A 72,089-nucleotide genomic window follows, 5' to 3' on the forward strand; every position below is an offset into this window, starting at 1 on the left:
TGAAACTTGTTGTTACATGTCATAATATTTATGTGGCTTACTTCTCAATTCTCATTAAGGATAAAACAAAAAGTTTAAACTAAATTGTTTTTAAATATAATTTTTTTTTTTTTTTTTTTTTTTTACGAAACAGACCGATAAAAAAAATACTATCACAGAGAATATTGGAACAAGAACAGAGGGAAAGTAGAAATAACAATTTCTGATTTCTATATGAACTAATCATCTTGAGATCTTGAAGCAAAAAAGTTGATTAAAATCTAGTTGATAAGGTGAAAACATGGAAATGTATTTAAAGTTACGCTAATTAATATGCTGAATAATTGTCAAGAAGAATAATCCCAAGATTTGCCATTATTGTCATGTCTCAAGTATAGTTGCAACAACTGGATTAGGCTAAGTCTTCACACCTGTTTGTGAAGCCCAATCCGTAAAGTGAAAAGTATATCAGCATAATCAATTGAATTTATATGCGGGTATAGGATATGTGCTTAGTTCATGAGATTGATAAGACAAAAGAAAGTAGAGGTTTGAAGGTTCATCAATAAGATAGCTAAAGATATAAACGTCATGAACAATATATCATATCATTAACAACAATATTAAGAGGAAACAGCCGTGGCCGAAGGGATGAATGAGAGGAGAAAATGATATATGAGCTTCTTCTATTAAAGGTATTCTTTTGAAGATAAAGGGAGCCAACCCCCTCAAAGAAGGGGGGTGTCCTCTATTTATAGTGTTGCCTCCATGGGCTTTGTACAATGCGAAAATAAATAAAATAATCACAACAAGGACAATTACGAACGAGATTTGGTGGGATTAGGCCCGACGCCCCGTCTGACACACGCAAGGTTGGTAGTTGACCATGGCTGGACGCTACTGACGCGTGGCTCTCGTGCAACGGCCATACCGGACCAAACGGTACTCCGGAACAACGGACATACGGATCAAATGGTACACCGGAGCAGCGGCTAAACGAACCAACGGCTCCACCGGAATCACGGCCATGTGGGCCAACAGCTACATCGGAACCACGGTGACGCGGACCAACGGCTACACCGGAACAAATGGTAACCCTACTCAGCTCCGGTGCAGGCGCTCCCTCGGTTTAGCTCGAATGCCACCAGGCACGTTCCCCTCTTCTCTCTCTCGGTGCTCATTGCTTCGGTTTTACGTTGTGTCCGGTATTTACCGTATACAGATAGCCCCTCACTCCTCGTTATGCTGATCCGTCGGGGTAACGGGGAGTGAATAACCTTAGAAACCGGTGACTCGGCCGGCTCGTTCTTATCTTTAAATTTTGGCGGGAAATGACCACGTAACGCCTCTGCCAACCGCCTTTTGCACGTTCTGCCACGTCGCCCCTCATTAATGATGGGGACACGCGGCGTTATGCGATTGGTCACCCTCGGTAACCGTTCCCCTTCCTTGCCTATATAAGGCCCATTACCCACTCATTTGCCACTTTCACATTTTGTTTCTCCTCAGCCGCCTCTCTTCTCTTCATTCCTTCTCATTCCCAAAAATCGCTATCTGCTGCATCTGACTTGCAGTTTGACTCATTAACTCAAAATCAGTGCAAAAGAGTTGATTTCGCCAATTGTTCTGGTTTGGCTTTCTTTCGTTTCGTCATTTACGAACCAAGTTTCTCTTCCTCCCTCCTCACTTTTAAACCCTTCTCCCTTTGCACTCTCGAGATGTCCGAGTCCACTTCCCACGAAGTTCCACCGACGTCACCCCCGGGGTCCGGTCCTACCTCCCCGGCTAAAATCGAGCTCGCAGTCTCGGATATCATTCCGGCCAAATTCAATTTTAACAAAGATCTCGAGGTCGACAAGCCGTCCTCGGTCTCGGACAGGGGATACGATGTGAGGCGATACCCCTCATCGATTACCGAGGAAAGGCTCGACGTAGTCCGGGCCGACTGCGGATGGGATACCCGCCGTGGGGTTTTGCACCGGGCCGGATGAATCGGTCACCGATCACCGAGAAGGGTTCTTGTTCGTATACACTTACCCTTTTACCCTCAAAATCGATCCTCCGATTGATCCGGTCATCCTTGATATGTGCCGAACCTACGGTGTGACTTTAGCGCAGATCGGTCCGATCGTTTGGAGGGTCGTTGCGTGTCTCCGGTTTTTAGCCAACAACGGCGAGAAGGGATTTACTGTTGGGCCATTTGATACGCTTATACTCCCCGAGGGTCTTCCGGGGCGGCGTAATAAAACTTGTCAAGCGCAGCCGGAACCCGTTCTTCTCGAAGATGGACGAGGACCGGGATAGGGGCTGGCTAGAGAGGTATGTCCGAGTGAAAACCGAGGACATCATCCCTGCCGGTTATCTGCCCTTCCCAGAGAAATGGAACAATAAGCGTAAGCTCGATCCTTGGGCAGTCGTCCTTATGCACTTAGTCATTTTTTATCCATTTTTTGATCTTGTTGACTCATTGCCTTCTCCTTGCTCTCACACAGCCAACGGATACGTCCCTCCCGTCATCCGTGACTTGAGCGAATGGGTTACTGCTCTCCTCCGCCAGTACCCCTACGAGAATCGGACATGGGCCCACCTGTCTCGTGGTCGGTGGGTAGCGCAGAACCACGGTAACACGTTTATCCTTGTTTAGTGTTTTATCGCATTCTTTACTACCCGTGGTCTCTTCGAATTCACCATCTCTGCCATTGTTTTCGCCTTTCAGGTTTGCCCCGAGGGCTCGGTGGCCTCGAGGCGGAGCGGGAACCGCCTACCCTACGTCGTCATCCGGGTTTGACACGGCGGGTTCTTCCCGCATCCTCGACGATGCTGCAAAAAGAAAGAGGTCCTCCGATAAGGTGACGACTCCGAAAAGGAAGAAAGCACGCAGCGTTGCCCGGTCTTCGAGGGAGGAAAGCGAGCCGATATCGTCATTCGGAGGGTCGGTTCGATCCCTCTGTGGCCCCGTCTCGGAGGAGACGGTCTCTGTCCGGCCCTTCCTTCTATCGGCGAAGACCGTTGGTCCCTGCTCCCCAATCAGGTGCGGAAGAAATACTTTCACCGGTCCCTCTTCGGTCGATTGACTTTGTCGACATTTCAGGTGAAACTTCTTCTGAGGATACTCCTCTGCAAAGGAAAAGATCCGGAGAAGCGGTTACCGTCGAGGCCAGTGAAAGCGTAGCTGGAGAACCGGATACCGAGGCCCCCGTAGGTGCTCGTCCATCTTCGACCTGCCGCGACTACGGAGCCCCTGGCCTTCGCCGAAAACATCGAGGCCGCTCCAAGTTCGTCCACCCCAGCTCAACGTGTTGACGATTTCGAGGAGATGTTCTTGGGGACTCCTCCGGCTTCTTGTGAAGCAGCGGGCTTCGGTCACCTTCCTATTCCCCGGGTCACTAGGCCGGCCAACCGAGCATCGGAATCCGGTGCCAGGGACAGTTTGGTGAACGTTTTCCCTGCCCGAGCGTGGAACCTCGGAGGACCCGATCAGCGGTGGTCACTGTCCCCGAAGACTTTAGCTTCTTATCACGCCCCGTGGGCGTTGCGAGCTATTTGCGTCCCCTTGTCTCGGATTCGGACAAACGCAAGATGACCGGGGTCACTTGGCAGTGCCTTATGAACGAGGGTATGCACGCGGGCAACCGGGTAAGATTCCTAACCATCCTTGTACATTCTATTCTCAGAATGCCATCCCTTCTTTGCCTAAGTCCTTTGGTTTGTCTTATCTGCAGAGTGTGGTGCTGGTCAACGAGGCCTTCATCCGTGCCCAACACGAGATAGATGACCTCTGGGGCCAACTCGATGCCCAGGGCCGGGAGACGGAGAAATATCAACACCTTCTCCCGGCGAGAAGGAAGAAGAGTTGAGCCGGGTGGCCGTTCTAGCCAATCTTCGCCCCGAGCTTGATGCGGTTAAGGAGGAGAACCGACGTTTGGCAAGCGACCTGGCCGCCATGACCGATTATAACCGGAGTCTCGAGGCCGACAAGATCGCCCTTAGCCGGGATAAAACCCAATTCTCTACGCGGTTGGACGAACTCGAGGCCACGGTTTCCCGCCTTCGGGGAGAGGCTGGACTCGGTGAAGGCCGATGCTACGAGCTTGTCCGAGAGGAACCGGCAGCTCGAGTCCGAGGCGCCTTGTTCAACGAGCGCGAGCGAGAATTTTGGAGGAAAGAGCCGGAGCGGCGGGCCGGATATGTGAGGGTATTAGAGCCGAACTCGAGGGGGCGAATAGAGCCGGTGACGATCTTAAGGCCAATTTGGATGCGGTCAACCGTGCGAAAGATGACCTCGAAAGAAACCGGGCTCACTTAGAAGCCAAACTAGCCAAGGCCGAAGCCGATTTGGAGGAAGCGTGGAGAAGTGTGGAGGCGGCCGAGGCTCATACCGCTATTGTCGCCGAGTATGAGAAGTGGAAATCTCGGCGCCTCACCCTCGAGCAAGTTGAGCACGGCCTCGAGAACCTTCCGGCCCTGATACTAGAAGCCAAAGGAATGGAGGAGAAGGCCGACCGCGCTCTCGGGTCCGAGTCAGATGACTCCGAGCGGACTGAGTCCGAACATTCATCCTCCTCTAGCCATGCCGGATAGTGTAGAGCCATTATTTTGGCATCTATCTTTTTATTTTTCATTTTCGTAGAACTTTCATTCTTCTTTTTCTCAATGTAAAGAACATCAGTTGTATATAAATGAAAAGTGTATCTTTCCAGCTTCTTCGTTTGAATGTTTGTCATTATCTTTACTGCGATTGTTGGTCCGTTTTCACGGTAAGGTGACTCGTGGTCACCGATTCATCATGCTTGTTCGGTTTTTTACCCGACTATTCGAGAGTTCGGTCGTCTCCGAATTCCGAGGGCCGTTTTACTAGAGTCGACATTTTACTTCGGCTCTGTTTTAGGGCCGGTGTCTTTTTAGCCTTGGCTAATAAAGTGTCAGCCCCCGTTTGGGGGTCTTATCGGGCATTTGGCCGGTAGCCTTTGCTATTTTGTAGAGTACAATTTAGCAGGAAGTTGCTAACTTTGACAGCTTTTGACAACTTTATTTTTGTAAATCGTTCGTACATACGAGAGTTTTGACTCCTCCTTCTTTTGTCGTAGCAAGTAAAAATGGGACACGATTCATTATGATCGTTTGGTCCTTACATTGGAGGCTATGGCCGGGCCTTGTTTTGCCGTAGCAAATTTTGAATGGGACACGATTCGTTATGATCGTTTGGTCCTTACACGATTGGAGGCTATGGCCGGTGGCGGGCCTTGTTTTGCCGTAGCAAATTTGAATGGGACACGATTCGTTATGATCGTTTGGTCCTTACATTGGAGGCTATGGCCGGTGGCCGGGCCTTGTTTTGCCGTAGCAAATTTTGGATCTTCCTGTCCGCTTTAATTGGTGTCGTCGTCGGTGCGGGCACGGTACTCCCCCAGCACTGATCCGAGCCTTGAGGCCGGGTGAGTGCTGTTATTTTCCTCCGGGTGATTGCTCGTTTTGCCCTTCATACTTGTTCAGTAACACGTTGTATTTGTTGCCTCGTTAAAAACCTTGTCGGAAAACCCTCTTTGGGACAAAACCGTACTAAGGAAAAGAGTGCAACACGTGTTTTCAGGCCTAGATTCTATTTTCCATCCGTTCTCGACTTCCTGCAAAAATGAGAAAGGTTAATGAGAGAATACGGTCCATACCTTAGCAGTAGTATTTCTTTAGATGAGCCACGTTCCAGTTGTTGCGTAGCCGTTGCCCGTCCATTGATTCTAACTGGTACGATCCTTTGCCCGCTATACCGGACACCTTGTATGGGCCTTCCCAATTCGGACCCAGCTTTCCCTCGTTGGGGTTTTTGGTGTGCAAAGTGACCTTTCGAAGCACTAAGTCCCCCACTCGGAAATGCCGGAAGCTGGATCTCCGGTTGTAGTATCTTTCCATTCTTTGTTTTTGGGCCGCTATGCGAATAGACGCGCATATCGCGTAGTTCATCCGCGAGGTCGAGTTTCACGGCCATGGCTTCATCGTTTGACTCCCCGGTGGAGTAAATGAAACGGAGAGTCGGTTCACCGACTTCTACGGGGATAAGAGCTTCGGCCCCGTATACCAACGAGAACGGAGTTTCTCCGGTGCTCGATTTGGACGTGGTCCTGTAAGCCCACAGCACCTCCAGTAATACGTCTTTCCAACGGTGCTTCGACGCTTCAAGCCTCTTCCTTAGACTTTGGATTATTGTTTTATTCGTGGATTCCGCCTGTCCGTTCGCGCATGGGTGATACGGGGTTGATACAATTTTCTTGATTTTCAATCCTTCGAGGAAACTGTTGACCTTGCTGCCCACGAACTGAGGGCCGTTATCACAAGTTATCTCGGCGGGGATGCCGAAACGGCAGATGATGTGATCCCATATGAAGTCGATCACTTCCTTCTCTCTTATCTTTTCGAAGGCCCGTGCTTCAACCCATTTAGAAAAATAGTCGGTCATAAACAGAATGAAACGGGCCTTACCTGGCGCTTGGGGTAGCGGGCCCACGATGTCCATTCCCCACTTCATGAAAGGCCAGGGTGAGACCACCGAGTGCAGTAACTCCCCGGGCTGGTGAATCATCGGGGCGTGTTTCTGGCACCCATCGCACTTTCGGACGAAATTCTTAGAGTCTTCGTCCATCCTATTCCAATAATAACCGGCCCTGATGATTTTACGGACCAGCGCTTCGGCCCCGGAGTGGTTGCCACAGGTTCCTTCGTGTATCTCTCTTATCACGTACTCCGTTTCACCCGGTCCCAGACATTTGGCCAGGGGCCCGAGGAAGGAGCGTCGATACAACTGGTCATCCACTAAGCAAAAGCGTGCGGCCTTGGTCCGTAATGATCGTGATTCTTTTGGATCACTCGGGAGCTTGCCATCACGCAAGTAGTCGACGTACTTGTTACGCCAGTCCCAGGTCAAGTTCATCGTGCATATTTCCGCTCGCCCGGTCTCTATGGCCGTGTTTGTCAAGTGCACTGTCGAACCGAGGTTGATTTCTTCCTCATTGACCGATGATCCTAGATTTGCCAAGGCGTCGGCCTCGCTGTTCTGTTCCCTCGGTATGTCTTTGTACGGTCCATTCTCTAAATTGGTGAAGTACCACATGGGCTTTCTCGAGGTACCTTTGCATCCGTTCGTCCTTAACCTCGAAAACACCATTCACACAGTTCGCGACCAAGAGCGAGTCGCATCGAGCCTCGATGAGTTCGGCCCCCATGCCTCGAGCCAGTTCCAAACCTGCAATCATAGCCTCATACTCGGCTTCATTGTTAGTTAATTTACCAGTTCTAATCGACTGTCGAATGATATCCCCGGCTGGACTTTTGAGGACGATCCCCAGCCCGGAACCTTTAAGGTTCGAGGCCCCGTCCGTATGCAAAGTCCAGATGCCCGTGGTTTTTCCCGAGGCCAGCAGGAGTTCTTTCTCGACCTCGGGGACCATGGCCGGGCAAAGTCGGCTACGAAGTCGGCCAAGACTTGGGATTTGATGGCCGTTCGGGGCTTATACTCGATGTCGTAGCCGCTAATTTCTACAGCCCATTTTGTTAGCCTACGGATAGCTCCGGTTTATGCATGATATTTTTCAAAGGGTAAGTGGTCACAACACGTATAGGGTGGCATTGAAAATAAGGTTTGAGTTTTCTGGAGGCGCTTACCAATGCTAACGCCAGTTTTTCTAAGTGAGGATATCGGGTTTCTGCATCCGCCAAAGTTCTACTCACATAATAGACAGGGAACTGCGTACCTGATTCCTCTCGGACCAAAACGCCACTTACCGCTACTCCGGAGACAGCTAGGTAGAGGAAAAGCGGCTCGTCGGCCCTTGGTGTATGCAGCAACGGGGGGCTGGTCAAATACCTTTTCAGCTCTCGTAGAGCCTCATGACACTCCGGTGTCCACACGAAGTCGTTCTTCTTTCTGAGCAAAGAGAAGAAACGGTGGCACTTGTCGGAGGACCTTGATATGAAGCGACTCAGTGCCGCTATTCTCCCGGTAAGCCTTTGTACCCCTTTTATGTTGTTTACGACCTCGATGTCCTCGATGGCTTTGATTTTGTCCGGGTTGATTTCAATTCCCCGGTTTGATACCATGAAGCCCAAAAACCTGCCAGACCTCACTCCGAAGGCGCATTTCTCCGGGTTAAGCTTCATGTTGTATCTGCGGAGCACATCGAAGGTTTCCTGCAAATGCTTTAAATGGTCCTCTGTTTCCAGGGACTTAACAACCATGTCGTCAATATAAACTTCCATAGTTTTCCCTATATGTTGTTCGAACATTTCGTTAACTAGGCGTTGGTAAGTTGCACCGGCATTTTTTAACCCGAAAGGCATGACGTTATAACGGTAAGTCCGTATCGGGTTATGAAGGACGTTTTCTCTTGGTCCTCCGGTGCATCGGATTTGGTTATACCCGGAGTAAGCGTCGAGAAAACTTAACATTTCATGTCCGGCCGTAGCATCGATCATTCTATCGATGTGCGGTAACGGGAATGAATCTTTCGGGCACGCCTTGTTTAAATCTTTATAATCGACACACATCCGAAATTTATTACCTTTTTTGGGCACCACCACCACATTAGCCAGCCAATCCGGGTATTTCACCTCCCGATGGAACCAATATTTAAAAGCTTTGTTACCTCGTCTTTGATGAAGGCGTGCTTTGACTCCGACATGGGCCTCCTTTTCTCGCTTCACCGGGGAGAACTTACCGTCAAGTGAGCTTGTGTGAAGCTACTTCTGGTGATATACCTGTCATATCTACATGCGACCATGCAAAGCAATCGGCGTTAGCTCGAAGAAATTCAATTAATTTGTGCCTGAGCTCCGGGGTAAGCCCCGTGCCCAGGTATACCTTTCTGTTTGGTAGGAACTCGAACAGAATGATCTGCTCCAGTTCTTCTACGGTCGATTTGGTCGCGTCCGAGTCATCTGGCGTGATAAAAGATCGGGGAATCCCGAAGTCATCCTCTCCGTACTCCGGATCCTCCCCGATATTCTTTGATTGCTATTGGGGGCGTCCGGTTGCACCATCCTTTCCCCGGGCTGGTTCCTCGGGCCGGGGTGCTGATTCTTCTACAGCGAACATCTCCTTTGCTGCGGGTTGCTCACCGCGGACGGTTTTCACTCCCTCTAAGGTGGGGAATTTCAGCATTTGATGCAACGTTGAAGGCACCGCCCTCATGCTATGTATCCAAGGTCTGCCCAATAATGCATTGTACTTCATGTCCCCTTCAATCACGTAGAACAGGGTTTGTTGAATGGTGGCCTCGACGCTCACGGGTAATGAGATCTCTCCTTTTGTGGTTTCGCTCGCCATGTTGAACCCGCTGAGTACCCGGTCGCCGGTACGATTCGATCGAGCAGTCCTAACTGTTCGACCACTCTCCATCGAATTATGTTGGCTGAGCTACCTGGATCAATTAAGATACGTTTAACCATAGTTTTAAAGATAAGTACAGAAATTACCAATGCGTCATTGTGTGGTTGAATGACGCCTTCTTCGTCCGCGTCGTCGAAGGAGATGGAAGCTCCGGATAAATGATCCCGGGTACGTTTTTCCCGAACGATGGAAATCTTAGTCCGTTTCATTACCGGACATCTAGGGACGTCAATCCCCCCAACTATCATGTTGATCACATGCTGGTGTTCGACTGGTTCGTTCCTTTGATGAACTTCTCTTTCCTTATAATGGCTTCTGGCTCGTTCGCTCAATAGATCTCGGAGGTGACCATTTTTTAACAACCGGGCTACCTCTTCCCTCAACTGGCGGCAATCCTCAGTTCTGTGACCGTGGGTTCCGTGGTATTCGCAAACCGTGCTCGGATCCCGCTGCCCGGGATCTGTCCTCAGCGGCTTCGGCCACCGCACATCCGAAACTCGACCGATGGCCGAGACAAGATCCGAGGTACTAACGTTGAAGTTGTACTCCGATATCCTCGGAGGACCTTTGTTGCCGGCCGAACTCCCGGTATCGCTTCTGAACGAGAGCCCCCGGCTGTTTAGGGGGCGCGTGTCTATTTTGCTATCTCGACCGGAGAGGTGGCTCGGGCCCTGCCTTGGTTTTTCTGCCCTGAAATTTGATCGCTCCGGGTGCGAGTATGGCCGAAACCTTTCTTTAGTCGATTCGAACTTCGCTTCGTAACCCTTTCTCGATTTCTCGGTGCTTCTGCTCATCTTTGACCTTACCGGGGAGAGCTCGAGCTGGTCATCCTCCACCCGAATCTTCGACTCATACCGATTGTGGACATCGGCCCATGTTATGGCCTCGTATTCTAGCAAGCTTTCCTTCAACTTGGCCGAGGCTACCGAGCTTAGCATATTGAGCCCTTTTGTGAAAGCCTGTGCTGCCCATTCCTCCGGCACCGGGGGTAATTCCATCCGTTCCCTTTGGAACCGGGTGACGAACTCCCTCAGCAACTCATCGTCCCTTTGCGTAATCCGGAAGATGTCGGCCTTACGGGCCTGTACCTTGATGGCACCGGCATGCGCCTTTACGAAGGCGTCAGCTAGCATTTCGAATGAAGTGATCGAATGTTCGGGTAGATGGTCGTACCATGTCAATGCCCCTTTTGACAGAGTTTCCCCAAATTTTTTTAGCAATACCGACTCAATTTCGTCTTCTTCCATATCATTGCCTTTTATGGCGCAAGTATATGAGGTCACGTGCTCGTGTGGGTCCGTGGTGCCGTCATATCTCTGGATGTCGGGCATTTTGAACCTTTTTGGGATCAGTTTCGGTGCCGCACTCGGTGGAAAAGGCCTTTGGATATACCTTTTCGAATTCGGCCCCTTCAACAAGGGCGGGGCCCCCGGTATCTGGTCCACCCGAGAGTTATACGTCTCAACCTTCTTCTCGGTCGAATCCACCCGTTTTACCAAGGTCTCAAGCATCTTCAGGACCTCGGTGGAGGAACCGGCCCCGAGTCATTGCTCTCGACCACCCGCTGTTCGTTCCTTCCGCTCCGCACTGTATCCTTGGCCTTTTCCGGCCCAGCTTCCCCGTGTCCATTTTGCAACCGGGCAATCGCCATTCCTTGCTCGGCAATTGCTGCTCTTTGTTCCTGCAACATTTCAAAAATCAGACGCAAATTAATGCCGTCATTCGGTGCCTCCGGCTCCTTCCGGCTTTGGGTCCGAGACAATGTAACGGAGTTATGAGTTCTTAGAGGATCAGTGGCCGGTAGGGCGGCATTCTCTTGATCCACGGTGTTTTGCCGATTGAGCCCCTCCCTCGAGTCAACGGGGTTCGGGTCGGCAGGATTCGGCAGCCCCCGTTGTTCGCTGCCCTCATTTTCTGCCACAATTTCGGTGTTGTTAACGTGACCGGATTGCCCGACGTCAGCCATAGATTTGCCTTTGACGAGACGAACGAAGGGTTACGGTTTAAATGAGTTTTATAAGAGTCAAGACTAAGAACTATTATCCTAGCCCCACGGTGGGCGCCAAACTGTTTACCCCGAAATCGGATAATCAATTGAATTTATATGCGGGTATAGGATATGTGCTTAGTTCATGAGATTGATAAGACAAAAGAAAGTAGAGGTTTGAAGGTTCATCAATAAGATAGCTAAAGATATAAACGTCATGAACAATATATCATATCATTAACAACAATATTAAGAGGAAACAGCCGTGGCCGAAGGGTGGAATGAGAGGAGAAAATGATATATGAGCTTCTTCTATTAAAGGTATTCTTTTGAAGATAAAGGGAGCCAACCCCTTCAAAGAAGGGGGGTGTCCTCTATTTATAGTGTTGCCTCCATGGGCTTTGTACAATGCGAAAATAAATAAAATAATCACAACAAGGACAATTCTGAACAGATTTGGTGAGATTAGACTGACGGCCCCGTCTGACACACGCAAGGTTGGTAGTTGACCATGGCTGGACGCTACTGACGCGTGGCTCTCGTGCAACGGCCATACCGGACCAAACGGTACTCCGGAACAACGGACATACGGATCAAATGGTACACCGGAGCAAGCTAAACGAACCAACGGCTCCACCGGAATCACGGCCATGTGGGCCAACAGCTACATCGGAACCACGGTGACGCGGACCAACGGCTACACCGGAACAAATGGTAACCCTACTCAGCTCCGGTGCAGGCGCTCCCCCCGCGGTTTTCCTCGAATGCCACCAGGCACGTTCCCCTCTTCTCTCTCTCGGTGCTCATTGCTTCGGTTTTACGTTGTGTCCAATAAAACAAAATTGGAGAACTATAGAGAGAGAAGATATCCGCTAATACTTTATACTTGTTTCATTGCTATATATATATATATATATATATATATATATATATATATATATATATATATATATATACTGAACTGAGCACTCTTCATTTCATTGTCAATCAAGTACTTGCAATTCTTTGTAAGTGAGAGATTAACAAAGAGAGAAATTTCCGTTTTTGGAAAAAAAAAAAAAAAAGATATGGCTATTTCTGGTCATTGGGCATTTGCTTTTGGCGTCCTTGGTAAATCACTTTTTCTTGTTCTTGGTCTTTAGAGACCAAATTATATACGGATTTAAGTTTTATGCGTCGCTAATATATATATATATATATATATATATAAATCTTTATACAATATGATTAGTTAACGAAATAAGTAACACATTTACTGCATGTGTAGCCATCCTAATTCAGTACAGTCAGGAAATAAATATTGGTCAATATGGCCCAATTAAAATTATATTATGACTTGACTTATAGACAAATCCATATAATCTTTAGTTAGTGGAATATCAATCATTTCATCGTACCAACGTGTCCTCAATCATCAACGTGCATAATTTAATCATTGCTAATGGATATTTGTGGGTATTTTATCTCTTCAATTATTCATTATTTTAATTACCAGGAGTTTTTCTTGTTGACCCCTTGAATTTTCAATCTTGCAGGAAATATTGTCTCGTTTATTGTTTTCCTCTCTCCAGTGTAATTCAGTTTTTTTTTTTTTTTGCTTTCCTTGTTCATTTCACTCAGTTTATTCAATGTGTTTTTCTATAGTTAATAATTACAAGTTACATACTTATGCTCTTGCAGGCCAACATTTTATAAAATTTACAAGAAGAAATCAACAGAAGGCTATCAATTAATTCCATACGTGATTGCGCTCTTTAGTTCCATGCTTTGGATATACTATGCATTTTTGAAGACCAACACAACCCTTCTTATCACTATAAACTCTTTTGGTGTCTTCATTGAAACTATCTATGTTGGTTTTTACCTTTTTTACGCACCAAAGAAAGCCAGGGTAAATTTTTCGTGAACTTATTTTTTTCTCTGTCTGTCATTATTACCATTTTAATATAAAGAAAGAAAAGTATAATTTGGAACATTCTTATAAATGCAGGTCCACACTGTGAAAATGCTTCTTTTAACTGTGGTAGGTGGATTTGGTGCAATTATATCCTCGTTACTCAGTTTCTATTCAAAGGAACGGCTCGTGGCCTAGTGGTTGGATGGGTTTGCCTTGTGTTCTCCTTGTGCGTGTTTGTAGCACCATTATGCATTGTGGTAAGCTTCAAAATTAGTTCTCAATTTATTTAACCGGTTCTACCATATTACTTGCCTTATGTTTCAAATTGCGCATTTCACTTGTTATGGACGATTGTATGTAATTGTTTTTAAGGCGACGTGAGAGCGTAAATTTCTTTTCACAATATCAGTATACAAAAGTTAGAATACACGCGAAGATTGCACTCATTTTGCTTGATCATTTTATGCAGAGACAAGTTGTCAAAACAAAAAGTGTGGAGTACATGTCAATTCTCCTATCAGTTTTCCTCACATTAAGTGCTGTCATGTGGTTCTTCTATGGTCTCCTACCAAAAGACGTTAACATTGCTGTAAGTTCTCTCATCATACAATTTCTTTACATGCATTTCATCAATGTTCTTACGGAATCTCCTTCTAATGTTTATAGGCCCCTAACATATTGGGATTCATCTTCGGTATACTCCAAATGGTGCTCTATGCAATGTACCGCAGAAAAGAGAAGCCTATTGTTATGGAGCAGAACCTTCCTGAGGTGCAAAATCCTGTCATAATCTTGGACGATAACAAGAAGATTACAGAACTAACGGAAGAACAAATAATAGACATAGTGAAGCTTGGTAAATTGGTTTGTTCGGGCAAAATTCAAATGGCTTCAACTCTTAATCAAAATGCAATTAAAGAAGAGAAGCTGCCTAAGCTGCAAACTGCGGAGACCTAAAACTTTGTGAACCTTTAAGTTGCACCATGTGTATTATTTTAATTAATCCAGTTAAAACGAAGGCTAATTCTGAATTTCTGATTCACCTTTAGTGTTTGTCCATCATAGGATCGAATTTGTTGGGATTAAGTCTGTTGTGAGGGGTGTTAACCAGATTGGGCTAGTCTCAGACAAGATAGACAAGGCCCAATGTTCATGATACAAACTGGAGGCTCCTTCACAGATTTAGCATTAGAGTCTATTTCAATTGTTTAACCGTTGTTGTAATTTAGATAGTAGCCATTTGTATGTAACTATAAATACTTCTTCAGTTCTTTGGTTTCAGAAATAAGATGAGCACTTCATTACAATTTCACAAGATATTTTCTTCTATATCACTTCTCTCTCGACAAACCAGAGAATTTCCACCAACTTGTGTATGACTCAAGAAACGACCATTTTAATTTATTGAATCTAGAAGTAACTTACATATATAACTATACCTGAAGCAAAAAAGAAGACGACGTTATGATTTTCTGGCTTTATAGATGGATGAAATATTTATAACCGTGCCGTCAAATTCATGTTTAGGAAATTTAAGTTAATAATTATCTTTATTTCTTCATTTCAACAATTGAATTTTGACATTCTTGGGCTAGATCCAGTTTTTCTCGGTAAATCAGATAACTAGTACATTTTCTTTCCCACAAAAATCACTTAACTGTCTTTTCTAACACAAAAGTCACTAAATTTTGAGTATACTAACACAAAGGTCACTAAACCGGAAAATACTACTCTTAACTTTTCGGTGGATAACCCGTTTTTAACTTTTTTTAATCTAATAAATAAAAATTTAATTAAAACGAGTCATCCAGTTTAGATATGAATGAATTTCAGTAGTCCATCGTAGACTTACCAAAATCCAAAGTGGGAATTTTTTTGGTGTAGAATGCAAAGTCTAATGTTAGACTTAGACAAAGCCTAAATGTTACAGTTTAATCCACTATGGTTATTTAATAGCCAAATTTCAGTTAAATTCAAACCCTAAATATTAGAAAAGATAATTAAACTATAATTTTGTTCAATATAAAATCTATTTTTAAAGGATACTCAATTTGAATAGGAAAGAATTTTGTTCGATCGCGGACTTACCAAAATTCAAACTAGGAAACTTCTTTAGTTAAATTCATAGTATGCTTTTAGACAAAGTCTAAATATTACTATAATTTTATCCAATTTGAAATTATGAATTACTTAATAGTCAAAATTTAATTTTAATATACTGGACAAGTAAAAGTAACAGAAAAAGTACTAGGAAAATAATTAAATGACAATATTATCTAACTTTAAATTTTTTAGTATACTGGACAAAATGATTTTTGTGTTAGAAAAGATAGTTAACTGACTTTTGAAAAAAAGTGATGGTTACGTGAGCAACTGTGAAATTTACCCTAGTTTTTCTTTAGTTTTATTTCTTTTCGCCCTTATGGACATCTAAGTGTACTCGAAGAAAAAACCGAAAAGACTTCCTGTTTAGTTATCCAAATTCCACATGTAAACAATTTCCTCGTATAATAAACATTTTACCTTTTTTTTTTGTTGGTTTTCCATTCATGTTTGATGCCCACTTTGAGCTTTTGAAAAATTCAAATTTGCGTTGCGTAAGATTTATTTAATGAGAAAGTGCTCTCTATCAAGATTTTTTTTTTCATTCCCAAAATTAGAATGCGAAATCTCTAATTAAAGATGTAAAGATTCTATACATCCCTGATCCCACCACAATGCTTGGTGGTGTAATGACTATTTAGATTTTGAATAGGGACAAATTATTTTGAGATTGATACTTCTTTCTCGTCCTACCACAAAAGTACATGAAATGATAATTAATGTAACCTTTTCTACACAGAATAAAAATCATGCAAGCGATAGGTACGTGTACTATAGAATAATATTTTTTTTTGGTTCAAACATGTAGAATATTATAACACCACGAGTAAAGTTTGAACACCCAAACTAGGGTTGGCCTCTGTGGTCGATTGACGGACGGGGATTTTAAAATGGCGGGCATTAGTGGTATATTATATTAAAAGTGCGAAGGGCGTAGAAATGTTGATTGAACTTTTTGTCGCATTAAAAACTTTAATAGACAAAATAGTCATTTAACAATAATTAGAACTTTAAAATAAGTTAAAATTTATTTATTAATTATTTCCTTGTTTGACTAAAACTCTTAATATTTAGGACTTTAGGGTTAGCAAAGGCATCTATAAAAGCATTAGGTATGATTTTTCTTTTACAGTTGACAATATACGTGCATACGCCGGCCGATAAGTTCCACAAAGTTGATTATGGGTATAACTCTTTCTCCTAATTCATACTGTTGTACTAATTCTTTTCCAATTTGTATGAAATCATTGTTCCACGTTATTCACCATAAATTGTTTAGGGGTAATCGGACATGAATTGCGGTAATAAAACACGGCAAAGTTTTCGACACGTAGTATCAGTTCTTTTGGTTTTTTGCCCTTTTCCGAAATTGAGTATTGCTTATATCTTTTAAATATTTGAAACACATAATTAATTTAGTGATCTTTGGTCCATATGTTGGAATACTTTATACCTTTATGAATTCTAACATTTTTCGCATCTCTTCACTGCTAATTTTGTCAGGTACATGTCATGCATTTAAACTATTTATGACAAGGAATTTTCTTTCTAGAAGTAGATAAGATTACTATATATATCATTCACATCGATAAAGTGTTATTCTTGTGCCTTTGGATGTATTTCTTTTGCTCTTTCTTTTTCAACTGTAGTAGAAAACATATTAGTTAATCCGTGGTACCTTTTCCTTTCAATTGTCACAAATATCCATCAAATTTTTCAGGATGTGGCATGACTGAGTTACTGCTATTGGAACACATGGATTGCATGAGTTAAAAGATTCAGAAGGCTTTCAGGTCCAAAAACATAAAATAGAGGATTTGATGACAACTTCATCCTTATAAGTTACAATTGCATGCATGGGCGAGTGGTATTGTTATTGCTTTTTGTTTTGGGTCTTGATAAAAATAGAGTGGAGGCCAGGTATGAATCGGGGGATTGTTATTGTTTAATATACCTATTAAATATTATTGTTATTATTTAATATACCTATTAAAGAGTTTAGAAAAGTCCGATTAATTTCCCAATTTTCTTTTTTTGTCTATGAACATTTTCTACCATTCAGGAATATTTGAAGTTATATGATAATAGATATATTTGGAATTTTGTAGTAACAGAAGTTCCTATGTAACTTAAATTTAGATTTATTTTTTGGACTAATTCATTCTTCTCTTTCAATTTGGTTAGCCAAATCATTCTATTTTTCAATAAGTACGACCATTTCGTGTTATGTTAAAAGCACACAGCGAAATGTCTTTCTTTACCCTTTAAAAATATATTTCACACTATAAAATAGTTATATTATTAATCTAATATTTAGATATAGACATTTAATTATATCCCTAAAATTTAGTACTTCCTTCTGTATCTTTTAGGATTAAGAGTCCTTTTTCCTCCCGCTACATAAAAAAAATAAAATAAAAAAAAAAAAAATTAGTCCCACTTCCAATTTCTTTCAGATGTAGGAGTCCTTTTATTGGTCTACTATTGAAATTTGAAACTGGCTTTTGAAATTGTTATCATATAATTTGAAACAAATTACAAGGAAGAGAAAATGAAAAAGAAAAAAAGAAGAAGGAATATTCAGGATCAATGAAACAAGGGAAGAATTTCTTCGTTACAAGTATCCTTACTGAAATTGCAATGAGAATTTTACCTTATTAATACTTTACCTTATATATAATGCATTGCCAGAAAGTAAGTGCTTTAAAAAAGTACCTATAGCAATATATAATTTGGCATGTCCCCTAATTATTATAAGTTGAATATACAATAAAGCTTGTCATTTAGTGTAAGAAATTTATTGATATGAAAATTTTCACAAAGAACACAAGATATCAACAATATTTGTCTGAGGCACGAAACACCTTAGCAAAATATTGTTCGCCTTTTTTGACCTTCAAGAATAGTATCTACATTGGGCGGAAATGTTATTTAATTATTGTTTTATTTAAGGATTTTTAGATCAACTAAGATTTGTATATCAAATATTTTCTTATTTTATGCTAAGTGAAATCCTAATATTTAGGATCTAAAATCTATTAAGATTTTACTTCAAACTTCAAATAAAAATTGTAATATTTAAATTCTGAAATCAATTACTATATTTTTATTATTTGAGTTTAAGTAATTATTTTTGTTCGGTAGTAACACAACAAACATTGTTCGAATCAAATTGTACTTTTTTGAGCTTTGACTTTTATTATGTAACATAATTAATAAAAAGTCTTTATTTTGTTAAAAAGGTAGTACCAAAGGTTCATCATGTATTAGTACAAAAAAAATTATAATTTTTATTGTGAAAACCTTTAATGTACTTTGGGTGTAAATAGTTTTCTACAAATAGGATTAAAAGGGACAATCATAAGTTTGAAAAGAAACACTGTGACATAATTTTGTTAGAATTTATAAAACAAGGAATTCACTCAAACATCTTAAGAAAATGGTAAATATGTTTTCTGAAAGTGTTTCAAATAGTTTTCCTCTTAAAACTATAGCATTTTAGCAAAGTTTTATTTATTATGAAAAAAAGAGAGAAGGATGAAAAGAAACATTGTGACATAATTTTGTTAGAATTTATAAAAAAGGGGATTCACTCAAACATCTTAAGAAAATGGCAAATATGTTTTCTGAAAGTGTTTCAAATAGTTTTTCCTCTTAAAACTATAGCATTTTAGCAAAGTTTTATTTATTATGAAAAAAGAGAGAGAAGATTTTAGCAAAGTTTTATTTATTATGAAAAACAAAACTAATATGGAAAGATCAAGTTTAAGTCCAAATTAATTATTTCTATGTGTTGAGATTTTATTAATAGTGCATAATACTAAATATTTAGAGGCCATATAATAAACAATAGTGTTACTAATATATAGACGCAGATAACATCTGCACATCGCCTTCAACTCATCAAAATATGGTGAACATGTTAGAAGTAAATAGTAGATCGACTAAAATGTCTACAAAAATTTCACTCTTTAATCAAACTCTTCTGTAATATTTATGCACAAAAAATTAAGTATGTGTTCCAATAAACTCTATTCCATGTAAATAAATTCTCTCTAAATCATTATTGTGCTTTTAAATCAACATCGATTTTAAAAATATTCACGGTTGGATGTTCGATTATTGAATTCATCTATCATGTTCGTGTAATAACATTATACTTGCATCATTTAGATAAATTGTATTATGAAAAATGTATTTTTCTTATAAAAATTATTTATTGATTCACGCGATTACACATAGTAAAATATAAAAGAATACAAAACAAATGAATCCTTGATCAAATGATTAAAATATGAAGGAAAAACTAAATAATAAAATGTCAATTATCATTAATCCTATATAGTGTTTGTTGTCAAATGAGATGCGCACTTTGGTCACGCGCAAAGCGCGTACGCTAAAACTAGTCTTAATAGAAACGTCAATAAAAAATTTAATGATGACTGAGGGAATATACCGTGTCGGACCGGTCATTAATAGCGTAGCAGTGACGAAAATTTAAGTATATAGGTCAAATATTTGTAATAAATAAAATTTAATACAATGAAACAAATGAAAGAGATAGCTCAGTGGCTAAGGTTGTGCAACATGTGGTGACAATGCAGGTTCGAATCTGGACGAGCTCAATTAACGCTTATTGTTTTTCTAAAAATAGGCTCAAAAAATAATTAAAAGTGACATTCAGGTTCGATATGGGGTGACATGTAAAGGAAGCAACAGTTGTAACTAGGGGTGTACAAAGGAAACCGACAAACCGCACCAAACCGACAATCCTAATCAAATCGAGAAAAAAACCTGACTAGTGGTTGGTTTGACTTGGTTTGGTTTTAGAAAGAAAAACCCGATTGTCGTTTGTTTGGTTTGGTTTTAACTAAAAAAAAGTCAAACCGAACCACACCAACCCGACATTACATATATAAAATTGCAAAAATATTTTATATACAAAAATGTTTATTTATAATGTAATTTATAAATTTTCTTAAACTTTTTCATAGTTTTTTGTCTTTTAACATATTATTTCAAGCTTTGATTTAGAATTCTGAATAGTCTAATAAGATTTATAGCATATTGATGTAGTAACTCAACAAAAATCAAAATCATACTAATGCTTAAAAAAATACTAGGAATGACAATAAAAAAATATAATAATAATAAAAAAAACTAATGCTAACAAAGTAAATCAATTCTAACACTAGGAATGACAATAATATTGGATATATATTCTTTAATTTTATATTGGTTTAAATAGTGAAAATACATAACTTGATATTATATTTTTCTTTGCTATCTAGTCATGTAATTAATACTTATTAGCCTTACTTATTTTAGCATAACTTAGTACTTTTAGATTATGATCATTTTATTTTATGCGATTTTCTCGTTACTTTTTTTTGTTGAATATTTTAGTACAATGTCATCTCTCATCTCACATTTTGTGTTATTTTCTTAAATACTATCTTAATTAGATAGTCGTGTCTTACTAGGACTAAAGAAGTACTTGAAGTACAAGTTACATGTTTTGTATGAAGACTTTACCGGAAAAACCTGAACAACCCGAAAAAACCGAGAAAACCACCCGAGGTTGAAAAACCAGAATTTTGTTGGTTTGGTTTGGTTTATAGATTTAAAAACCCGATGCAATTGGTTTGGTTTGGTATTTGAAAAACCCGAACCAACCCGGTCCATGTATACCCCTAGTTGCAACCAACATGCCCCAAAAACACTTTTGTTTGTTAGAGTATACAATTAAATATATACTAATTTCTCAAGGTATATACACATATATATGCATAATTTTTTCATGTGGGTCCGCCTCTGGGTCGATGGAACCAACTTTATTCAGATAGTAGAATTGCCATTACACCAAAAGAGGCTTTTAGTAGCAATATATTTTTTAAACTTAGCAATGATAGTTATTCTGCACAAAACATTACAACGTGCAATTGGTTAATAACATTAGATCCAAGGTTGCTAAAGCCTTTAAATTTTATTGTTAGCAAGGTTAAAGTTTGATATTCTTTAATAATTGATTAGAATATAATTAGCGATTAAGTTATTGCCATTAAAAAGCACATTTTGTTAGTAGTGTACGTTGCCTATTCGCTTCCGTAACAATTCACAATTGTTCTTGTTGCAAGTTGCAACCTGTACAAGAAAAAAAGGGAACCCCAAAAATAATAACAATAATTTATTGTTTTATTAGAGCTAAGGATTATAAAAGTTTACAAGCGACTATCTGGGGTTCAATCGAATAATTGATCAGAAGTGCTTTATTGAATTCAAAGGCATGTAGTGGCTGCTGAATTTTGGAAAACCGTGTCCACGAAATCCTAAAGTTTCGTTCTCTTCTATATTGTCTGCCATGATTTTCCTTTTCTATTGTTATAAAGAAAAGGAAATGAATCTTATCCGAGTGAAAGGGCAAAAAGAAGTTCAAAAAGACCACAAGATTATACGTTAACTTGGGTATTTCAGAGAAATTATCGTTATTGCACATATTAGGGAACTTTGTTTAATTATTCCAAGCTTATAACTATTTTATCTTCTGCCCCTCAAATATCACTTGAAATGAAAATTTTTATTATTTCAATAAAGTGAAAAAAGATCCTTTGTTTTGACAATTTATGATTGCACCAATTTATTTCATTCTGAAAAAAAAAAAGTTGATTAAATTAAGTTGATAAGGTGAAAAACATGGAAATGTATATAAAGTTATACTCCTAGTTAATATGCTGAATAATTGCCAAGAAGAATAATCCCATGATTGTCATGTCTCAAGTATACTCGCAACAACTGGATTAGGTCTGTCTTCACACTTTTTTGTGAAACCCAATCCTTAATTGAAAAGCATATCAGCATCACCCACTTATTCTTAACATATCATTATCATTTTAAAGTTGTAGGAAGAAGAAATTGGATTAATTTCATTACATTAATTATCCTTATTCAGATATATGTAATTATCCTTATTCAGATATATGTATGACACAAACCCACTCGAGGTAAGCCTAAAGCAAAGCATATGTGGTGGCATTCATCAGCCACTGTACCAAATTATGATATTTTCATTACCAGTATATTATAGCCAGAAGGCATCTATTATTGATGACAAATGGCAGACATTGATAGGTGTCTCCATCATTTGTTGATTGGTTTTTTGCTGATTAGGATCACATTATTTGTACACAAAATAAAATGAGAAACAAATTAAACCCCTTTCAAAATTCTAGTGCTTAAGTTGGAAGCTTTAGTGCCTCATGGATAGGACGATGACACAACAAAAGAGCAAAATGGGACCCTCTTATTTTGAGGATATATCGATCCCCTCATGCACCAAAAAGGTTAACGGATCAAAAGGTGCTTTGTTCTGTATGAAATTGAATTAATCCAAATAGAGCACTAATTGAAAAATAGAATAAAGCTGGAGAACTATAGAGAGACAACTTTGCACTAATAATGTATCCCTTTAGCATTGCTATATAAATATGTGAAGTGAGCACTCTTCATTTCATTGTCAATCAAGTACCTGCACTTCTTTGTGAGTGAGAGATTAACAAAGAGAGGAATTACTATATTTAGAAAATAGAAAGCGATGGCTATATCTGGTCATTGGGCATTTGCTTTTGGGGTCCTTGGTAACTCTCTTTTTCTTGTTAGTTTGTATTTTGGAAGTCAATGGTAAATAAAAATTCGAACTAAGTTATACATGTACACCATTAGAATAAGTAATTTGTATATCTATCATATCACATTTACTTGTTATATATAGTAAGGAAAAATATTTTTGTAGATTATAAATTTCATATTTTAAATATTAGTTAGTAACACAGTTACGGTAGGTGTTTCCTTTTTCTCACTTATTGTTTATTCCTTCTATTGGAGTATTAGTTACTCCATCCGTCCTAATTTATGCGACAGTTTTTTTTTTTTTTTTTAGTTCATCCCAAAAAGCACATTAATATATTTGTTAACAATTTAATTTTTAATTTCTCATTACCCTTAATGAGAAATTAAAATAACTATGACTTATGTTAGACTACAAGTTTTAAAAGTTTCCCGTTCATTCTTAAATTTCGTGCCCAATCAAACACGCTCGTATAAATTGGACTGAGGGAGTACGAAATAAGTATTATCGGTCAACAGGGGGCCAACGAAAACTATAATATGACTTAGACTTGTAGACAAATCCATATAATTAATCTCTTAAAGGAAATGTCAATCATTTTATCGTACCAGCATATCCTCAATCATTAACATGCATTATTTAATCATTGCCAATGGATCTTTGTGGGTATTTTATATATTCCAATTATTCATTATTTTAATTACCAAGAATTGTTTTTATTGACCCCTTGAGTTTTCAATCTTGCAGGAAATATTGTCTCGTTTATTGTTTTCCTCTCTCCACTGTAAGTCACCCGCTTTCCTTATTCATTTAACTCAGTTTATTCAATGTGTTTTATAGTTAGTAATTACTTACCAGTTACAACCCTTGAAGTTGCATACTTATGGACTTGCAGGCCTACATTTTATAAAATTTACAAGAAGAAATCAACAGAAGGCTATCAATCAATTCCATATGTGATTGCGCTTTTTAGTTCCATGCTTTGGATATACTATGCATTTTTGAAGACCAACACAACACTTCTCATCACCATAAACTCCTTTGGTGTCTTTATTGAGACCATCTACGTTGGTTTCTACCTTTTCTATGCACCAAAGAAAGCCAGGGTAAATGTCATTCTTTTATCTTTTTTCCATATTATTTCCCTCTTAATATAAAGGAAGAGAAGTACAATTTGGAACATTCTTATAAATGCAGGTCCACACTGTGAAGATGCTCCTTTTAACAGTGGTTGGTGGATTTGGTGCAATTATCCTCGTTACCCAATTTCTATTCAAAGGAGCGGCCCGTGGCCAAGTGGTTGGGTGGATTTGTCTTGTGTTCTCCTTGTGCGTGTTTGTAGCACCATTATGCATTGTGGTAAGCTTTGAAAATCACTTCTCAAAAAATTTCCAGAATTTAGCTTATATATACTGTGACATCGTAATAGTTACACTATCAGTATATAAAAGTTGGAGTACACAAGAAGAGTGAGCTCATTTTTGCTTTGACCATTTTATGCAGAGACAAGTAATCAAGACGAAGAGTGTGGAATACATGCCAATTCTCCTATCCGTTTTTCTAACATTGAGCGCTGTGATGTGGTTCTTTTATGGACTTCTATTAAAAGACGTTAACATTGCTGTAAGTTCTATGTTACATTATTCTAGCTACTATTTTACTTACATCTTATTAATGGTTTTACGTTATTTTCTTCTAATATAATAGGCTCCAAACATATTGGGATTTATCTTTGGTATTCTCCAAATGGTGCTCTATGCAATGTACCGCAAAAAAGAGAACCTCATCGTTAGGGAGCAGAACCTTGCTGAGGTACAAAATCCTGTCATAATCTTGGACGATAACAAGAAGATTCCAGAACTAACAGAAGAACAGATAATAGACATAGTGAAGCTTGGTAGATTGGTTTGTTCGGGCAAAGTTCAAATGGCTTCAACTCTGCATCAAAATGCAGCTAAAGAAGAGAAGCTATCCAGTTTGCAAACAATGGAGGCCTAAGACTTTGTGAACCTTTAAGTGGCACCATGTGTTTTATTAATTTTAATTAAGCCACACAAAATGAAAGGCTATTCTGATTTCTGATTCACCTCTAGTGTTTCCCATCATAAGATGGAATTTGATGGGAATTAAGTCTCTGTTGTGTTGTAATTAAGTTTCAATTGTGTTTCATTTCTCCATTAAATCAAGCTCCCTTAATCATGGGACAATTTGTTCAACTCTCATGCTTTCTTTAAATTCTTTTCCTTATTATATTACAACATTAAAATGGTTTATCATTTGAAAACTAGCCGTAAGCCTTAATTGTAGAAAAAGAACCGTAAATTTTGTACACCAATATGGGCCGGATAAAAATTCGATACTCATCTCTAGGGGTGTTCATGGCTCGGTTTGAGTCGATTATCTTTAAAAGATAACCAAAACAACTTAGTCGGTTTTTCAAATGTTTGAATCAATTCAAATCAATTAAGTTGGTTTTTCATTGATTCGGTTTTGTCGGGTTTTTCGGTTTTTTATCAGTTTTTATTTAAATATATGACAATATACGTCCAAACACATATTAAATTGACTATTTTCTAGTATAACACTACTAATTAATTATTCCTATCTGAGAAAAGAGCGAAATATAAACTTAATCAAGTTATATATGTACTTTCTCCAAAACTTTGTATGCATCATCTAAGAATTTAGTCTTTTTTAAGGAACATAAAAAAAAAGTTCTTACAATGAATTTATTTTTGTGCAGTAAATTAAAAATCTAGTTGTGATATATCAAGATATCCTGATGAATAATTAAAGGAATAAAAAACAAGTTATTTTGAACAAGAAATATATTCTTAGAATAGTCAAAATAAAAAATAACAAATCAAACTAGAGAGTAAATACAAAAATTTGATTACTGTAAAGGCAAACACATAGATTATGAATAAGAGTGCAAAAGATTAATATCGTAAAATTTCAAACTTTTTCTATAAAAGTATACATCTATAATTTTTAGATAGATATTTATATTGTCGGTTTGATTCGGTTATTTCGATTATTTTTTGCTTAAAATCAAAATTAAATCAAATTTTGTCGATTTATAAAATTAAAAATCAAAATCAAATCAAACAAAAAATGTCGGGTTTTTTTCTTTGAGTTGATTTGATTTTTTGATTTTCCATGAACACCCCCACTCATCTAATATATAGACCCAATTAACTTAAGGTGCAGTTTACAACTCTTAACACAGTAATCTCTCTCCTTTTATCTGTTTTGCTCTCTTACTATTTATTTTCCTCTTACCTAATGGCTAATTCACTGCTCACATGATCTTACCTCGAGTCTTATCACGCATGCATAATTTGCAAACTTTTCAAACATGCTACTCCATCGTGTTTACTTAGTCATTGAGCAATACTTTAAAAAGGAGAGCGATTCTGAATAAACTTGTGCTAATGCGGATGTTAAATTATATTGTTGAAGAATTAATTTATCTCTTACCAGCTAAGTTAGAATTTCAAAAAAGAAATTATAATGGTTATGGGCTACTACACTCAGAGTCTTAAAATTGTCTTCGATGATGAGATTATTCCACATCCTATCTGAGGTAAACTTTCTTATATCTCTCTCAAAATCTTGGTCACGAATCATGCCACTAATTGAACTCCAAATTTATTCGGTGATCTACAAAAATTGCTTTGGAGGTGGCTGGTCTTGAATTTTTTACCTCGCTTGTACTATGGATAAAACTTTAAGTTCAACAAGTTCTGGCTTATCAAAGTTTAAGACCACTATTTCCAATATCATTGAGTGTAATTTCTTGAATTTATTCATAAACCGGTTGAGCCAACCTCTCTTTCTGTCCCTAATTAATTAGGCCCATTCTTCACTATGTTGAGGCCTCTCTGTTTGGGTCTCACTTTTTGATTTTCTTCTAAGAGAACAAAAAAGAAAAGAAAAAAAAAATTAATTCACATGTAAATAGTGGAATCGGATTTGGGAGTCTGTTGAGGAATATCTTGTCCTCCTTAAATGTATTCCTCAAGTTTTAATTTATTTATCTATTTTGACTTGGCATGAAATTTTAAAAGTAAATAGGAAAGTAAAACAAACAACTTGATCACAGGGAGTATTACGTAGTACAATCTTGCTAACTCTATAGTAGCAGTATTTAGTGTTTAAAAAGGCGGGGACGAGAGGCGAGACGTAAGCACCATGGATCTTTAAATCTTTATTTTATAATGTTGTAAAATAGTATAATCACAAACATTATAAAAAATACATTAAAAGTTAAAAAAAAAAAAAAAAAAAAAAAAAAAAACTACTAAAAGCATGATTTAAGAAACTCATAGAAAACAAAACTTCCAACATGATTTTAAAAGTAATAATGCAATGATATAAAAGATATTATAAGATGCAAATCAACTCTAATATCTTAACGCTCAAACAATAAAAGAATCACAATTTCTTAAAATATATCAATATCATATTATGTAATTTACCTCCCTAAAAGAGAAAATAATCAATAAACTTTATCAATATTATAATTAAAACCAGTGTTTTTAGAGGCTTTTTCGAGGCGAGTAGCAAATAAAAGGCGTAGATCCATAGAGCGTATGCCCGAGAATTTGGGGCATAAGCCTTGGGCGTAAAGGCGTACGCCCCGCCGGCATTAAATTTGATTTTTATTGTTTTAAAAGTATTTTTGCTAAATTATGATTTTTATTATTGGTATAATAATATTTATACTTTATGTTATCATATTGTACTGGGTTTTTCCTAAAATATATAAATAAAGAAAGCAACTCTCATAGAATATAGCACTGCCATAAATAGTTTTTTTAGATGATTATGCCGAAAATTGATGTAATAGAGATTTCATAGCACTATGTTCATGAAGTAATTTTGTCCATTTTTTGTCATTACTCTTACACTTTTTGTCATTCTCCTTCTTTGAATATATAATAAAGGTTAGTGCAAATATTAGTTGATGTTGGAAAGGACTAATAGATCTGGAGATTGATGATGAAGTGAATGATGATTTCATTTTAAAGACTATCTAGGCTATTATCATTTTCTTTGTGTTGTTACCTTTCACAAATAATATTTATAATAATATTTTTTATATTATTGGTGATTTATTTGAATTTAATTGCAGATTTTAATGAAAATTTTACTTTTGCTTATTTTTTAATAATATAATTATAAAATTGAAGATACATGAGACATGCGTCCCGTAGATCAATGGGACTTATGCCCCGCGTCTCGGGACTTACGCCTTGCCCCGTGCTGCATAAAACGCCTCGCCTCAGGCCCCCGTGTCTTAAAACATTGGTTAAAACGACACTCCTTCATGAATAAAAACAAAATTACTTTCAAATAACGAAATATGATAATTTTGAGACATGAAGACCAACGACAAGTGAAGGTGTAAAATTTGGCTTTGTATTTAAAAAAAAATTGTGAAGCGACATTTATCGTCACGTTCTTTAATAGTAAATATGCAATACTACGGCTTATTATTTAAGTTACTTTCAATCTTCTTTTTCTGTAAATGAAAAGAATACTCCCTCCGTCCTATTTTATATGAGAACATTTGACTGTGTACAAAGTTTAAGAAATAAAGGAAGACCTTTGAAATTTGTGGTCTAAAACAAATCCTAGAAATTTGTGTCGCTATAAATCATTTCATTAAAGGTAAAAAGGTAAATTTAAGTTGGATTGTTATTAAATATAGAAATATGTCATTCTTTTTAGATTGACTAAAAAAAGTGTTACATGAATTATGACGGAGAGAGAATAATAAGCATTCATTTATTAAAGAATTATGAGGTTCAGCATTGTTAACTAAAGAATTTGACATATAATTGTGTAAGAATGGTTAGATGAGCCGGAGCGCTGGACATGTTTAGGACGTACAATTGGGCACTAAAAATGTGAACCTCATAAAATTAAAGCCCACATGTGAGCCTCGAGACATTTTGTCAGTATCTCGCTCCGAGTGCCAGCCAATACTGCCTTTTAAAATAATGGCAGTACTAGAAAAGCACCAATCATAATGACAAGCACCATTTTAATGTTGGCACTACCGTGCAAAGATTCTTCCTCATTTTTGGGTTCGTACACAAAGCTAGTCAAAGCAATTGTTCGGCATAGGTAGATTCTACCAGACCTATACTCATGAGTTTCCTATATATTGCTATGATGACCAAAAAGCAACCAACTATTATTAAGAATTACTAAGTAGAAGTGTCGCAGATAATTCCTTTTAATTATGTGTATCATGTTGCTAATTTAGGGGATGTTTGATTGCTGGTTAGAAAGAGAGTTATTCATGTATTATAAAATTAGTATATAATATTTTCTTCAATCAAATTTATGTGATATTTTTTATTTTTCAAAAATAAATTTAACTAAACTTTGATACTAAATTCAGTACAAAATAATGAGTAATTTGCGGAGGTTGAGAATTGCAATTCGCAGAGGTTTTAGCCTCCTTTAACAAATAGTGGAGGTTAAAACCTCGACGAATCGCAACATTCAACCTCCGCATATTATCCATTTTTTTTTTGTAATGATTGGATTAGATTAATATTTTAATATTAAAATTTATATACTTGAAACTACATGAAATGTATCAATTGTAACTTTTCTCATATCAATTTGGTAGAAAAATACATATTAAAATATTGATCAAAATTCATGTAGTTTGAATCTTGGGAAGCGAAAAGTATATTACATAAATTGGGACACAGGAAGTATCATATTTGGTAGCTTTTGAGTACATTTGTATAAAATTCAGCACACCAAGTACAATGTTTGATTATCATTTTACAAATGCACAACTAAATCCTCCAGAACTAATCACTGAAAGCATTTCTAATACCTGCATGCATGACTCTAATCAGCAACAAAATGACCCCTTAGTGTTAGACAGTGGAAAACATAGATTTTATTTTTGTTATATAATTATTTTCATAGAAGATCTGTATAAAACTTACTAGAATCTGTGATTTAAAAAAGTGAAATATTTGTAAGGCCATTTTGTTTTATTCAAATCATAATTTATTTATTTTTTGCGAATTTATATCACTACATAGTATTTAGTGGCCTTTTATTAATAATAAAAATAAATTATTATGAATAGAGATAACTACAAGTAAAGGGAGTTAGACCTGACCTTATTAATCCTATTTATTCAAATTATAAATAGGTCCAGGAGATTCTTTTTTGGGAATTTTACACTGTATGCCAATTATGGCAAAATATTTACCTGTTTTAGCCCATCTTTTTTAAATTACCCGCCATAGCCATTTTTTTCCTCTTCAGTTTTTTCTAGTCTTATACATTATTATATACTTTTATACAAGGTTTATACATTATCTACATTAGATGTATAAAGTTATATATTGTTGTATAATATTGTATACTAGTCTTATACATTATTATAAACTTTTATACAAGATGTATCACAAACATCTCTGATAGGTGTATAAAGTTGTATATTGTTGTATAAAAGTGAATATTCAAGTTGTGCCATGAAATGTTGGGCTGTACGTTTGTAATTTAAAATATGGGATATGAATATGTAATTTTGACCCATAAATTATTTATAACTGAAATTTTCCCTTCTTTTTTTATATATAACCAAAAAGGAAAAAAGAAATCGACGGACAGGGTGCAGATCGACTGCAGCCGAGCACTAAATTCGCACAAAGTGCCATCCAGGACTAGTGTTATATTGGTCTAACTGAAAAAGGTAACATTAATTAATAAAGAAGTGAACTTTTTATTTTATATTGAAAGTAATGAACATCTATGCCACGACACACTTGGCTATGAAACAAAAGTACCTTAATTTAGTGTTGTATCTCCGAAGTAGCGGTTCTAATTTCATCTCAACATTAATGCAGAATCTCATAATTTGAATTCACTTAAAAAGTAGTCTGTAAAAGAGTAATGGTGTTCAATTGTTGATGCCATGTTTTCTGAGATGAACCAGTCCTTCAGCATTGGATGTACTTGTCCTTAATTCTTTAATAGGTTTCTAATTAGCATTTTCTTAACTTTTTAATGAGAAAAAAGCTATTGGAGGACAGTAGGGATGCAACGCATTCCTAGTCCATAGCTTAGTAGCTAGTAGGGAGAAGGCACTAGTCCGGCGAGTTTCAAGTCTTGAAGAGTCAGCTTTGAGTCTTTTTTTTAACACTCTTTCCGTCCAAATTTATGATTTAAAACAAATTTATAATATTTGTGTGGTTATAAATTATTTTATTAGGAGTAAGAAGAGAATTGTAAAGTTAAGGACCTATTTGGCCATGCGAATTTTTCAACTTTTTCCGAAATTTTTTTTCACTTTATTAATCAGCGTTTGGTCATGAAACCTTTTTCCAAATACAACTTCTATTTGAAGGAAAACATCTAACCCTTCTTTCACTTTCAGTACGTTCAAACAACTAAATAATCTTTGCAAAAGCTATAACCAAATACAACTCAATCTTCAACTCTTAACTTCAAAATTCCAAATAAAGTGAAAAATATTTGATTTTTATGGCCAAACATCTACTAAGTTATTTATGATTGTAGAAAGATGATATTCTTTTTTGGACTAGCTACAAAAGAAATTGTGCTATATAAATTGAAACGGAGGGAGTATCATTTAGTATTCGAATCCAGCTAATTAATTCGACATCCTCTATTTTAATCCCATTTCTCAAACCCAAATCCTCTAATTATAAGGTTAAAGTGATTTCTCATCTACTCTAGCCATACTCCTTGGTGGTCCTATATTGAGCTAAATCGAAGTCGTTGAGTTAAAATGAATGTGAGGGATGTCACTTTTAATTTTTTTATGTATCAAGAGAAAAGCTTTTTCTTTTACCAAAAGAAAAGTAACTCTAATTTTTCGGCGCTCAACATCTTTTAGATTTTTAGAAGTTGGAATAAAAGAAAAACTGCAATCCAGGAACAGAAGAACGTCATATTACGCAAGATCTGAAGCTAAAAACAAGATATTTTGTATCATCGTTTAACTAATTAAGGCATCTTTTCTGTAGGACTATTTAGCAAAGTCTACAACTTCATGGTTGTTTAAATGTACTACAGTGCCTTAGAGATATATATCTAACTAACGACTCTATTCATAATTATCGAACATGTTATGATATCTTAAGCTACAATACAAACAAAATAATTAGGTTGAGTTAATTTCTTCATGAATTGCGAGGACAATCAGTTTTTCACGGAACCGAGTACAATCAATTTTTCTCGGAACCGATTTTTTATGCTATATTTTACCTCTTTATAACACTTTCTACCTATAAGTCTATAACAGTAACAACCATCTTTTTAACAGTACACTCTTTATATAATTAAGACCTATTACATCTATCTTCTTTTTTGGTACTATAATAATTAACCATTTTTTTATAAAATAGAATCTCTAAGACTATCAATAATAGCTCTAGAGATTTTGACAAAATATGATATTTTAATACACTATTTACGATAAAAAATATTATATAAATATATATTTTGATCATTAAAAGAATTTTCTTCTTTATAAAAAGTGTGATTAAGTTTAGAATTTGATATTGTTTTTGTTTATAACAATCAAACATTATTTAAATAACAAATGATGTTATTAGTGTATAACACTCATTCTCTATAACAGCAAAAAATTTCGGAACCAATATTGCTATTAGAGAGAGATTTGACTGTATCACATAAAGTTAGGCGAGGGAATAACTAATATTGGATTCTTGATTCCTGCCCAATATACATTTTTTAACATCATGTTGGCTAGGGATACTAAGACTAGATTCTTGATGCCTCTGACTAAATTCCACCTGCAAAACGTGCTTTCATTTGCCGAAAACAGTGTGGTGCACAAATGGAGACTTTAACTTTTAGAGATTGTCTGGTTGGGGCTTGAATAGATCTAATGTCCACATAAAATCCGAGTATTAATAGTACAATGTTTGATTGTTTTTACATGAGCAAGTTACGCAGGAATCTATGTAATATTTCATATATACGCGGAATAGAATGCGGAATAACAATGCGAATACTAGTGTAATGTATGGATTGAAAACATTAAAATGACTAATTAACTCTCATATTAGTGGGCAAAAATTTATTTGGTTTAAAAAGTGTAAAATTGTACTAACACATATCAATTAACATTCAATAAGAGATAAACCATGTATTACAATGCTTTGATTACTAAGCTCTGTTCTGTATATTATTATTCATCCTTACCTGACTTGTTTCTAACAAAATAATGTTTAAGCATTATATAGAATTATTCGACTTAATTTACATTACTCACCCGTAACTATCTTTGAACCTCGGCAATAATTCGTATTACATGCAATATGTATTTCTTAGCTATATATAATTCATCAAAAATTGAAGAGCACGAAACATATTGTTAATTTATTACTGGAAGTATTAAGGTAATTTACAAAACTGAACCACGTTTGGCACCTGCATTTAAGATCTTTTAATAAAAAAATTCAGATCGAGCACTCCGACATGCAGCCATGTACAATATTAGCAATCAGGGACTAGATATTCATCACGATTTTGAAATGCCATGCATGTTATTTTCGGTAAAAGTTAAATATGCTTTAAGTAGTGAAATTAAAAGTATGCATCCTTTTAAATGTGTGTATGTGGGAAGGGGAGAAGGACCATGTATTACCTAAGAATAAAAGTTTGAGTTTTCCACGCAATTTTGACTACTTGAAATGCATCTTTTAATCTCAATCTCTCAATTGTTTAATCATACTTTTTTACGTGAAATCAAAATCGTAAGGCAAGCAATGTGTACAGATGGTATTATTATAGTACTAAGATTAAAGCAAGACGTTCAAAGTGACAACACAACCTTTATGTTAATAAAAATCAACCTACTTTGGCAAATCAGATTTAAATTTTTCCATGTTTTTCTTCAGATCATCAAAGCAATTAACAAATGATTTATTTTCCTGCTCTATTACCTGACAGAGATATTACATTCAACACGTTGCCCCCAAAAGAAAAAGAAGACAGCCAAAGGAAGATAACATGCATGAAGTTTTGGAGCAGAGAGACAGAGTCACATGGAGAAAGACATTCCCAGGCAAATTTTATTTTTTCTAGAAAAAGAGAAAAAAGTAATCTTGAAATCTGGTAAATTAATGAGTTATCCGGAGTCAAAGGGACTAAAATCACCAAAATAAACTAAAATATAGAAAGATAATGGTAAAGACAAATAGAGTCCTTATTGTACTCTAACCACATTGTATTTATTTCCCTTTTTCTAGGCAAATCAGATTTAAAATTTTTCCATGTTTTCTTCGCAGTGAAATCGATGTTTCCACCAATGCTGCAATTAACAAATGATTTATTTTCACTGCGAGAATTGTAAACATGAATGGAGAATGCAAGAAAGAATTTCAATTTTACCTTCGCCTTCTTGTTAAAATCATCCATATATATAAAAAATGAATCATGGACCTCTGCAGATATGAGATAAACAATTGCAACAAAATCATAAATAAAAAAAATTACATTATGTGCTTCAATCACATTAAGGAAAGGGCACTTAACAAAAAAAAAAAAAAAAATTACAAATTAATTTAACGGCTTTTACGTAAGAAGACAGCCAAACGACTGGAAGATAACATGCATGAAGGAGGGTTTTGGAGCAGAGGCACAATGAGAACGATTGATGGACTTAAGAGAAAGACACGTGTAAGTATATGTATTCCCAGTTCTCAAATTTTATTTAGTTTTAGAAAAAGGAAAAAGTAATCCTTGAAATCTGTAGGTTGGAAGAATCAAACGGACTGTATAACATATTCTGTAAGATGAATAAGATAAATAAGGATTGTATAACGGTAACATGCAATTATAAATTTTGTATAACGGTCAATTTTATTAATTTGTTTTGTTTTTTGTTTTTGTTTTTGTTTTTTTTTGTTTTTTTGAATGCACATTTTATTTTTTTTGGGTATAACCTGACGATGTGAAAAAAAGGAACACCCTTTTTGATTTATTTTTTGTGCACGGACAATTAATTTACACGACGGCGTGAAAACAGCGGACGATTACGTACATAGAACTTAAACTCAAAGAGAAATTATAAAGCACGAGAAAAAGAAGATGGTCTATGAAATTACATTTTGAGTTCAATCATCGAGAAAAAGCTTAATTTATACGTGAAAAATGTTGTGGCGGCTGAATTTTGGTGAACAGTACCCACAAAACCTTAAAGTTTAATCCGTCGTTTTCCACAATGATTATTACAGTATTTTTTAGGCTAAAGAAAATGTATCTCAAAAAGAAGAAAAAAGGGGGAGGAAAATGAGGAAATATGGGGGAAAAATCTGTTTAACAACATAGAGCACAGAAGAGCAAACAAATTATCGAGCCAAACAAAACAAAAGAATGCCTAATACTTTGATAAAAGTAAGAGAAACTAAAAAGAATTTTTTTGAAATTCTTTTTTACGATTTTTTTGGTGGTTGTGGGTTGTGCTGGCATCAATTGAAGCCTAATTCACGTATAGAAATTAGAAAATCATATATTATGATAAACATGTCACCAGTATGTAATTTACAAAATTAAAAAAACAAAAAAAAAATGGATTTATTTAGTTTTTTTCTTCTTAATTTCATTTCATAATAACACTATAGAGATAAATGACAACCCACCAAGGACACGATAAGAGTAATATAAAGCAATTGCTAAGCGAAGCATATCCTGCTTTATTGCAGCCAAATTGATCTCCTCAATAGCCACAACTGCATACAACTCTATTATTGATGCCAAATGGCAGGCAATCATTGGTCCCTCCATCAATTCTTGATTGTTTGTTATCTGATTAGGAGTTTCATTTTGTATAGAAACACATTAAAATCACACCCCTCCAAAAATAAAAAATAAAAAATTAAAGCATGATAGTTGTAAGCCTTAGTGCCCCTTAGGATTGTGCAATGACATAATAAAAGAGAATCTTGGGACCCTTGAACTCAGAGTGCTCTTTTTGCATTTTTTTAATAGAATATTATTACAAATATAAATTCACTTTTGCACCTACTTTCCCACTCCTTGCGGACGGATCTTCTTTCCATTTCTCTTCTTTCCATTTTCCGCAAGTTTTTATTTGGATAGGAGACATATGTCATGGTTAAAAAGTAATGGTTGAGATTTAATTAACTAAAAGAAAATTTTAACCATAATTAAGTTAACAAATATTTCCTTACCAATTTTTATAATTTTCGATAGTTCCTCTTTTTTATATATAAGAACTTCCAATAATTAAACTTTATATGTTAAGTTAATCTTTACTCAGTTATTTGTTGTGTTTCCTTTTTCTTTTAATTTGTTTGGTATTTTTTTTTCTTTTTTCTTTTTAACAATTGATGAGTCAATATATGTCAATAAATGGCCAGTGAAATTCTAAAATTGTACAAATTACTTTTATTTTACAAATGTTATTCATTATTCTTCTTAAACTTTTGATATATAAATTGATTTAATTGGCCATCTTACTGAATTTACCACCACTAAGCATTTCATGTTCATTATTTTCTCAATTATATTCCCATCTGTTCAAAGAAAGAGAAAAACTATTAAAAAAAAATGAAACTCGTAACAAACTTGAAAAAAGACGAGAAAAGTATTTAATATATATATATATATATATATATATATATATATATATATATATATATATATATATGGATTAAAAAACATGTAAAAAAAAGCAAGAGTAATGGGATTTCCAAAAATATCTGAAGCAAATATATGTTATATTTATTATATCCTAACCATGATTAAGACTTTTGTTTGGTTAATTAAATCTCAACCATTACTTTTTAACCATGACACATCTCCGGGCGGAGGAGCGACCTTCGGATGTGGGTTCGTAGAATCAGGTAGGCTTTTGTCCAAACCATATATTTGTATTAACATTTTTATCAAATATGTATAAATTATTAATGAAGAACCCAAGTAACTTTAAAGAATTAGAATACCTTAACCCACATAACACAATCACCGGCTCCGCCTCTGCACATGTCTCCCATCCAAGTAAAAACTTAGGAAAAATGGAGAAAAGGAAAATGGAGAGGAGTCCCATCCACCCCTTGCCCTATATAAATACTTCAACCAAGCTCTCCTCATTTCACTGTCAAGTAGAACTTGCTTGTCTTTGCAAACACTTAGCACTTCTTTGTGTCGAGCAATAGAGAGAGTGCTAGAGATTTGAAACTTTTTTTTGGTTAGAAAAACAGAAAAGGAGATGGCTTTTTCTGCAGATCATTGGGCTTTTGCTTTTGGTGTCCTTGGTAAATAAACCTCTTATTCCTTCCTTTTTTTTCTTTTTTTGGGTTATGAACAAAATGATGGCGAACATATAGTTTTTCTTTCTGCTGATTAAAAAAAAGGTGTCAGTGAATCATCAAGAGAAGAATATTAGAGAACACACTGTGCATGTAATATACTAATATAATAATTAATGATAATATTAGTCCTTTCGTAAATATGAGAACATCAACAAGTAGTGAATGTGATAGTCACTACTCCGTGCGTCTTACTAAGTCTAGTAATTTACATGCATCTTTCTCCTAAATCATTTCTTTTTCCTTTTGAAACTTGCAGGTAACATTGTTTCTTTCATAGTATTCCTTTCTCCACTGTAAGTCTCTATTTGCTTTTTTTTATTTTTTATTTTTATTATGTTTACTTTCCTTTTGGCTTATAATTTAACACTAAATTTTCACAATTGTGCCAGGCCCACGTTTTACACTATTTACAAGAAGAAAACAGCTGAAGGTTATCAATCAATTCCATACGTGGTTGCGCTCTTTAGTTCCATGCTTTGGATTTACTATGCATTTCTGAAGACCAATACGACCCTTCTCATCACTATAAACTCCTTTGGTGTCTTCATTGAAACTATCTACGTTAGTTTCTACCTCTTCTATGCACCAAAAAACTCTAGGGTAAGTTTTTACGAGAATTTCCGGACTACAATTTTTTAAGGAGTTCATTTTTAAGTGATATTTATGAATAATTTAATTCAGGTCCAAACAATAAAGATGCTCCTATTATCAGTAGTGGGTGGATTTGGTGCAATTGTCCTCGTTACTCAGTTTCTATTCAAGGGGGCCGTTCGTGGACAAGTGGCTGGATGGATTTGCCTTGTATTTGCACTGTGTGTGTTTGTGGCACCCTTAGGCATAGTGGTAAGCTTAAATTATTACTTCTTGATTTATTTTCCACTCGATGCGTGAAGTTGATGCTCATTTTTCTCATTTCATGCAGAGAAAAGTCATCAAAACAAAGAGTGTCGAGTACATGCCATTACTCCTATCAGTTTTTCTCACATTAAGTGCTGTTATGTGGTTTTTCTATGGTCTTCTACTAAGGGACATCAACATTGCCGTAAGTTCTTTAATTATTAGCATGCAGCTTATTCCATGTTTCGTAAAATATCTTGTATTTTATCAATGTTCTAACGTACTTTCCTTGTTATCTTTAAAGGCTCCAAATGTATTGGGATTCATCTTCGGTATACTTCAAATGGTGCTCTATGTGATATACAGCAAAAAGGAGAAAGCCATCCTTAAGGAGCAGAAACTTCCGGAAATACAAAAGCCTTCAGTAGTTGTAGTGGATGACAACACGAATGATAAGAAGTTTCCAGAACTTACACAAGAACAGATTATTGACATAGTGAGGCTTGGTTTAATGGTTTGCTCAGAAAAAGTACACGTAGCATCGTGTCCTCATGGTACTACATGTGCAGCTAAAGTTGAGAACGAAGAACCTAAGCTTCAAACAGTTGATGCCTAAGACATGAGTAGAAGTTTGAGTTAGTTTTAGTCTATCCTCATTATCCTAAATGTGTTTGTACACAAGTAGAATCTTCGTATGTGTAAGTGTTTTTTTTTTTTTTTTTTTTTTGCTTTCCTTGCACTCAGAAAGCTAAAATGGGTGTTGATACTTAGAGAGGCTGGCTGGATGTTGGGTTTTATTTTATAGCAATGGAAGTAGTAACTCATTTTTCCAATCGTTCACTGAGTTAAATCCTCTATCTGGTCTATCGATTAATGCACTATCAGTGTTAGAGAATGCTAAATGCCTACATATGAATACCAACTTATCTCGTTATGGGTTCCATGCAAGCAATCGCGGAATTAGGATTTTTATTAAAGGGTGTCAGAATATAAAAAACTAAAGATACAAAGAAATAAAGGGATTCACCACACAATATACATACATAAAAAAAATCTTCTTTACGTATTTATACAATGTTACTTTCCAACGAAGGGTGTCAACTAATGCATGTGGGTCTGCCACTGCATGCAAGTATGTATGCAATGCAGCGAACATTATTCATTTGAGGCAGCTAGCAAAAACTTGGTTAAGTTATGTGTATGAGAGGCGTCAAATTTACCCCATCAAAATATGATCTGCCAGATGAAAAATATAATATACGGAGTATAACACCTCAATTTATCCAAATTTAACTGGTGGACATATATTCAGTTGCTGGCCAATTTGGGCATAATCCAGTTCAACCCATCTAGAAGTTTGGCCAGTTTGTGCATGGTCTAAATTGATCTATAAGAAAACTTATGAAAAAGAAAATTGGGTTTGATTTGCTTGATATAGTCACGATAAATAAGGGAAAAAATCTTTATAAGTTTGATATGCATGGTAATTAAACAATTATACAAGAACAAATAAGGAAACGATGAATGACTTTTTGTTGGGGTAGTTGGTTGAGTTATAACTTATTGTTTAGACTCAATGTCACTGCATGGTGACCCAACCCGTTTCGTGACCAACCCATTTGATAGAACCTATGAGTCCATTAAAACAGTCTAAGGGACATGGTCCCTGAACTGTTTTCACAGATAAAGACAAAAAGTAAATAAGGCAAGATATTTACGTGGAAAACTCTTTGCTCAAGGGATTAAAAATCACGATCTACCCCAGTAAGATTTCCAACTTCAATAACCGAGCAACTTCATATTACAACCGATTGTAAGCTAGGAATTAACTCGCATAACACCCTATCCTTACAAATTACAATAGCCCAATCGTAACCTTCACACTTGACTACCCCTAGCCAAGCAAACTAATATACCTAGACTAACTCTAACCTGGTGTACCACTCAAAGGCATCCTTTGAGAATTCAACACTGTGACTAATTCTAGCCACCCACATACTAATACACCTACACTAACTTTAGCCTAGTGTACCACTCAAGAGCTTGTGGAAGCACCCTTGAGAATTTAAACACCTACAACTAGCTTCCGTTTAGAGAAGAGTGGGTTTACAATTTTGCACAAAAGAATAAAGACTCAACAACCTAAGGACCTAAAGCATCTTCAGTGGGTTTACAATTTTGCACAAAACAATTTTGCTCCTTCAAATATCCGTTAAGAAAGACACTTTTGACTTCCATTTGGAACAATTTGAATTCCATATGAGATGCAAAGACAATAAGAATCCTAATTGCTTTCATTCTTGCAATAAGAGCAAAGGTCTCATCATGGTCAATACCTTCTTCTTGATTGTAGCCTTGAACCATCATCTTGCCTTGTTTCTTGTGGTGTTTCCAAATTCATCAAGCTTATTGTGAAACACCTACCCAGTCCCAATCACTATTCTTTCTGAAGGCCTGCAGACCAGGTGCCGCACATTGTTTTTCTCAAATTGATGAAGCTCTTCTTGTATAGTGGCTAGCCAGTCAACATCTTTCTATGCTTCCTTAATATTTATTGGGTTCAATTTGAGATAGGAAATATGAGAAGGCAAACATATTTCTCGCCCTAGACCTAATTTGAATATCAGAGTCTAAGGGAGTAATCACATTGTGGAGTGGATGAGATCCTTTGTGCTTCCAGTTGGATACTTGAACTTCAGGATTCGAGGGACCAGGTTCCTCTATAGTTGATCCATCATTGACATCTACAGAGGCATGACTTCTGCTTCTTTATTCATCCTCAGGAGTGCCTGATACAACATCAGCTACCCGATATTTAGCTTCAACAACATCAGCTACCCGATGTTCAGCTTCAAGTGGAATAATGAAGGGACCAGGTTCCTCGGTGCCTTCTTGAGATTCTACTGCATCTTTTTCATTGCCCTGCTTGACTTTACTCATCAACTCAGTCTTTCCATTTGAAATTTCTATGGCTTCATCAGGAACTTTTGAAAATTCCCCATCTATAGCTTCATCATTGTTTGTCCCTTTGTCATTCAATTCATTTGACTCATTAAAGATCACATGCATGCTTTATTCCACACACTGAGTTCTTTTATTGTAGACTTTGTATTCCTTGCTATGAGAAGAGTAGTATCAAATTTTCCCAGAGCCTTCCTACCATTTTTTAGAACAAAGCATTTGCATCCAAAATCTCTCAAGGCAGCTTAGGTTGCCTCCCATTGAGTAGTTCATAAGGAGTCCTCTCAAGAAGGGAATTGATCATGCACCTGCTTCCCTTTTATGCAAGCATCACACGCCTTGTGATCTTTGAACTTGTTCTTTGGTAGCCACGAACTAGGTCCGTCACAATAAGCTTATTCAAGAAAGAAAATCTTGCATGCCCCAGCCGTCTATGCCATAGCTCAGCATTATCATCCATACTACTAAGGCATGTCAAATCACCACCATTTAATGAATCAAAATCTGCCACATAGATATTCTTGAACTTTTTTGCTATCTGCATCACTTCATCAGTTTTGAGGTTGGTGACAGTGCAAGGACATGACAAGTGCTTTACTTCACTTCACTTCACTTCATTTATAACAGATTTAGGACACACTCAATAAATTATACTTCAAGTCATTCACATAGTACACATTTTCAATTGCATAGGAGAGTGTATTGCAATTTTTTCAATACCAAGAATATATCCTTTTCTTGCCTTTTCTAGAAGACACACTCCCACCTTAAAAGGCCTTGAGTGAGAGAAAATCATCCATTCTTCCAGCCATATGCTTCGAGCAGCCACTATCCATGTACCATTTTTGGCTGCCTCCTCTCACTTCGGCCTGCAAACTGAGTCATTCATTAGATTTAGGAACCCAAACCAGTTTGGGTCCCTTAAAATGATAGAACGGGTGAATTAAGCTTCTTTTAGTCTATGCCGGCAAACTATTTTTCTCTTTCGGGGACCAGGTCCCTCTGTTCTAAATTCCTTTTCAATAGATTTCTTATTTTTCTGGACTGCTTGAATTTTGGCTTTGCACGTATCCTTGTAGTGGTCAATCCTATCACAGTGAGTGCACATCCAATTTTTAGTCGCAGTAACATATTTGATGTGGGGATTATAGGGAATTTGGCCTTGTGAAAGCCAATGCCTTGCCTGCCACCACCATTACTCTTGTACATAGCAGCAGTTACATCAAAGGACCAGGTCCACTGAAGCAACTTGTCAAGCTTTATTTTTACCATTTTTAAACTTTCTTGAAGCTGCTTATTCTTTTCTAACTCAGTGATAAGATTTGTTTTGGTTCTGTCAAGCTCCTTTTCAAGCTCAAACTGAATCTTACTAGCCTTCGCTTTTCCTTTAGAACGAGTGTTTACCCCTTTTTTCATTTGGTTGTTTAAAAAGGAATTATTTCTAGTTAATTCATCAACATCTTCCTTCAGATCTATAACTGGGACTACCATATCATCCCTTTCTTGTTCTATATCACAAATTTCTTCAGTGAGAACATTGTTCTCTTTAATAAGGCTATGATAGGCATCGATCAACACATTCGCTAGTGACATCAATTTTTTCTGAGAGTGGCTTTTCAAGTTTTTTTGAACATTAAGAAATTTTACCTCATCTTGCTCATTGTCATCATCACCATCACAGCTGGCCAAGAGTGCAAGGGTTGACTCATATTCTGAAGGTTCATTGTCAACAACCATCTTATATGTATCACCTTTGTTATCTTCAGATTTACTGAGGAAGACTCCCCAGGCAGTCATAGCTTGCTTTACCATGTTGTCAGCAACATCTCTTCTGTTGAATTTCTTATCAGGGACCTAGTTCCTCATAACCGCCTTTTCAGTGTTGTTTTTATAATAATCCTGCTTATGAAGAGGACACTCTTTAATGAAGTGTCCAGGCTTCTCACACTTGTGACAATAATTATTTCCTTTGAAGTTTCTGCTGGAGCTTCCTTTCTTTGGGATCCCATCATTTCTTTGAACCATCTTTTGAAATCTTCGAGTGAGATATGCCATATCAAATTCATCACTGTTACTTTTAGCAGCTTTGAGAACCGGATCCTCCACTTTCTTTGGCTCCCTTCTTTCTAGATCTTGAATGGACTCATCATTCTCCATCTTGAGGAGTTCATACTCTATGATAAGCATGTCCATCTTGGACTTCTTTATTTGACTAGTTCCTTCGTAAGCTATCTGGAGAGCTTCCCATATTTCCTTTGCAATTTCAAAAGATAAGATGTGTTTGTACTTATCTAATCCAGTACCACAAATAAGGATTTTCTTGGACTTGAAGTTCTTTTCTACTGCTTTTCTGTCAGTATCACTGTGTTTCTTTCTTGTTTTTAGAGCTGTCACAGCACCAGCCTCATAAATCTTTATAGAAACATGAGGACCGTCACATATGATGTCCCACAACTCAGGATCCTCAGCCTTGATTAAATTATGCATTTTTGCCTTCCACCATCCACAGTGCTTTCCATTGAATATTAGTGGTCTTGTATTGTCCTTTCTCTAGATTTGGTTAACTAGCCATGAGAAGAATCCTTTCTAGGTGTTAACCTTTTAGAAGGAACACCTCAGATACCAATTGATAGAACCTATGAGTCCACCAAAACAATCTAAGGGACCTGTCCCTGAACTGTTTTCACAGATTAAGACAGAAAGCAAATAAACAAGATGTTTACGTGAAAACTCCTTGCTCAAGAGATTAAAAACCACGGCCCTACCCTAGTAGAATTTTCAACTTTACTAACCGAGCTACTTCAGATTACAACCGATTGTAAGCTAAGAATTAACTCTCATAACCCCTCACGCTTACAATAGTCCAATCGTAACCTTCACACTTAACTACCCCTAGCCGAGCAAACTAATACACCTAGACTAACTCTTGCTAGTGTACCGCTCAAAGGTACCCTTTGAGAATTCAGCACCATGACTAACTCTAGTCACCCACATACTAATACACCTACACTAATTCTAGCCTAGTGTACCACTCAAGAGCTTGTGGAAGCACCCTTGAGAATTTAAACACCTACAACTAGCTTCCGTTTAGAGAAGAGTGGGTTTACAATTTTGCACAAAAGAATAAAGACTCAACAACCTAAGGACCTAAAGCATCTTCAGTTCTGGATCTGGTCCTTCAGCTTGTTGAGGCTTTGTTCTTGAAAGCACCAAGAGAACTGTGGCGGGCTGGTAGCTGCACTTGTGTAAATCAGGATTTCAAAGTTTTCAAGTGATAGCACTACTAGAAAAGCTCGAATTAAATGGGGATTTTATCTAGGTATTTATTTCGCAAATAATTTCTACGGATTTTCATGCGAAATCTAAAAATTCCTAAATTCTAGAATATTTACCTGCGGATATGATTTTCCCACGTAAATTTGCCAGGAAACTTAGCGCAATTTAGCGCCAGAAATTTAACTAAGAATTTATTTGAGGAAAATAATCCTCAGGTATCACTTTCGTAGGTAATTCCACAGGTAAGTGATAAAATTGCGAATTCATAGGAGATTTCCCAAGTAATGATACTTGCAGATTTATCTAGGGATTATCTCTTGGGGATTTACTTGGGGATTATGTTACCAAGGAATTCATCTGGGGATTTAGTTACTGTGATTTTACTTAGGGATTATTTCATGGGGATTTACTTGAGAATTATATTACCTAGGGAATTACCTTTAAGATTTTGTTGCTGCGATTTTACTTGGGGATTATTTCATGGGGATTTTCTTGGGAATGATATTACCTAGGGAATTTCCTGAGGATTTTGTTACTGTGATTGTACCCGGGGATTATTTCATAGGGATTTACTTGGGAATCGTATTACTAGGGACCTGAGGATTTAGGGATTTACTTGGGAATCGTATTACTAGGGACCTGAGGATTTTTTTCATGGGGATTTACTTGGGAATCATATTACTAGGGACCTGAGGATTTTATTGCTGCGATTTTACCTGGGGATAATTTCTTGGGGATTTACCTAGGAATTTTATTACCTGGGTGTTGAAAGAAAAAGAATTAAAACAACAATTTAGACATAATTATTAATTTTTTTTTAATATTGCCCAACCGGATCTTTTATTTAATTAAAATAAAGAGCAAAAAACACAATGATCAAAACAAATACAGAAAAGGAAATAAAAAACAAAACAAATATAGACGTAATTATTAATAACATCATCATATATAGTTAATTTACTTGGGAAGAAAATCATTTACACCCCTAACTTTGCTTTGACAATCAAATCCTCCTCACCTTTGAACAATAGACATTCACCTCCTCATATATCAATTAAATTTTTTAATGCTTATTTAGCCTTTTTAAAAATTAGTTAATCACTAAGCGTACCTAGTGTGTTTGGGTTTGTGGGGGGGGGGGGGGGGGGGGGGTAATGCTTATTTAACCATATATTTTTAAACTTTTTTTTTGTTTACTTCTTTAAGATCGTGATATTGTTTTTGAATCTATGTAACAAATATACCTATAGAAAATATAAATATTGTTGTCAAGACAAAAAAAGTGATTGAGTATATAAGTTAATGATGATCTATAATAAAACAAATGAGTCAAATAACAAAATTTAATTTTATTAATGATATCTAAAATTGTAATATCCATTTAGACAATTGAAAATAACAAAGAGTAATAACTTTATAAAAATATTTCAAATGCACTACAAAAATAATTAATAAAAATAGAGATAAATTTCATAATAAATTCATAAAATATTATATGTTGATATTGTGAGTGAATTTTAAATTGTTATTTATAAAATATTTCATTAATAACAATTAAAACTCGTTTATCCATATAAATAATAGGAATAAGAGAGAAGTGAAATATGCATGTACAGTCACGCATGCACACACTTAAATACAATACATACATGCATATTTAAAGCATCTAATATAAAAATAACAATACAAAAAGTAGTGGTAGATTTTGTAACAATTTCATGAAAGGTCATTCTATTTATATGTTAGTTAATGAACTAAAATAAAAATCTATAATAAAATATAAAATTATTTAAGCAATAGGTATAATAACAATGTTAGAAAATAAACTAATATATGTAATAAAAATATAATATAGATGAAGGATTGAAAATGTCAAGGATAAAATAGACATTACAACGGATAATGACGGAGAATGCCTATTGTTAAGATAATAAGGGATAGATTGATTTTAAATCAAATTTAGGGATTAAAAATATTGTTGTTGCTGCCGACCTTCCATTTCCCACCCTACCCAACCATAATGCTTTCCTGGATTACATATACATATTTTGGGAAAATACTCTTTTACTACTCTCCAAATCATTAGAAAATAAGTATAAAAAAATACTTGTTTTACAAGAAAATGGTTTTCAATATTTTTCATGAAAAAACCTTTTCCTTCGTACGAAACACACCCTTATTAAAAAAAAAATCTTGGAAACATCTTCTAAGTTAAGTTATAGGGATTTTTTTTTTTTTTTTTTAAAGGGGAAACAATATTCAAGTCCTGCAATTTTTCTTTAAAAATATCAGAAAAAACAGAGAACTTTTATGGATTCATTATTTATTCATTTTAAGTATTAACTTATTTAAAGTTACATATTGTTAAATTTTAATCCCATATAGAAGTCAACGATCTGACATTTGCATTGAAATATTACAAATCATAAGAATTAGATGGCCAGTTATTAATTCAGTAATAAATAACTATCACAAATTTGATTACAGAGATAATATCAATAGAAAAATACTAAATTATGTATTGTTGGGTAATTTAAGTGTAACTTTTAAATAGAGAAAATACTCGCTAATGCATCGTTAACGTGAAGCTTAAATCTTAATTATCTCCTTCAGCAAATAGACGAATATATATATATATATATATATATATAATGAAAAAAAATGTTTATTTTAATAATAAAAAAAAGAAAAACATATATATATATATATATATATATATATATATATATATATATATATATATAATGGTGTAATTTCATTAAAGTAAATAATGTTTATTTTAGATATTTAATTCTCAAAATTGTTTTTTTTTTCCTTGAAAGAAAAACACATACATTATGTGAATGATCAATTAATCATCAAATAAATGGTCGTAATTTGATTTACTTAGTCATACTTGAAGTTGTATTTGTGTAGGATTTCTATTGTATAAGAGGTTTGATATTTTTTTTTTTTTTTTTTTTTTTTTTTTGTTGTTGTTGGAAATAGGAATAACAACATTATATTTAAGAGTTTCGAAAGATTAAAATACTTTGTCAAATACGTAAAAAATTAGTCATACTATTAAGTAGTTTGTGTTCATTTCTTAGTTAAAACTATTTATACTCTTTTCTAAATTTCATAAGAAATACATACACAATAACTTTTTACTTATAATTTGAATTATCTATTTTGATATACTTAGGGGTATATATTATAGTACATGTATAGCATAGGCGGATAAGTCTTTGATTTTAAAATACAAAAAAATATATTCAAAACTCAATCATCCTGCTGGAATTGTTTATTGTAATTACTGCAAAAAAGAAAAGAAGAAAAATAAAAATACTTACATCTTTCATTTTATATAGTAAATTACCTGGGGATTTTGAAACTCACAAGTAATAATTACTCACTAAGGTTTTTCCTTCGGCCTTTTTTTTTTTTTTTTTGTAGGAAAATCCTCAGGAAAGTAGATTACCTGCGAATTTTCATGTATATTCCCCAATAAAATCCCCATGTAATTCACACTTTTCTAGTATTGTTAAACAATTCCAACATGTTGTTTAAATAGGAACTCAAATGAGAGCATGTGAGGGGCATGTGACCTGGATAGAGATGTTACATTGGTCTTTTGCTTTTAGCATGCATGCAGTTGTGCTCCTGTGGTACTGCCTGTCGGAACAGTGCCACAACTTTACAACTGTCATATACCGTACAATGCCCAGGGGACCTGATCAAAGAGCTGGTCCTTGGAGTATTTGTCAAATTATCAAAATTATGAAATATCTTAACTCATCACCATTTAAACCAACCAAATTTAGCCCAACTCGCCATACCCTTAAGAGATATGTATGTGCATAGCATGTTGAGGAGTATAGATAAAACTTGTACTCCCTCCGTCTCATATTATTTGTTCACATTTCTTTTTTAAAAGTCAAACTATATAAATTTTGACCGACATTTTGAGACATATTTTTTCACCATATTAATATGAGAAGAATTACAATTTGTAGTACATTTTGTGTAGTTTTTGAATATCTAAATTATAATTTTAAAATAATGAACTGATCTAATACAATTAAGCTCCGAAAATTAGTTAATTTGACTCCCGAAATGCAAAACAGGACAACTAATATGGGACAGATGGAGTAAAATGAGTCGTCCTTTTCTTGTTACCAGCATATAAACTATACTCCATTATTCTATATACATGCATATCCTTCCGAATAAAGTGAAAGAAAATTAGCAATCCCTTTCAGATTTAGGTAAATGAGGAGGTAAGATTCTGCGTTCCTGCAATACATGTATTTAACGTTTTGATAATAATAAACAATTAGTGATGCACGATTGTACGCCAAACCGCTCAGAACCTGGTGGATTCTAATGATAAAGAAATTAAGCAAATGATGAGGTTATGATTCACTGAGCCTCACAAGCAAATTAGTCACTTGTAGACCAAATATTTTGCTAAAATAATGTAAATAATTTGTGATAGCAACCTCTGTTTTATTGTTCACTTGATTTATTAAAAACTAACATTCCTAGGCTTATCTAGTCTTCTGCGTGCGTCTCAGTTTTTCAATTTTCTTTTAAAGTTTTTTCTTATTATTTAAAATTTGATTTAAACTATATATATTAGTAATGTGAATAAGAATTATACTATTGTTTTAGTTTACTCTATAGTAGCAGGCAAGTCCATTTTTAAAAAGTTGTCAGTTAGGCAATATTTATCATACAAGTTTACTTACCTCAAAAATAATCTGGTTACAGAAATATTTTCTACACCATCCATCAGTGAATATAACTTAAATTATTTATCGTATTGCAAAAGAAAAAAAAAAAGTAGGATTTAGGGTTGGTAAATTAGTCGATGAAAAAAATATCCAGCCAACCAGCTCAAGTTTGGGATGATCATTGACATTGCCCATTTATCAACACAAACCATTTTAACCCAATCGGCCCTTCTAAAATTGGGCTGAGATGTAGTCCAAATTGACTCATAGAAACCTTGTCAACATATTTCCAAAAAGTTTTAAAAAAAAAAAAAAATTGATATATTATATACTATACCATAATAAAGAAAAATAGTATAGTTTTATTAGGTTCTTAAAAAAAAAAATTAAAAAATTAAAACTTAGTAAGAATTGAGCGAGGATTATGACCCGTTTTTAGTTCATTTCCACCCGAATAATTTTTGGGCAATAACTCAATCCATTTATTTGATCCCTCAAAATCCAGCACAACACACCCATTTGACACGTGTTGAAGAGTTGCAAAATAAAATTGCATGCGAGTTGCGTTCATGGGTGGAAATATAATGTATTTAAAGTCGCATGCAAAAGTTGTCCTGTGGACACGTAATTGGTTGTCCCATAAGGCTTTTATTTCCATGCTTTAAGAGCGAAACTTAAAAAAGAACGAATATATTATCCTCTTTTTGTAGCCCACCCTTCTTTTATGGTCATTCATCTATCTCAAAAAATAGTTCCGCCCATTCAAACATTATTGATATTTCAACTTTCATTGTGTTTATGCTTTTCTTGTCCATGAGATAAGATCTACCGAAGAACAAGAGTCTTTTTAATTAAAGTGAAAAAAGTGTAAGTTATTTGAATTAAATAAAAAAATCAAACCGAATAAATTTCTTTGTTTATGTTGTTATTTTCTATAATTTTTCTTTAGTTTCCGATTAAAGATTAAAAAAAAAATGGTTTCTTGGTTTGGTTTTGAATTTTAAAAATAAAAATAAGAAAAAAATTATGAAACTGAGTTATTTAAAATATATATATATATATATATATATATATATATATATATATATATATATATATATATATTTTTATATATAAAATCGATTTGATTCTATATATGATCAGTAAAGAGATCAACTATCATTAAATAATGCATTTTGTTTCGATTATGATATTAGGATTGGAACCTTATCCTTGTTGCGTTATGCTTTTATAAGAGACTAGTGTACCTACCCGCGCTTCGTGCAGTTGTAAAAAGAATATAAAATATAAATAGATTAATGGTGCAATTCTATAAAAGAAACAATGTTTATTAATCAAACATATCTTCATGATTTTACCACTTTTTTCATGGTTCTTTAGATAATTTATATATAGTCGTTTGATAGAAAGAATATGTGAGAGAAATCAAGGTTGAATATGCAACTAATCATTTAGATTAATACATATGTTAACGTTAACTTGAATAAGAAAACGTAAAAGAGGAGAGGGGTGGGCGGGTGGGGGTGGGGGTGGGGGTGTGTGTTTAATGAAGAAGAGGGAAAAAAGGAAAAAAGATAACGTAGAAAATCTGGAAATGCAAACCCGAGAGCTAGTCTAATTTTGTTTAATCCTTTATAATCGATCTAGTATGGCTAAGATATACAAAAACAAAAGTGTCCATTCATGTGTGTATGTGTATACACAAACTAGTGAGAATGGCCGCGCTTCGCGCGGTCATTTTAAAAATTAAATTATGATTAAGTAATTTTTGAATTGTAATAATAAAAACATTCATCTTTACTTTTTATCAATTTTGTCTTATTTACATTCCCCAACCGTAATATTCCTAGACATAGTAATATTCTGAAGGTTGAATGTTTCTTTGTTATATCCTTCAACCTCGTTTAACTATTAACGCCGATCCCTTGTTGTGCTATTTGTCAGAATTGGATGATATCATATATTTAACCGACAAAATGATATTATCACGATTAAACATCCGATTCTTTAGAAACATAACATTCAGTATTAAAAGGCTGAAATATACCTAATTTATGTTTTCAAGAAAATACAGTGTCATATCAAACTCAAATATGTGACAGACAAAATCTATATTACATATTGCAACTTCAAAATACAAAAAAAAGAATTGGAAAAGAAAATTTTACAGCAGTGTCCTACCATATGTTTAGGATTAAGAGGAGGAATGAATTTTTAAGGAGCCTTGATCTTCGTGTGGAAGAGAAGCGCTCACTATCCTCATTTCTACAATACTTTATTGCTTTTACAATTTTTCATTGTCCCCATTGATATTAACTTATAGTTATAGGTGTATATTAAATTCTACAATACTTTATTGCTTTTACAATTTTTCATTGTCCCCATTGATATTAACTTATAGTTATAGGTGTATATTAAATTCTATTTTAACCTTACAAAAGCATAATGCAATTTCACAATTATTTCCTTATTTAAGACTCATAAGTCATAATCATAATTATTTATATCAAAAGTATTTTAATGATGTAGTAATTGTATTGAATTAAAGATTAAAATTTTAAAGAGTCAGGCAAAAAGATAAATATAGACCTGGTTGAGATGCCACATCACTGTTCTCATTTCAGAAATTATTTTCATTATTGATTATTGACTTTTTATTAAAAACATAAAACAAAAATTATAAAAGCGAAAAACGTTTGGAAAATTGACCTGCCATTTGAAGGGACGAAGAATAAAGTATATCACCGATCCTATTGGTGTTGTGGGAGTGCTGTAATCTGCAAGAAAAAATACAGCGTTATTGACAAATTTGTAAAAGCATGAAGGGGGAAAAAAACATAGAACCAAAAGAGAGTAAGGGTTTCAATTTTTTTTTTTTTTTTGAGCCAAGTGAAGTCACATACTAACATACAACTTCACGATTCTTTTGCTTCAATTACTTTTTTTTTCTTTTTCTGAAAGAAGATTAATTTCAACTCAAGAAGTCATTCTTATATGTATGTATATAATAATTAATATTTGAACCAAAAAACCTTGAACATTTAAAATGCTAAAGGCCTTTGTACCGATTGGACTATAAACGTTATCTTGAGAAGATCAAAGAATCGCTAAAATGTTAAAATTAAAGAGAATAATTTCATTAATATCACAGTTACAAGTAGCCTCTGATTAGTTGTAAAGATAAATGTTTTGGTGAATTTGGAGTAGATCATGAAGTAATTAAGTAAAAGTAATTAAAAAAAAATCGAACTGAGAAACCGAAAAAGATCATACGTATGTTAATCTTATTTCAAGAACCACGATTAATTTGCCCACTTCTGCAATCCAGGTTGCGGAGCATATCCATTATTGTAACATTGCGGTGCACATATAATTTACGGCTTGGTAGTTGCCAGAGACTAAATGAAGGGGTTTGAAGTGCTTTGTCTAATATTGAAGAAGTCTAGAGTAGAAAAGGAAGAAGAAAAATTAAAGAAAAAACAAAATGGTTGGTGGAGCTTTGAAATGTAAATTGTTGAAATTTATGTCTTTTCATTATGTTTTTTGTCTTTGTCAAGTAACTGTACTGATTCAATTGATTTGGGGCTAAATTATTTAAATGACGTGACTTTTCGGCTTCTTCAAGTAAATCAACCAACTTTAAATTTATGTTTTTCAAATGAAAAATAAGAATTAAAATTCAAAAATTTGAGAAAAAAGATAAATAAGTTTCCTTACATCTAAAAGTCTTGTCTTTCTCCTTTATATATATATATATATATATATATATATATATATATAGATTATTTGAACTTATATGAGTGCTAATATTAATATACAGAATGTTGGAAATGTAGATCTGTCCGGTTACTTGTATACTAACATGCTGACTGAAGCATCTTAGTTACAATTTAAATTTGGACTCTTTAATATAAGCAATTTTCTTTGATAGAGACTTTCAAACAAATTAAAATGAAAAATGGCAACTATTATTTATGCAAAAGTAATGATAATAAAAGTACTGATAAACTAATTTTTGTAGACATTTTTTCCAACATTCCTATTATTTGATAGAACTCAAATAATCACCTACCAAACAAAGAAAAAAAGAAAAAGAATTATTTACCTAGCTAAACAATGAACAGGGAGGAGACACTGCAAAAAAAAAAAAGGGTAATTTCCAGAGGTTGAAAGTTGCAATTCGCGGAGGTTTTAGCCTTCATTAGTTGATAGAGGAGACTAAAACCTCCATAAATTACAGCTTTTAACCTCCACAAATTATTCATATTTTTGTAGTGAGATCAAGCCAATAAAAAAAGAGTATTATGAACAAATTAAGCCATTTACGTCCCAATTATATATATAAAAAAAAAAAAAATTGATACGTTACATGTGGTGAAGAGGAGATCATCAATTATTTTTGGCAAAGTCAATTTCAAAGAACACTAATCTTAGGCTATTTAGATTAAGCGAAGGAAAAACATTACGAAAAAGGATATTCATATCAAGTGGCCAGTGATGATATGCACTTGTCTTTATCCCCAAATCTCTCCCGGTTATCTTCTAGTCGTCTTTCATTTGTCCATCATTTGATCTTCTCCTCGTCCTTGAATGAAATAGTACATCCCAAAAAAAAATTAATGCACTACGAATAAGCATGGTAAATAAACAAAGTAAAATCATACTAAAATCAGACATGTTAGGTTCTTGCTTACAATCAATATATGAATGAAAATCTTAGAAAATAAGATCATACAAGACGTGTTTGTTATTAAGTACTTTTTAGACGATAAAAAAGGCACAAGGACACAACAAATAGAGAATAGCCTGTCATGACAAAAAGATGAATAAGAAGACATATATATAATGCAAAAAATAGAATATCAAGAGACAGAGGAATAAATCACTGTAAATACCCCTAATTAATATGAAGAAATAATACACATAAAAACTCATTGAAATTAAAACCCTTCGTGAGATTGACACTTAAAGACGACTTTTCACTTCTGCTTAGGAGTGGCTCCACAAATGTAACGTGAGCAGAGTCGTGGGGTAAAATGCCCTTCGTCTTTATTGAAAACGAATTTAGTGTAGCAATAAATATGTTGTCATGGGCTGAATTAGAGGGTACGTGGGCTGACTTTTGCCAAATGAATATTTAATTTACTAAGCTTTTTTAATCTAATTACTTAGTAGATTATGTAGAGAAATGGAGAAAAAAATGTCAAAAAAAGGAGAAAAAAGATAAATGTCAATGGAGATCATAGAGAGGTGCTACATATGATTGTCTATGCATAGATTTATATTATATATTGATTAGGAGTGTACTCTGTTATTAGTGATATCCATTATTCAATCATGTTAATTAAATTTAGAAATATTTAAGAGGACATGTTACTTCTCATTCTTTGTGTGGGTGTGTGTGTGTCTAATTACATGACCAAATAACCAAATCGGAAAAAACTCAAACCTAAAAGAGAAAAATCGAACCAAATAAAATGTATTTTAATTCGGATTGGGTGATATTTTTCGAAATTGAAAACCGAAATCAAATAATGTAAAACCAAACACCACTATTTAATATATCCGACAAGTTTCGCAGGATCTTTTCCTTTTAAATGATCAATTAAATCTTGTCGATTTAGTCACCATGAAATATAAAGACACGCACTATTTCTGCTGGCCAAAATAATTAAATAAATAAATAAGAAAAGTAGTAATCACCTTTTTTTACAAATAGTTGATACTATTGGGACGAAATAATCAGGGCGTCATGCGGAAGCTTACAATTGCAAAATATTGAACGACGATAAATCAGACAACAAATAAAACATACTAAAAAAATAATATTATAATATGGTTTGGTCAGGTGACATACATGTTGAAAAACTAATATAAAAAATATAAAAAACCTATTAAGAGAAAAATCTACCTCTAAACAAGACTTCGTTTGAGGACTATATTGTGAATGCTTTCTGTGTTTTTGTTTGAAGAGAATATTCTCAATTTATAAAAGTGCAAAACTTCTCTTCCAAGAAAATAGATAAATGTGGTAGAGTCCTTTTTCACAAAGAAAACTTTTTCTACCAAAATAAAGTAGGAAGTTCAGGGCAAACCCTAAGTACTTATATTTTTAGTTAAAATAATCAGAGATAAAGGTTCTGCTTTAACCCCCACCTTATCTTGAGACTCGAGAGAAAACAAATTCAGTTTATTTCTTCTCAAGAACAACTTGTTGGCATCATGACCAAACCTCTTTGCCATGCGTTAATACTTTTCCGTGAGAAGTTAAATGTCCATCAACACCTACTTTCAATTTTAAAACTATGGAGCATATACAATTTTTCCACACAATTCTAGCTACTTAATTAATTATATTTGAAATGTAATTACGCACTAGCCAGATAGTCGAAGTCTAGGCGATTAAACATTCGGTAAGTTAGTCCACGGAGAGAACCTTTATTAATCTTAGCTTTTACAAGATTTTTATATGAAATGCACAAAATACCTTCGGAAAAATTACATCTAATTTTAGAAAAAACTATTTGACTCTGGATCCCTCTTTTAGAAATGCATATTATAAACTGCGCTTTTACTTTTACTTTAAACACGATACTAAAATGTACGAATGTCTTTGATTTTGTTCATGAAAGATCCCCACAAACCAATTCCCCGGGAAAAGTGGAGGAACTTTTCCTTTAGGTACATTATTGAACAAATAATATTGGTTCGAATAATGAATTTAGGACGATTGATCACAATCACCGGAGAAAGATCTCCTTTTCTTTTTTGCCTTTTCCGGCAATCATTAAAAGTGAGGAAGTCAGTGGCAAACATCATTCATCTTGGATGACCTCAAGAAATAGATCTGCCTGTCCCATAGTTACGACATTGTCCACTTTCACGGTTCTACGTCGATCTTTTCGTGCTACTAAAGTTACAATTGCGATAGCCTCCAACTTTAGGTTAAAAAAAAAAGGAAGATTAAAAATACTATAGAATAAAGTGAGGTGGGTTTATGTCGATCTCTTAATTCTTATCCTATTGATTTGCGTGGTTATTATGGTAAGCGTTTCTTTCTTTTATAATCTCTTCCTAATATCACTATGGTATTAGTCTTCTCTTCATTGGCAGAACTACATGCGAAGAAAGAGATTCAATTGAATCCTTTTGACATAAGAAAAATACAGGTTCAAATTCTAGATTTGTCATTTTGAATTTTTAAATTTTCTTACTAGAATTTCTTTCTCTGCCACTGTTGGTCTTGGTATGATTAATAGGAAAAAATGATAAGTTAGAATAATTGTTCTTGTCAAAAAAAGTGTAACTTTGATATCGTGGGTGACAAGAATTACCAAACCATTTGCTTGACTGCTTCCATGAAAGTCACTTTCTCATTCAATGTCAAATCTTAGGGTTTCATTTGAGAAATTGCCTAATAATTAATTTAAGATTTCACTATCAGACATGTTTCCTAGAGTTAGATTCCCAAATCTCAGAATCCAAATGATTAGTAAGAAAAACGGAGAAATACAAGAAAGGATATGGACAAAGGCTAAAATCTTGGGAGTCTTAGCTTTATATGATGCATTTGCGGCAATGACAGGAGTTAGTCCATGAAAATATGATTCGTCCAATTCATTAAAACTTGAGTATATTCTTATAATGGGTCAAGCAGGAGATAATCAGTCAATTCATCTAAAAATTGGACCGATCTGTAGTAAATATATAATTGATATACTAGATATAGCCAATAATAAAAAAAAAAACAAAAAGTTTTCCAATTTTATTTGGTGATTAAAAAAATTATTAGGACACAAACAAGGAAATTAAAATTTAGTTATATATAGTTGAACGCGTTGGGCCATAATTCTTTTTTTTTTTTTTAAAAGAAAAGAAAAGAAAAAAAAAACTCATTTTGATCTAACACTTTTAAGCTCAAGTAATCTTTAAGCGGATTCATAACGGTCCATTTATTGATTTAGCTCAGTTGACCCACCCAAATTAAGCTCGACTGTCCATTTTACATCATACACAATACTTTGATTTGATTAAAGGCTTCTTTGGTCATGCATTATTTTTCTCTATTTTTTTTTCCCAAAAAAGAAAGATTCAAACCAACGTTTGGTTAACATTGGATTGATTTTTTATGAAAAAAAAAATTGAAGATGAGTTTCAAGTTTTAAAATGTGGTTTTGACTAATTTTTGAAGTGAATTATTTTTACAAGATATTTGAAAGTTGAATTTGTATTTAGACATGCAATTAATTTGAAAAAGCAAGTTGAAGTTTTGTAAATGAAAAATATCACTTTTTAATTTTTTATTTAATGTTCCCAGGCTTCCTGAAAAGCCCAAAACGCTACTCCACCCAACTTGTAATTTTTGGAGGACTGATCGATTTGGTCTGTCCAAAGTTGAGATATTTATCATCAAAAAATGTGCATCGCTATTCAGTAATAGTAGCAGAGCTTTGCATTTACACAAAGCCGTATACTAATAAAAATATTATTAAAACATGGAGGAAAGTGGTGGAATTGCCACCATACATATGTTTGGTCAAGTCAATATTCAAGTCCTAGGCCACAACTCTTATAGCAAGTATTGCAGTATGCATTTGTTAAGCGTCAACCGATGTTTTAAAAGGCAAATTTTAAAGGCTAGAGTCTAGACATCCTTTGTTTACCTTTAACATGCGAAGTATTTTTAAAGATATGCCCTTCTCTAGTTAGGCCTCAGAATCCGGCCAAGAAAAGACCAATTCGCTGTAAATTAATGACTTTTATAGTTAGGCCTAACTGTATAGCATTCTCTTTTTTGAGACTCATTGGTACAAAGAGTTGCCCTTTTTCTGACAAGTTCAAATGATTTTAAAGTCCTGGTTTCTGTCCTCCTCTGATTGTATCAAGCTCTTTGATGATATACAATTCACATGGTGGGGGATTAACTTGGCGTTCACTGAAAAAAATAAAGGATGTCCCGCTAGTTTTATATTTCATGGATCATATACAGCGGCGGATCTAGAATTTGAAGGTGATGGGTGTCAAAATTTTGTTCAGTATACATCTTGTTAGGAACGCGTATTTGGGTCGGGTCCATCTCTTTTGAGTTTATTCGAGTCAACTTAGTAGGCTTTTTATTTATTTGCAAATATGAAAATTACATCTCAAAAATCAAGAAACAAACATAATTAGCATTCTTAAATAAGGAATCACACCCATTAACAACAGAAGTAAAATCAACATTTTCACCAGGGACTTACATCTTTTATATATATTAAAAAATGAACTTGCACAAGTAAAATTACATCTTCAATAAGGGAATTATACAAATCAAAATAAGAAAAATAATAGAAAAACTCTTCAATAGGTAATTAAACCCCAAAAGTAAATGTAGAATTAGATAAACTACAAGTTCTAAAAAATAAATCATAAATTTCATGTTTTTTCCTGAGCAATGCTTACGAAATTTCCATCACAATTTAAGTAGTAAAGTGATTTAATTGAATTTAACAATTATAGAATAGAACAAATTTTTATAGTACACTCCCTCTGTCCATTTTTATTTGTCCATTATACTAAAAATAGATGTCCACTTTTACTTGTAAGTTGTATAGTTTGAAAAACCAAGACATAATTTACCATTTTATACCAATTTTACCCTTATTATTAAGTACTCCAATTAATTTCTCATTTTATTTATTACTTATTAATAGTGTCCCAAGTCAAATATAGCCAAGTAAACATGGACAGAGGGAGTAATAAAAAAAAAGAAATTCTATAAAAAAAAATGAATTTTGATCTCAATCCAAAATTCCCATTGAGACCCATGTTTTTTTATTTAAATATTCACAGATTTGATATTAAGAGAAATGCTTAATTTAAGGGATTTTGAAGTAGTTTTCATTTTGTGGTCTCGCTAGAGATCACAGATAAAATAATACTCCATCCATTTCATGATAAGTGGCGCTTTAAGATTTCAAGAAGAAATTGATTTTGTTCTTCCAAAATACCCTTATTTACATTTTCAAGAATCATTAAGCTTTTGTTTTTCTAGGCATTTAATTAGGGGTAAATTAGTAAAAACACTCCTAATTTTCTAGGAGTGAGCACTTCTTAAGGGGTGAGCATAAGCTAAAAAAAACTACTTATTATGGAACGGAGGGAGTAGAATAGAGGAAAGACAAAATAAATAATAAAAAGATAAATAGAAAATTGGGAGAACCGAAAAGGGAAATGACTGGTACAAAGGAACTAAAAAGCACAAAGAAAAAGGGGAGTCGGAAAATGTTCAAGATAGATTCAAACTTGTATCTACCAGCCATGACACCTTTATCTAACTTGCGACTGGGGGTGGCAAGATAAAATATTTAACCTAGTTTAAGAAAATTGCAACATAGGTATATAAAAAATTTATCAATCTAGGGAGTGTCATGCCACCCCCACCCTAAAGGATGGATCCACCCCTGATCATACATCTTTTCTCTCTCAAACTGAAAACTCAAAAATGAAAAAAACTGTTCTCTAAAAAACATTTATGCGATAAATATATAATTAAAAGTAAGGAATTGGGTTACTAGGGTTTTACGATTGAATTAGGAAAGTGAAATGAGGCGGATTAGTGTAGACTTAGATGACTTGGGTCAACAAGTGATGTGGCAGTACACGTGTGGCACAGCTGGCACTAGGGGTGGGCGTTCGATTTTTCGGTTCGGTTTTATCAAACTTCGGTTTGGCTATTTCGGGTTCGATTTTTTGAAGGTGGACACCAAACATCGAACCAAACTACTTCGGTTTTTTTCGGTTTCGGTTTTTTAAAGTTCGTTCGGTTCGGTTTCGGTTTTTTCGATTCGGTTTTTTAATATAATATTAGAAGCGATTCCATTGACACTAATTCATATTCTCAAAAGCAATAAAACATAAAGCGATAAATTGAAATCAAAATCAAACAAAAGATATACAAGAGCATGTAAAACTATAATCATGACATAGGATTACTAGGTGTTATATATATACAGTAAGAATAATTAAGAAAACACATAAAGGACATACATTAATCCTAAACAGACATTCTAGTTACCTTTCTTTGTTAAGGATATTTGATTTTTTCAATTGAAGTGGAAAATTAGGGATACAAATGCAAAAGAGGACTTATTACAATTGGGTTTTTTTTGTTTTAAACTTAATAGGCCTGGACTATTTTAATTTTTTTGGGTAATGTATTAAATTTCGGTGCGCGTTCGGTTTTTCGGTTCGGTTTTATCAAACTTCGGTTCGACTATTTCGGTTTCGGTTTTTTGACGATGGACACCAAACACCAAACCAAACTAGTTCGGTTCGGTTCGGTTGTTGAAGTTTCGGTTCGGTTCGGTTCGGTTTTTCGATTTTCGGTATTTATGCCCATCCCTAGCTGGCACGAACCGGCTCATTTACAGCTTAGTTTGATCGCACGGTCAAGATTAATTCAACTAGCAGTTACTGGATCTTACGGTGGAGATTTATTTAGTTTGTTATAACAAGACTAGTGGAGGGAAAAGAAATCAGATTTGGACTTGTAAGTTTCTATCACAATTCTCTCAATTCTTTCTTCTTCCTAAACCCTATCTTCTTCCTAATCTCAATTCCAATCCTAAATCCACCATTGCAATTTTGAAGCTCAACCTTGGAGTTCAATTTGGATTAATTTCATAGTCTATTCTACATTTGAAATCCAATTCTATTCTACAATTGTAACCCAATTCGCACTAGTTGGTGATAATAATAATAGTCCATTTGATTTCAATTCTACTTTTACTTCTCGATTTCCTTTCATTCGTATACGTACATTACAACTTCGTATCAGAGCCCATTTCTGGCAACAATGACTGTCCTAGAAACATGATCCAAAACCAACAAAGAACTAGCCAAAAAATCGGACACCCAGTTGCAAACTTTCATCACATCCAATGACTCAAAAATGGATAAACTAGGAAAGAAAATGGATTTTTTGCTGGAGAAACTAATCAATAATAATACAGAAGGACCTACAGGTAATACATCAACAAGCCATACTCCTACCTAAGAAGGGATACTGGGAAGTGCACCAAGGGGTGGTCGTCAAGTAGAAATCTCAAGCAGCAGGTCAGTGGGTGACCATGGCAGGCAAACGAACTCGAGTAAAGATGGAGTTGATCCTCGTTCTTGGCTGAGGAAAGCAGATAGATATTTCCAGTATAACCGCATCCTCGATCAAGACCAGAAGTTGGAGATTGTTGTTATGCACTCACTACAAAAAAATAAGTAATTTGCGGAGGTTGAAAGTTACAATTTTCGGGAATTTTAGCCTCCTCAAGCAATTAGAAGAGGCTAAAAACCCCGCAAATTGTAACTTTCAACCTCCGCAAATTGCCCCTTTTTTTGTAGTGACTTGACTGGTAAGGTAGAATCTTGGTTTTTCTCCTATTATGTGAGTAAAGGGTCAGTTAGATGGAAAGAATTTACTGAAGAAATATGTAAAAGATTTGAAGGGGCTAGCAATAGCAAAATCAACTTAGTTAGTGAATTCAAAAAGATTGAGCAAAAGGGCACAATGGATGAATGCTTAGAGAAGGTTGAGGACCTCAAAACTTGGGTCCTAATCAGAAATCCTGCTATACCAGAGGAATTTTTTCTAGAATTTTTTGTGGAAGGACTTAAAGAAGATATCAGGCAGACCATAAGACTGCTCAATCCATACTCTTTCACTCAAGCAATAGACAAGGCTAGGCATCAAGAAAAACTACTCAATGCACAGATTAAGAAGGAAAATAGTCAATGGAGTAGGGGTGGGACATCAGGTTTCTATGGAGGAATCACTGGGTTTAACAGAAGTACTGGACCTAACATGGGAAACCAAAATAACAAACTATTTGAATATAGAATGGCCAATGGGTTATGCTTTAAGTGTGGTGAAAAGTGTTATACCCCATTTAAACGGGCTAAATTAGGTACAACATATTGGAGATTCCTAAATTGCTTTGTTTTAAGGGTAACACCTAATTGATTTTGAGGTGAATTAGGGCACCTAATTTATTAACTAAGGTAAAGCTAACTAAACCCGTTAATGGTCTGCTTAAGTTCAATTCTAGGTAAGGGTTCTAATTATCCTAAAGGGAAGGGGTTAGGCATCCTCTAGGATCCACTAACTACGGTTTACCGGCCAGACTTAGGTTAGTTAATTGAGGGTAAATATAATATTTAAATTAAAAAAAATGGCTTGTAAATGTTGCTGAGGTTTTAAAGGAAAATATAATAATGCTATTTAAAATAATACTTGTAAATATTGCTAAGGCTTTAAAAAATGCTATTTAGAATAAGGCTTGTACCAAATATAATGATCTTGCATAAAAGGAAACTTCAAATGCCATTCAAAATAAAACTTATAAATATTGCTAAAGCTTTAGCTAAAAGTACTATTTAAAATAAGATTTGCATAAAATATATAAGTAGGAGAAAGTGGGGTTTATGCAGCGTTTTAATAAATATTTGACATAATTCAAGTGGCGAGGTATCAATTGGTTTTTGCATTTTTAGGAGTATAAACAAAATACAAAAATAGCTGATGAGAGTTTTCTTTATTTTTTATTAACTATACTTTAAAAATATGCATAATTGACTCAAAACTTGGAGAGTTATTTATAAAATATATTTGATTTTATGTTCGCGTATTAATGATGTTTTGAAATTAATATAATAAGTATAAAATATAACTCCTTTAATTCGAACATATGAATTTATATTATCAATTATTCTAGAGGGGAATATTATAGACACTATAAATGACTTTAATACAAAGAAGAAAATAAAGTTTATGGGATTAATTATTAATTTTCCTTAAATTAACTACCCATTACTAAAACTAAATCTCACTAATTTGCTAAGAATTCATCTAAATTAAGAAAATAAAAACAAACAAAGAGTAGTTGCATAATTAAATACACAAAATAAATGAGGAGTAGAAAATATAAATGGGCTCAGCCCATTTTAAAAGAGCTGCTGCAATGGGGCTGCTGTTGGGCTTTGGCCCAATATGTTGCTGCGGTTATGTTTTGCTGCTGTTGGGCCTCGGCCCAGCAGAGATTTTATGCAAAAAAAAAAAAAAAAAAAAAAAAAAAAACTACTGCGGATGGGCTGGACGCGGAGAAGATTTCGTTGGGCTTTTAGCCCAACACCGAATATGGGAGACGAACGAGTCTCTCGGACTCGTATGCGGTGGTCATGCAAAAAAAATGAAAGGAAAAGGATTAGTATCTAATCAATGAAAAAGTTAAATATATAAAAGGTAAACTTAAGACAATTCAATAGATTATGTATATATATTGTATATTCAAGTATACCTCATGTATACACGTCCATAGGGATATATAGAAGGTTAATATTGGAAAGCTTTCGCCCCCGTCTTCCCGATGTTGCACAAGTTCCAAGGGATTTCGTGAATCCCAGGCATGGCTAACATCGGGGAGGGTTTAAGCTTGATCCATAATGACCCATCTAACTTCCTTATTAACGTGTTTTCATGAATATATTTCGAGCATACATAGGTATACGATCCTACTATTTCAACAACATTAAAGTGTTTATGATATGCTAAGGCATGCAATTTGCACAGTAACAGCAGTAGACATCGCAAGAGAAATAACATCATAAAGCGAACAGATCTACCTAGCAATGGCAATATACTCTACAAAAGTTAACTAGCTGCATCATATACTAAGGCACAGAAATCGACATAGAAAAGGCAAGGAACAACGCGAGAAAGATTACACAATATACCACGGCAACAGCATCTGCCCAGCAAGAGCAGTGCACAACATTAACCACAAACATGCTTAGGCGACAGCAGCTGTTAACATCGACACTGAATTTCACAAAAATGACCACGAAATGCGCTCAAGACACAAAATTTGCACGGTAATGGCAGTAATAAGGGTCCACGGATTACGAAAGACTCATGAAGCATATAATAACACACAGGAGCATGCGACAGCAGACAAGTAAGGCAGGATTCTCAATCTTTTGACAGCCAGTCGCATAAAATTAAGCAAAGATGGATAAATTAAGCCCATATATGATAGAACCAGCAGGTTGACATTTCAAGCAGCCTTAGTCAATTCAAACAGCTTCAATGTATCTAAACAACTGCCAGTTTTATAGCCTATGATAACACCTAAATCAGTATTTCAGTTCATCGCTTACAGAGGCAAACAAACAGACCACGAAGCATTTTATGTCATAAATATGGAGACAGCAGTCACGGGCAGACTAGTTCCCTAATTCAAAAATACACAGAACTGAGAAATGGTCGTGTTTCACTTGATAGATCTAAATTAAGGCAAGGGGCAGAAGCGATCCACATATTACCATGCAAAATGAAATCTAATGAAATCAGAGGAGAAAAGCGGAATCCAAAGAGCATGAGGACTATCTAGCCTATATCTAACAGCCATGAAACTAGCAATTAAACAAACTACATTGAAAAGGCAGTGAATGAAAGAAAATAATCTCTTGGGACTTTGAAGATGTTTCCACGAAAACAACAATGAATCTTTATGGCTCACGCCCATGATCACAATATCTGTTTCAAGAGATTGAACAAACCAGGCCAGATTTAACCTTCTTCAAGACAAACAACAAACCAGATTCAATCATCTTAACTACAAACGATCATTCCTATCGTAATACAAACTGGGTATGCTTTCTCTGTGTTAGAAATTCGACCCTCCCTATTACTATGCCATTATTAAACCACATTAAACAAACTTATAGAGATGTTCTTCATTAACATAATCAAGAGCAAAACAGAAATCAATCACGGATTCGACTATTAATCATGCCTGCCCTAACAACAATACTTAAACAAGTTCGAATATCTTACTCACTAATTACCCAGATTTATACAACAATACGCAACTTAACCCAACTAGCATGATTGACTCCCACATTTGAATTAACTAAAGCCAAGTTATCATACCTAATTATATAATTACATAAACAGAGCCAAGCTCGATAATTAAACCATCATACAAAAACTGAATAGGTCCGAATTAATATCAACATACAGACCGACCATCCATTAAACCAAACTAATCTAATCAATCAAAGATGTTTTAAAACCTACATAGCGATTAATAAAACACAGATAAAACAGAAAAGTAAAAGGGGAAGCGAAAATTACCTTCTTCGGGTGCAGCGAACTGAGGCAGGGGTCTGCGGATTCGATGGACTCCGACCTCGAATTCAAAACAAATGACACGGGGTGGTACGATTAAGACCAAACGAACCTCTTCCCCGACTAAAGTGAACAGATCCAAAATGAAACTAATTTCGAAAACCAATCTTTTTAGAGATAAACTGATGTAAAGTGGTAGGTTTTGAAATTTTAGGGGAGGTCGGCGGAAGAAAAACCAAGTCCTCTTCGACTCTAAAACGCTCATATTTATAGGATCCGAGTAGGGTTTTTGGATTTCAACTTTAGGCGGGATTTCTTGGTCAAAATGCCCCCCTCAAAGTCCAAGGTTGGGATTTCCCTTTGTACGATCCTGGAAATCAGAAATCAGAGAGGAGGAAGAAGAAGACAAAAGGGCAATTAAACCTTTGTACTCAAAACAAGAAAAGGTGCAGATACCAGCTTCAACCCACCTGCCCGAATTCAGCCTTTGCTAGAAATGGCGAGGCCTTCTCTGGATAGGAAAAGGAGGTGAGCGTCTAGGAGAAAAATGAACAGATTTGGTGCAAGAATGGCAAAGATACGACTGCCATTGAGAAAGGGAGGCGGAGAGGATACTGAAAAAGGGATTAGGTTTTGTCTATTTCCTTTTGTTTTAGGGAGATGAAGGGCTGAACGGATCCGGTTGGGCCAAGAGAAATGGGCTGCCCCCTTTTAATTTTGTGGGCCTCAATTCTTGTGGGCTGAATGAATAAATGTAGGCTGGGTAGTGAATTAAAGTGTGGGCTGGTTTCCCCAATTAAGCCTTAGTCCAAATACTTTTAGGATTTAATTATGGACTGAATTAACACGGACTAAAATATTACCTAATATAAAATACGTAATTATTAATGCTTAGACAATGACATTGTGATAGTCGTGCAAAATATTTTTTAAAGTTCAACAATAAATGATAGATATTATTTAATGGTGCGAAAATAAATACAATGCGTGCGCATATAGTGGTAAAATGCTGAAATAATTATAATGCGAATTATAATAATACTGGTAGTGATAATAATAATACTAATAATAATAATAATAACAATAATAATGATAATAATTGATAAGGACAGTAGTAATAATAACAGCTGGTGACCGTAATAGAATAACGGAACACCGGTATTAATGAAAGTTAATAATTATAATAAAATATAAATAATTATTCCTTAAATTGCCAAAAATACTAAAATGTAAATAAATATTTGGGGAAGGCGGGACAAAATTGGGTGTCAACAAAAAGTATACCATGGGTCATCAATGTAAACACAAGCAACTAAATGCTATGGATGCTACTGTGGAGCAAACTGCTGGTGAGGAGTTGATAGAAGAAGAAATCACTAGATTAGAAGACTTAGAAGGGATGCAGATGGGGGAAATAATGGAAGAAGCAATCAGTTAGAATGCACTTTCAGAAGTTGAAATGCCTAACACTATAAGGTTGTTAGGGGAATCAAAGAAAAACAAGATTACTATTTTGTTGGATTCATGAAGTACATATAGCTTCCTAGATTTGACACTGCAAGGAAACTAGGGTGCACCATCAACCATGCAACTCCCATGAGGGTCACTGTTGCTGATGGCAATAGAATTTACAGTCAGTACAAGTGCCATATGTTCAAGTGGAGGATACATGGTATTGAGTTTGAAGACACTGTGAGACTGATTAAACTGTGAGGCAATGAAATGATATTTGCAGGGGATTGGATGAAACAACACAGCCCTGTGCTGCTAGATTTCTTAGAATACAAGGTCCAGGTGACTCACAAGGGCAAAAGGGTGGAATTGAGGGGCATGTACCACCAGGGAGAGTTGAAGAAGATGACAACTAGTGGGATGAAAAAATTTCTCAATAAGGGGCAAACCATATGGGCACATCTATTTACTATCTCAATTGTGGAACTACAGAGCAAAGAAGTGGTACCTGAAGAAATTCACTAGCCCAATTTCCAGATGTTTTTCTGAACTAAGGAGCCTGCCTCCTAGAAGAAACCATGATCATTTCATACCCCTGAAGAAAGAAGCATCACCAGTAAGTATAAGACCCTACATATATAGTTATTTTCAGAAAAATGAGATTGAAAAACAAGTCAATGAAATGCTTAACAATGGTATTATCCAACCAAGCCACTCCCCATTCTCTTCCCCAGTGTTGTTAGTGAAAAAAAAAAATGGAACTTGGAGGTTTTGCATAGATTATAGAGAGTTGAACAACATAACAGCGAAAGATAAATTTCCTATACCACCAATGGACGATTTGATGGACGAACTCTATGGATCTTGTATATATTCTAAGATTGATCTTAGAGCAGGGTACCACCAGATTAGGATAGGGGAGGATAACATACATAACACAGGGGTCAGGACACACTTGGGGCATTATGAATTTAAAGTGATGCAATTTGGCCTAACTAATGCTCCTGCAAATGCTCCTGCAACCTTCCAGAGCTTAATGAATCATGTGCTTGTTGCTTATCTCAGGAAGTTTGTTTTAGTCTTTTTTTTATGACATATTGGTATATAGTGCATTTGTTTCTGAGCATGCCTATCACCTCAGTAAAGTGTTAGAAGTTCTGAGGAAGGAACAATTATTTGCCAAGTTTAAATGTTCTTTTGGTCAAGACAAGGTGGAGTACATGGGTTATTTTATCACTGGTAGAGTAATAGCAATTGATCCTTCTAAAATTGAGGCTATGGCAAGCTGGCCCTTGCCTAAAATTCTTAAAGCACTAAGAGGATTTTTAGGGTTGACAGGCTATTATAGAAGGTTCATAAAATCCTATGGGGTGATCAATAGACCATTAACAAATCTCCTAAAGAAGAATGCCTTCCAATGGAATGAAGAGGCAACTACTTCATTTGAAGAATTGAAGGGTGTTATGACTACTGCACCAGTCTTGGGTTTGGCTAATTTCAATATGACATTTGTAATTGAGACTGATGCATGTGCTAATGGTATTGGGGCAGTTCTAATGCAAGAAGGAAAACCACTAGCATTTTTAGCAAGGCTCTGGCCCCTAGACATCTTGGACTTTCTACTTATGAGAAGGAATTTATGGCAGTATTGGCAGCTGTAGACAAATGGAGACACTACTTACAAAGAGGACACTTTATTAGCAGGACTGATCATCACAGTCTTAAATATTTCCTAGAACAAAGGGTAACCATAGCCTTTCAACAAAAGGGACTCACCAAGCTACTTGGGCTAGATTATGAAGTTCAAAATAAGAAGGGCTCAGAGAACAAGGTGGCTGATGCATTATCTAGGAGGCAAGATGAGGATTCTACTTGTTGTGCCATTACAGTAGTGGAGCCTACATGGATGAAGGAAGTAATGATGAGCTATGAGCATGACCCTGTCTCAATGCAATTGCTTACACAACTGATTGCAGCTCCTGGTAGCAAACCTCACTATGTCCAAGCTCAAGGAGTTATTAGATATGATCAAAGAATTGTGGTGGGCAAGTGTCACGCCCCGAACCTGGGCCTGGACGTAACACGACACCGTGCTCGACCGTACGTGACCGAACGAACCAACCGGCCGGCTAATAAACATGTGATACTAGAACATAACTGACTTATAAAATAAAACTAACACATGCTGATTAACTAAAGGTCTAACTGAAATATCATAATGCGAAAATACTTAGACAATCTAAAAATATCTGAAAGTAGCCAATATGGCTAAACCAAAACAACTGAACAACTGAGTATAACTGTCAACAAGACTAACATAACAAATATCCGACCGTATCGAACCGTGTCTATGAAGCCTCTAAGAATACCGAATAATAGAGTTGTCTATGAACCGAAATAATCGGATAGCCGACAATGCCCCGAAGAATTTGGGCTCACCAAGAATCGATACGTGCACTCAAAATAGCCGAGTTGTCAACCGTTCCCAAGCAATAAAAAGGGACATCAACACATTTGAATTGTACGCATATGTAAAGCAACCGAAGCAATAAAATATTGAAACGAAACCGATAATCAGAATCGTAATAGCAAGGAAGTAGAGATATGAATACTCCCCGCTCGTATATCGAATCATATGTATTTGTATATGTATATATGGGGGCCTCGGCCCAATAATAAATGCACGCTATGGCTTCGGCCTAGTAGTGCGTTAGTCAATGGCCTCGGCCATGTATACGTATACACAAGACTGTGCTGTGCCCTTGGGCAAAATCACATATATTTAATTATGGTTAATTAATAAGGACTGAAACCATAACAACAATGAACAATGCTGAACTTAAATAGACATCTTGGGATCGAATTGAAAACACTGACTGTTTCTGAGCATACTGAATTTCTAGACTGAGACTCATGTGATAACAATACATAAGTCTATAAAGATTATGTGTTGAGTTCATGATATTCAAACTGAAAACCATGAACGATTCAGAATCGCAACTCTAAGATAACGCTTTACAACATATCATAAAACTAGGGCTAAACCGTATTCTCGAGTCAAATTACTGACAAGTATGAAGAACGAGGCGTAGGGAGAATCATGAACATTCCCTAACGTAGATAGTTAGCCTCACATACCTTAATTCCAGCCTTTGAGCGTCTTTCAACTTTGATCTATATCAATACAAGAAGGGATTCTATATTAGCAATAATATTCATGCTTTGATCATCTAAGATTTTATCAAACACTTAGTGGGCATAAAGCTCCACAATCTCCATTAATGGTGTTTCTTCACCCAATTCTCATTCTATTACTTCTAGGGGATTCTAAAATCTTAATTAGGTGTAATTAACATCATTCTCCATCACCCATATCATTATAACAATCTCAAGTCAATAATCCAAAATCCTACTATAGTTCGTGTAATTCTCTTTACTAAACTCATTTACTATTCTCCCAAGAACTCATCAATTCACTATTATGAATGATTAGAGTGTAGATGCATTACCTTCTTGACGTTCAATCCTCTTGAATTCGAGTTCTAGGGTTTCCACGCCCAACAATAATGTTCCACTCACAACTCTATCGATTGGAAGGGTTTACTCAAGTTAGAAAGGGATTAGGGACTTGAATTCAATCTAGAATCATGATAAAACTTACCTTGGAGGGTTCTTAAGGCTTGGGACTTGTTCCCTCTGACTTTAGGGTGATTTTTCGTGACTAGGGGTGTTAGGGGAATAAACCCCAATCTTAAATATAACTTAAAACGCGAAATCTCGATTTTTGACCCGAAACGGGACCTGTTATGCGATAGGCCCGCGATGCACATGCAGTGCACGACCCCCTGCAGGTCAATATTCAGAGAGGGGTTTTTTTTGCAATCAGTGAACTACGTGGGGCCAGCGTACGCGCCCGCTCGCGCCCTCACAAGGGACCTGTGTTGGTTCTGCATAGTGTTCGGTAAAATGGACATAACCTCTTGTACAGAGCTCTGTTTGGGCTCCACAATATACCGTTGGAAAGATATTTCAAGGAAATACAACTTTCATGTTTTACGTTTTCTCAAATTCCCAACTGAGTTTCACGAAATTCGACGGGAAGGCAGACGTATCGAAAACTTAGCCGATTCTATAGAATTTTAAGTGCCTTACTATTAGCCATATTGAGATGATCATATCTCCTTGCTCCAATCTCTGATTGGCCTAATCCTTATATCGTTAAAAAGGTATTTCTACGTACTACAACTTTCATTAAGGGTACTTTCCCAAATTTCCAACTAATCAAGGAGTTATGGCTGCCCGAAGTAGGCCTATCAACTATTTTCGCAAGACGTTCAAACCTTCAGTTTTTCCACTAAAGCTCTAATAACATGAGTCTAACCTTAGTTCTAAGATACGGAGTGTAACATTATCTCCCCCTTGGGATCATTCATCCTCGAATGATGGTCTTGGTTATAATCGCGGCTAATTCTGAGACTCTATGGAAGTTTGCGCGTTTATTCTGTAACTAAGATACCTAAAACTAACTGACTGAGCCACGTGATCACTGAACTGACTGAATGAATACATGATTACTGAACTGAATATCTACTGAACTATCTGAATACTAAAAACATGGAGATTATACTATAAGGATCAAAATGAAAATGTCAGTTACCTTCAAAGATTTTCTGCTTGCTCTTCAAAGAGATGGGGATATCTAGACTTCATGTCCTCTTCGGCCTCCCATGTAGCCTCTTCAACTTTCTGATTTCTCCATAGTACTTTCACTGAAGCAATCTCTTTAGTTCTCAACTTGCGGATTTGACGATCAAGAATAGCCACTGGGATCTCTTCATAGGACAGGCTATCTTTAACCCCTATGATTTCTGTAGGAACAACTAGAGACGGGTCTCCCATGAACTTCTTCAGCATAGATACATGAAATACTGGGTGTACAGCAGCCAAATTTTGTGGTAATTTTAACTCATACGCCACTTGCCCTATCCTTTGCAGGATTCTATATGGCCCAATATAGCAAGGACTAAGCTTCCCCTTCTTCCCAAATCTCATAACGCCTTTCATAGGCGAAACTTTCGAGACACCCAATCATCAACTTGGGAACTCTAAGTCTCTCTTGCCGCATGTCCGAATAGGACTTTTGGCGACTCTGAGCCGTCTTCAAACGCTCTTGAATTAACTTGATTTTCTCCATAGCCCGATAGACCAAATATGGTCCTAACAACTCGCTTCCCCAACTTTAAACTAATCAATCGATGATCTACACCTTCGCTAAAAAAGGGTTTCAAACGGTGCCATCCCAATTACCTTGAAATCAAGGACACAAACTTAATAAGAACCGAATG

The 72,089-nt window shown here is 35.3% G+C and overlaps 3 protein-coding genes and 1 pseudogene across 3 annotated transcripts; 3 read left to right on the forward strand and 1 right to left on the reverse strand.

Moving 5' to 3' along the window:
• Nucleotides 1–9,249: 9,249 nt before the first annotated feature.
• Nucleotides 9,250–10,686, reverse strand: LOC132057603 (uncharacterized). The gene has a single exon (XM_059450228.1). The coding sequence runs from the start codon at nucleotides 10,684–10,686 to the stop codon at nucleotides 9,250–9,252; it is 1,437 nt and encodes a 478-aa protein (XP_059306211.1).
• Nucleotides 10,687–12,409: 1,723 nt separating this feature from the next.
• LOC132057604 (bidirectional sugar transporter SWEET14-like) lies at nucleotides 12,410–14,546 on the forward strand (annotated as a pseudogene).
• An 8,288-nt stretch (nucleotides 14,547–22,834) lies between these two features.
• On the forward strand, nucleotides 22,835–25,182 carry LOC132056217 (bidirectional sugar transporter SWEET10-like). The gene is made up of 6 exons (XM_059448308.1): nucleotides 22,835–22,976; nucleotides 23,714–23,750; nucleotides 23,862–24,072; nucleotides 24,164–24,325; nucleotides 24,470–24,589; nucleotides 24,674–25,182. Exons 1-6 carry the CDS (start codon nucleotides 22,934–22,936, stop codon nucleotides 24,962–24,964), a joined length of 864 nt encoding a protein of 287 aa, XP_059304291.1. The 5' UTR covers nucleotides 22,835–22,933; the 3' UTR covers nucleotides 24,965–25,182.
• An 11,936-nt stretch (nucleotides 25,183–37,118) lies between these two features.
• LOC132056220 (bidirectional sugar transporter SWEET10-like) lies at nucleotides 37,119–39,011 on the forward strand. The gene is made up of 6 exons (XM_059448310.1): nucleotides 37,119–37,284; nucleotides 37,598–37,634; nucleotides 37,731–37,941; nucleotides 38,023–38,184; nucleotides 38,264–38,383; nucleotides 38,483–39,011. Exons 1-6 carry the CDS (start codon nucleotides 37,239–37,241, stop codon nucleotides 38,792–38,794), a joined length of 888 nt encoding a protein of 295 aa, XP_059304293.1. The 5' UTR covers nucleotides 37,119–37,238; the 3' UTR covers nucleotides 38,795–39,011.
• Nucleotides 39,012–72,089: the final 33,078 nt, after the last annotated feature.

Source organism: Lycium ferocissimum, chromosome 5 (assembly GCF_029784015.1).
Source record: "Lycium ferocissimum isolate CSIRO_LF1 chromosome 5, AGI_CSIRO_Lferr_CH_V1, whole genome shotgun sequence".
In the NCBI taxonomy this organism is placed as follows: domain Eukaryota; kingdom Viridiplantae; phylum Streptophyta; class Magnoliopsida; order Solanales; family Solanaceae; genus Lycium; species Lycium ferocissimum.

Excerpts from the sequence above, each read along its gene's own strand:
- LOC132057603 (XM_059450228.1), bottom strand. The coding sequence starts at position 10,686 with ATGCCCGACATCCAGAGATATGACGGCACCACGGACCCACACGAGCAC.
- LOC132056217 (XM_059448308.1), top strand. The coding sequence starts at position 22,934 with ATGGCTATATCTGGTCATTGGGCATTTGCTTTTGGGGTCCTTG. Across the intron at positions 23,751-23,861 it reads ATTGTTTTCCTCTCTCCACT|GCCTACATTTTATAAAATTT; the intron begins GTAAGTCACCCG and ends ATGGACTTGCAG. Across the intron at positions 24,073-24,163 it reads ATGCACCAAAGAAAGCCAGG|GTCCACACTGTGAAGATGCT; the intron begins GTAAATGTCATT and ends TTATAAATGCAG.
- LOC132056220 (XM_059448310.1), top strand. The coding sequence starts at position 37,239 with ATGGCTTTTTCTGCAGATCATTGGGCTTTTGCTTTTGGTGTCCTTG. Across the intron at positions 37,635-37,730 it reads ATAGTATTCCTTTCTCCACT|GCCCACGTTTTACACTATTT; the intron begins GTAAGTCTCTAT and ends CAATTGTGCCAG. Across the intron at positions 37,942-38,022 it reads ATGCACCAAAAAACTCTAGG|GTCCAAACAATAAAGATGCT; the intron begins GTAAGTTTTTAC and ends AATTTAATTCAG.